General features: G+C 39.0%; 3 protein-coding genes and 1 non-coding gene across 4 annotated transcripts; 3 read left to right on the forward strand and 1 right to left on the reverse strand.

Annotated features, from left to right (window-relative positions):
- Positions 1-4624: 4624 nt before the first annotated feature.
- LOC140864626 (dicarboxylate transporter 2.1, chloroplastic-like) lies at positions 4625-8331 on the forward strand. Its single transcript, XM_073268911.1, has 4 exons — positions 4625-5549; positions 6444-6757; positions 7213-7661; positions 7986-8331. The coding sequence occupies exons 1-4, from the start codon at positions 4632-4634 to the stop codon at positions 8099-8101; spliced, it is 1797 nt and encodes a 598-aa protein (XP_073125012.1). The 5' UTR covers positions 4625-4631; the 3' UTR covers positions 8102-8331.
- A 25973-nt stretch (positions 8332-34304) lies between these two features.
- Positions 34305-36275, forward strand: LOC140862462 (uncharacterized). The gene is made up of 6 exons (XM_073265485.1): positions 34305-34377; positions 34568-34893; positions 35044-35204; positions 35393-35606; positions 35763-36026; positions 36129-36275. The coding sequence occupies exons 1-6, from the start codon at positions 34305-34307 to the stop codon at positions 36273-36275; spliced, it is 1185 nt and encodes a 394-aa protein (XP_073121586.1).
- A 19713-nt stretch (positions 36276-55988) lies between these two features.
- Positions 55989-56094, reverse strand: LOC140869889 (small nucleolar RNA R71). The gene has a single exon (XR_012146879.1). It is a non-coding gene; the product is annotated as a small nucleolar RNA R71 (small nucleolar RNA).
- A 3543-nt stretch (positions 56095-59637) lies between these two features.
- On the forward strand, positions 59638-60515 carry LOC140862463 (uncharacterized). The gene is made up of 2 exons (XM_073265486.1): positions 59638-59723; positions 60122-60515. Exons 1-2 carry the CDS (start codon positions 59638-59640, stop codon positions 60513-60515), a joined length of 480 nt encoding a protein of 159 aa, XP_073121587.1.
- Positions 60516-72089: the final 11574 nt, after the last annotated feature.

Raw genomic sequence — 72089 nt, forward strand, 5'->3', positions numbered from 1 at the left:
GGCGAGCGTTAGGTTGAGGTTTCTCAGATGATTCATCAGATGATTGATGCAGTAGAGTTGATCCGACGCAGGATTAAGGCAGCCCAGGATCGACAGGCTAGCTACGCGAACACTCACCGCAGGCCACTTCATTTTGAGGTAGGGGAATACGTTTTCTTGCATATGTCACCTTTTCGGAAGGTGATGAGGTTTGGTCACAAGGGTAAGCTGACACCTAGATTTATTGGTCCTTTCGAGATTCTCGAGAAGGTTGGGGATGTGGCTTATCGTCTAGCCTTGCCACCCGATCTTTCGGAGATCCACGATGTGTTCCACGTGTCCTTGTTGAGGCAGTATGTGGTGGACGAGTCGCATATTTTGCATCCGACCGAGATAAAGGTAGATCGAGATCTATCGTATGTGGATAAACCCCTGCGGATTCTTGACAGGAAGGAAAAGGTACTTCGTAACAAGCGTATACCATTGGTGATGGTACAGAGGCAACGCAGAGGGACAGAGGAAGCTACTTGGGAGTTGGAGAGCCGGATGTTAGCCGAGCACCCCGAGTTATTTCGAGATTTTGTACTTCTTTGTATCGCGTTTGTGCTTGTTCAGTTGTAATAAAGAACACTCATGTTAAGTTTCGTACTTTTTCCTCTGACTCTAATTTTGAGGACGAAATTTCTTAAGTGGGGGAGAATGTAGTAACCCACATTTCTAATTAGTGATTAATGAGTAATTAATCACGTGATCATATTTAGATTAAGTAAAACATGATTAAGTAAATTCCTGTTGGGATAACGGACTTCAGAAATGGATTCAGAGCACTCGAATTAGTTGAATTGGTTCAGCAGGATCGGACGCTCCGAAGTAGACTTTGGAGGATCCGAAGTGGATCGGAAGCTCCGTGCCAGGATCGGAGACTCTGATCGAGATCGGAAGCTCCGTCGACGAGATCGGAAGCTCCGATATGGACCAGGGCACACGTCATCTCTTAAATCAGCAAGGTGACATCATGGCTGACGTAATATTGAGCGATCGGAAGCTCCGAAGGTGCGATCGGAGGTTCCGATCGTGATCGGACGTTCCGAACCGGGATCGGAGGTTCCGAACGCTGTCTATAAATAGAGGGTCCGAGAATTCATTTTCTCGCACCAATTTCCTCTCTTCTCTCTCTCGATTCCTAAGCCTTCTAACTAAGATCTAGGGAGATCTAGGCGTCCTACAGGGAATCCGGAAGTGGCTTAGTGATCTAGGCGTCATCGCAGAGCTATGACCTAGTTTTGAGGCTATCAACAGCAAAGGGCTAACGACGGACGTAGGTATAGCTTTGGCATCCTAAAAATATTTAGGAGTATGCAATAGCTTAATTAAGACTTTTAGAGCTTAATTGTTGATGCATGTATATTTGCATTGTAGTAGCAGTAGACTGGACTAGTAGGCTTGGAGTATAGGCCAGTGGAGCTAGGTTGTCCAGCAGTGTTAGAGGTACGTAAGTACTGACCGAGATAGCCGGCATGATATATTTGCTTGTATGTTGCATGAGTATGTGCTATATGCTTTATCATGTTTTAGCATGTTTTACCGTCTTAGCACATACATGATTTTACGTGTGACTGCATCCGGAGAGATGTGAGTCATTGACAGTCTCCATAGGGAACAATGATCTAATTTTGGACTCGAGTCAGGTATGACAGTTTCCATATGGGGCTTGTATCCTGTTTTGGATTCGGCTCTGGATGGGGTTGGCTCAGCCCTGATATGGAGTATATGAGTACCCCGCGGAGTCGCCCTCTAGCCGGTACTGTATATTCTCGGCGCCATGAGCAAGTGTTTTTACTTGAGTTTTAAATCATCTGTGTGCGCATATTTGTATTTATATCATTGCTTCGTATTGAGCGTTCTAGCTCACGCCCCTGTGTTTGGGTATTGTGTACCTTGTGGTGGGGCAGGTTTGAGGCTGGACGGTCCAAGCGGCTCTCAGCAGGATTGAGCTTGGGAGGGTGTGAGGTTGTAGAGGGTAGGGATTTATTTACCCTGAACCTTCGATTTGGTTGTATAACAGTACTTATACACTTGTGATATCGTCGGTTGTATTCTGCCGATTGGATTTGTTGTATTTTAATTATCCACACTTTACGCTTTAAGCTTTTATTGCGTGCGCTTTTACTGTAACTCTGATTAGGTAGTGGATCCGGGTTGGGTCACTACACATTATGACTTTCCAAACAAGATCCCCTCATGGAATGACTTTCGTTTCACTCGTTTGTTGTAACTTCGAGCCACTTTCTCTTTTTGGATCATGAGGTTGTTGAGAGTCTGTGTCCTCATGTCATCGAGATTCTCTAGTTCTGTAATAATAGCCTCATTGTATAATTCTGGAATTAAGTGATTTTTCATAGCAACTCGTAAAGATGGGACCATGATTTCCATAGGTAGAACAACTTCATGTCCAAAAACCAATGCAAAAGGGCTTAAACCAGTGGAAGTCCTTTTTGATGTTCTGTACGCCCATAATATAAAGTTAGATTTTGATTGACAAAAAAGATTTTGAAGATATAAATTTTAGGAGTAATGGACTTATTTTAAAATTATTTTATTTGATATATATATATTTATAGACTTATTTTAAAATTATTTTATTTGATATATATATATATTCTTAAAACTTTTGTGCCCCATTTTTTTTTCAAAATATTTGGGCTTTGGGCAGTAGCCTGGTAGGCCCTGCACCAGGGCCGGCTCTGATCTTGGTACTAGTTATGTTAACATGTAAGATTATTGGTATCAAAGTAAAAACAAAGAGTTTCCTATTCAAGGTATCAAACCAAATTATTGGTAATAAGCTCCTAATTTTTGTACATAATTCTGATTTTTTTAAAGAGAGCTCTCTATATCACTCAAGATCCTAAGAATTGTATATGTTTAAGAAGTTTTGGATGTCTGAAACGTTGAGAGTTCCAAAAGAATATTTTAATCACATTCATTCTTCTTTACGAAATGTGATTGAAAGATGTTTTGGATGTCTGAAACGTCGTTTTGGCTTCCTTAAGGGACCCATGAATAATTATAGTTTAAAAAACCAAACATACTTTGTAATTGCTTGTTGTGTGTTACATAATTTTATTAAAGAAGTTAAATTAGAAGATAATATTATTCGTGAGTTTGTAAATGAAGATTTGCAAGTGGAGCAAGAAGGAGAAAATGAAGGCAATGCAGAAAAGCAAAACTGATTGGAAGAAATTGACACATCACATTGAGCCATCTTTTAATGAAATAATCGTCGAATTACTATGACAACTGAAATGTGGAATGCACCTAGGGATGAAAACGGTGCGGTTTCGGGGTGGGTTTGGGCAAACCCGAGACCCGCCCCGCCTCCCCATGGCCCCATCCCGCCCCGTCCCGTGGATCCGGCGGATCCAATCCGGGTTAGACCCGTTGGACCCGCCAAATTAAATATAATTTAAATTATATTAAATAAAATTTTAAATAAGTTAAAAAATTAATAAATCATTATTAAATGTATTTTTCATATTTATATTAATAATATTTAATAAAAAAATATTTTTACAAGTTAAAATATATCATTTTAATTTAAATAATAATTAATAACTAAGGAAAAATCATAATAATATATTTTCATATTAAAAATATCATAATATATTAAAATTATTTAAATCCAAAAATATTATAAACTCAAATTAAGGATAAAGTATTAATTATGCAATATAAATAATATAATTATATATTGTTAATATATATACATATATAATTTATATTTATATTTAATATATATAGTTTTTGGCGGAGCGGATCGGGCCAAACCCGGGACCCACCCTGGACCCGCATTTGGACCCGCTTGGTCGGATCTAAACCCGCCTCATCGTGTCGGGTTCAATGCGAAGACGGGTTTAGACTCGACCATTGCCATCCCTAAATGCACAGAGATCAAGTCATTAAAAATTTTATTATTTAAAATTATGTCTTTTTTGTTTTCAACATTTTGATTGAGAATTTGTATTTTTAATTTGTAAATATTTAATGCACTTATAAATAAGTTTTTTTGCTTTCTACATTAAATGAAAATTTGTATGTTCTAAATTTTATAAATTCAATTGTGCAATAAATGAGAAAAAATAAAAAGAAAAAAAACCATAAGCATATAAAAAAAAAAAAAGAAAAAGAATAAAAAAAACATCTGAATGGCAAACAATAAAAAAAGGAAAAAATTAATATTAATTTTTTTTAGAAAATAATTGTCCAAACTTATTTTTTATTATTTTAACTTTAAAATTATTTTTATAAAATTGTTGTTCAAACATCTTTTTAATTATAAAAATATTTTTATAAAATAGTTGTTCAAAAACATATTTATTCCAAAAAATACATTGAAAACACTTTATAAAAACTTCTTAAAAAACAATTTTGTAAAAATATTTTTAAATTTGTTATCCAAACGAAGCCTCGTGTTTTTTAAAAAATAAAATAATAAAACGAGAAAAAAAATTAAAAAATGGATTCAAAGGGCATAATAGAGAACCCAAACCTTTAACTTCTCTGGCAGAAGCAATTGTCTCTCTGGCAATAGCCCGAACCACGAAACTTGAATCAAACAGAAAATAAGCTGAGGTTCTTATTTTTCTCCACCCATGTTCTATTGTAGTTTCCGCCTCTGTACAAAAACACACACTGTCACACACTCACTTCACACAGTTCCCAAGAATCCATTGATTCCCGCTGTAATCATGGAGAGCATCGCCCTTCTCTACTCTCCATCCACCGCTTCCTTCTCCCGCCTCTCCGCCACCCTCCTCCGCCCCGCTCCATCTATTTCCTCCACCCACCTCCGACCCTTACCCGAGCTCAATTACCCACCCGCCGCCGCCCACAACCTCCCTTCCATACACCGCCGCCCCTTGAATTTCCCCCTCTTCCGTAAACCGCTTGGTAGTTCTAAAGGCGCCCCCTCCTCATCCACCGGCGTTTCCGGCCCCACGGAACCAGAGTCGCCATCACCTCCTCCGCCTCAAGGTGCCAAGTTCGTCCCTTTCGTGATCTCTATATCCATCGGTTTAATCGTTCGCTATTTTGTTCCCAGGCCACCTGAAGTCACCGCTCAAGCTTGGCAATTGCTATCCATTTTCCTTTCCACCATTGCCGGACTGGTCCTCAGTCCCCTTCCCGTCGGCGCTTGGGCTTTTCTTGGCCTCACAACCTCCATTATAACCAAAACCCTCTCTTTTTCCGCAGCCTTTTCCGCCTTCACCAATGAAGTCATATGGCTGATTGTCATATCCTTTTTCTTTGCTCGGGGTTTCGTCAAGACAGGATTAGGTGATAGAATTGCGACGTTTTTTGTTAAATGTTTGGGTAAGAGTACGCTTGGGTTGTCATATGGGTTGACTTTGAGTGAGGCTTTGATTGCTCCGGCAATGCCGAGCACCACGGCGAGGGCGGGAGGTGTTTTCTTGCCGATCATCAAATCATTGTCTTTGGCGGCCGGAAGTAAACCTGGTGACGCTTCCAAGAAGAAAATTGGCTCTTATTTAGTACAGTCTCAGTTTCAGGTTTGTTGTTTGCCTCATAATTCGTTCATTTGTTTGCTTTGTTTCAGCGAATTTGATTGATTCTGTCAATTGGGCTCCATTTTAGTTTCTGCATCATGTGAAAATGGTCGTTCTTTGCTATGTGGGATTGTTTTAGTTCATGGTTTTTTATTTGAACTTGGAATTGACGCAGTTTTGTTTCTGATTGGAACGATTGTTTAATCATTGTAAATGACGGTTTCTGTAGTTTGTATTTCAAAGAATTTTAGTGACGGTTTGTGTAGTTTGTATTTGTTTCTTACAAGTTTCAAACTTTCAACCTTGTCCTTGATTTATGTACTTCTATTTATGTGTTCTGTGAGATTCAAAGTGTTTGCAATCATCATCTCCATTTCGGATTTGAAGACCTTTTCTTTTATTATGTCCTACTGTCTCCTACTAGCTTGAATGTATTTTTATCTAGCGATTGAATTTGATTAATATTTGTAAGTTGTAACTGCAACGAACATAATTATTTACAGAAGCTATCAAAGCTTTCCCTGTTTTATAAAGAATAAATAAATTAAATTAGTGCTCTTTTTATACTCAGTTCCTGGAACTGTAGCTCGAAGTTATATGATTTTAATGGTGTGCTTTGAATTTTCTTTAATGAAATACCGGTTAACTATGAACCTTTTTTTTTTTTTTTTTTTTTTTATTTATCTGGGAACCTTTAGTAGGTCTTGTTAGCTTCACTTTTGACTCTCCATTGGTTTCTTTGTTAAAGAGTATTTAACTAATAAATCTTGCTTGGAAGTTGAGAACCATACGAGTAATGTTTCTTGTTGAAGTACGGTTCTCTAATATTAGTTCACATGGGACTTTTAGTTTGTTGCCTATCTTGTACTCATACAGAACTCTTCTGATGTATGACAGTCTGCCGGTAACTCTAGTGCTCTTTTCCTAACTGCTGCAGCTCAAAACTTGCTGTGCCTTAAACTAGCAGAGGAACTTGGGGTCATAATTGCAAATCCATGGGTTTCTTGGTTCAAGGCTGCTAGTTTGCCTGCTTTTGTTTCTCTTCTAGCTACACCTTTCATCTTATACAAAATTTATCCTCCTGAGACCAAAGACACGCCTGATGCACCTGCAATGGCCGCAAAGAAATTGGAACTTATGGGTCCGGTGACCAAAAATGAATGGGTGATGGTTGGTACGATGCTTCTTGCAGTTTCTCTGTGGATTTTCGGGTGCGTACAACTTATTAGAATATGATTCTTTCAATACTGGATTACTAATCGCATATCATTGTTGATATACACTTGCTTGCTTGGCTTGAAACAAAGAGAAATTAGGTTTTTGTGTTTCATTCTTTATGTTGCATCAAAATATACATTTTGTGAATGAAATTACTTATTTGGTTGAGATTAGATTTTTACGGTACATAATCATCTGCTTTAGGAACTCTCTTTTTTCCTTTAATATGAAGCACTCTCTTTTCTCCTTTAACATTAGGAACTCTTGGACACAAAGCTCTTTTTTATTTTTTTTAAAACTTACCCATCTGTACAAAGTGTATGGGCTTCATACATACTTCAAAATACTTAAAACTCATTTTTAGCTCTAGTACACAACTATTATGGATGATTCTGTTGTCATGGACTTCCTGTTTACTGTCAACTGATATAAGATAGAATGTGTGCAGAGATGCTATCGGGGTCGCAAGTGTTGTTGCTGCCATGATTGGGTTATCAATTCTCTTATTACTTGGAGTTCTAGATTGGGATGATTGCTTAAGCGAAAAATCCGCTTGGGATACTTTGGCTTGGTTTGCAGTTCTTGTGGGCATGGCAGGCCAGTTGACAAACCTTGGCATTGTAAGCTGGATGTCGAATTGTGTGGCCAAAATCCTCCAATCATTATCATTAAGCTGGCCTGCAGCATTCGTCCTTCTGCAAGCCGCTTATTTCTTGATCCACTACTTATTCGCAAGCCAAACAGGCCATGTTGGAGCACTATTTTCTGCCTTTCTTGCCATGCATCTGGCTTCTGGAGTGCCTGGTGTGCTATCAGCACTGGCTCTTGCATACAACACCAATCTATTCGGTGCTTTGACACATTATAGCAGTGGTCAGGCAGCTGTGTATTTTGGAGGTACGTCTATTTAATGGTTCTTGATGTCGTACACAACTGCTCTGTCTGTTATGTCCCCATGACATGGTCTACCAAAGCGAAACTCGAGATAATCCTCTGGCAGTTACTTTACATACATCCTTGCCTCGTGAAAATAATTAATCAAATGTTTAGAAAAGTCAATTGCGTAATACCATGAAGCATCCTTTCGCAATCTTGGAAAGCACATCTTGCAATCTCTTTGGTGGTTAAGTTATAAAGGAAGCAAACCTAATCTGATTTTCTAACTGGTATTCTTAACTTCAACAAATGACTAATTGTTTCTTTATTCAAATTTGACTACAGCTGATTACATAGATCTTCCGGACGTCTTCAAATTTGGATTCATCATGGCCGTTATCAACGCTCTGATCTGGGGTGGCGTAGGGATGGTTTGGTGGAAGTTCTTGGGGCTGTATTGACCCCGTGTGTAAGTAAAATTTTTGTTCTTCTCTCTCATTCATGGTTCCCCGTCACTAAGTGACAACATCTTCCCCCGACGAAGCTAAGAAAAATGCAATCTGGAAACCGATGTGGACCGAGCTGACATCTTAGTTGATCTCTTTTCCTTTTCCTTTTTTTTTTGGCCAGAATTGTAGGGTAAAAATTGATTTCTGGGAACCAATCCAATAAGAAATGCATTGTTGAGTTTTGGCTCTTTATTGTTCCTTTAAATTGGTTGTCATTAATAGCGAGATAATCCGAAAATACCGATGTTTTATTTCACTCTGATAGTCAAATACATCATTGTCTGCTATATTGATTGATAGTTTGTTACGCCTTTTGCTAACAAAAAGGCCTAGTTAAAAGACATGATAGTCGTCTTGGATAAATTCGATCGTAGCAGGTAGGTATTACCTGTATGCTAAATCCATCGTCCCATGTGGTAGCACATAGGCTGTGGATTACCTGAAGGTCAGGATCAATTTTTTTCGTTGTTTGGGGTGTAAATAGTTTCCAAGAAGGTTGGCGGATTATGTGGTTTACGAGAATTATAATAAATATATAAAGGCTGCTAATTAATTAGCAATACAAAAGAGTTGAAAGTTGGTTCCTGAGCGGGAAGTGTAAAAGGAGGTGTGAGACAGTGAGAGAAGCACAATCACAACTGGAGCAATCAAAACGGATCGGTCTATCGTATCGATCCCAGCCTTGTTATTGACCATAAGGACCCATTTCGATGAGGGTGCAATCCAAAAAAAATGGAAAAAACTTAAAATGTGTTTGGATAAGATTTTTTAAAAATATTTTTCAAAAATACTTTAAAAAAAACATTATAGTAAAGTTTTTAAAGAATAATTGAAAGATTTTTTTTGATGTATTTACAAAATCAAGCACTCGATTTAAAATAAAAATAAAAAAAATACCGAACACTCAACCAACTTTAAAAATATTTTTATAGAATTGTTGTCCAAACGTACTTATATATATATATATTTATATTCTTAAAAACAACTTTTAAAATATTTTATAAATTAAAAAAAACACATTTGGGGTAAAGTTTTGGTATTTGACAGTACAGAAACAAAGCGGTCAAGAAAAGCAGTCTAGAGACAAAGCAGTCGAGAAAATCAGTTTAAGCACAAGGTAGCAGTCCAACTGCTTGCAGTTGAAGTTCAGAATCAACAGTCCAGATCAATTACAAATAGTTCAACATTATAATGAAAACAATTCAAGTTTTAAGAATGTTAAGAAGACGAATAAATCAGATACACTATCTTACTAATTCAAGACGAAATTCAAATATACATTACCGTTGCAAGATCCAGACATTTCTATTAAAGAACGTGCAACTTCATTAAAATACTCATAAAGACTTATTGAAGATCTTGAAACAATGTAGACATGCATTTATGACAAATATGAACGCTGCACAGACGCATATATAAAGATATCATAAATACATGAAGCAGGTGTTTTTTCAAGAGAAAGTGAAAAAGTGCGAACATACAGATACACAGCAGCACATACGAAGATACAAGGTGCTTGAACACTTAAAAAAAGATACATCAAATCTGCTAAAAAAAACATACACAGAAGCAATATATTTAATCATTGAGGATCATCAAGAGAAAATAATCTACTCTTTACTGCTCATTTACATTAAGAGAAGTTGATTCATTATCTGAGTCTAAGGATTCATTCATTTATATTGAATTTAGGACGAGAAGTCTTAACGTGATTGTGTTCTAGGAGTTCCAGTCTAGGCAAGGGTAAGTCCTACGATCTAAGTGGGTTTTATACAAGACATCGTATAAACCAAAGTCTTCTAATGAATCTTTTCTTCATGAAAGAAGGGGTGACGTAGAAGTTTTGTCTCCAAACATCCATAAACACATTTGTGTTCTTTATATTCCAGTCGAGCCATTTCATATACTTGTTCAATCTGTTAGTTGGCCTGTTTCCGCACATATATTTGTTGGCCAATTGACATTGACAAGCGAGAAAGAATAGAGTTAGTTGCTTAACATCAACTTCTCATAAAGAAGAAGATTGATCGGTGCTACGGCTGCCGATCATGAGCCATCAGATAGGGGTCGGATCTCCTATGCAGTAGCCTTCATGGCCTCTTCTCCTCGAACGGCCCAAAAAAGTTTTCTGGATGGAGGAGATGGTGCTATCGATTGCAAGCCGATGGTTCTTTTTAAGAAAAAACCTTGAATATTCTTTACAGAGGAAGAGACCATCGATATGGGGAAGATTATCCACATGCACTGACCAGCAAGTTCTCTGGGGGGTGGCCTTCGAGGGAGCGGACGGTTCAAGCTTTTGCGGATGTGGGGTTTACAGGGCCATACGTGGTAAAGTTTCTTCGGCCGGGGTATTTGTTTATCGATTTTAAGCTTGAAGAAGACATGACCAGATTTTGGGGGAAAGGGCGTTGGTTTCTTCATGGTCACTTACTGCGAGTTTTCAAATGGACACCAAAATTTGATTATCAGAAGGAGAGTTCCATTGTGCCGATTTGGGTAAGGTTTTCGGACTTGCCAATATCTTTGTTCGATAAAAAACATCTGTATTCAGTAGCGAATTTGATTGGAAAACCTTTAAAAATGGATGAGTTAACATCATGGTCTGAATGTCTGTCCCTGGCTCGAGTTTGTGTGGAAGTAGATCTTTTGAAGCCTCGTCATGATAACATATTTATTGGATTAGGCGATAAAATAATCCAACAGAGGGTTGTGTATGAATCTTTACCGAAGTATTGTACATATTGCTGCCATGTCGGTCACGGAGTGGAGGAATTCTATGTTAATGGTAGAGTTCCACGGCCTGATCCAAAGTCTAAAAAACCAATAGACTTACGTAATGTCATCAATGAAAACAGAGGGAAGGAAGCAACTTCGTTGGGTCAGGATCAAAGCAATAAATCGGGAGTTCAAAGAAACCATGCAGAAGGTCCTCGGTTGGAATGGAAACCAGTGGTTTCGAAGAAAGGTAAGGAGAAAGTAGGCGAGGTGTTGGCTGATCAGGATACTGCAAATCTGCAGGGCCTTCAAACTTCGAATAGAGGTGATCCAATCTTAGGCGAGCGTCAGAGTCTTGTAAAAGGTCAGGGATCCACAAGTTCTAATCGTTTCGATCCTCTATTAGCTTATCTTAATGAAGAGGCCTTAGTTGAGAAGGTACAAAAGTCTAAATAGTCAAATCGGGGTAAAGACTGGAAAGGGGAAAGCAAGGGTGAATGGGTGAATGGTATTTTCATCGATGATGAAGTTCTATAATTTGGCGAAACATCCAGCTGAAGAACTCGGTTTCCCATGTAAGTGATTCATTGCATGAGGGTTTTCAGGAGGGAATTCATGTAAACGAAGAGGGCATGGTTGAGCAAGAGCAAGTAATCATTGAACATGATGGCCTGCTCTCGACTTTATTGAATCAGCGGGAAGGAGATCTAAGTAAGGTAGTTGAACATCATGTTGTTCGAAATAGTCTGATCTCTAATGAAGTAACTAATGAGGTTATGAACGAAGAAGCTTCTTCTAAACTGGCCATCGGGAATCTGAGCGAAGAGATTGCGATAGAACAACAGGAGAATTTGATGCTAGATAAGCCCATTGGTCCGATGGTGTCAGATGGTTTGGACATGGGGGGCGTAGAAAATAGTTTCAATTATTGATTCCATTGCCTAGGATAATCTTGATCACCAAAGAGTTAGCTTAACCAAAAGAGGACGAGAGGCAGGCCTCCAAAACGTACAAGATCGGTGCCTGCGTCGAGGTCTAGAGGTGAGTTAAATAAGTTTGTTACTGCTCAAACTGATATTGATCAATGAACGATATTATCTGAATGTTCGAGGGATAGGGAATAAGACAACTAAAAAATGGATTAATTTTTTGAATAATACCAATCATTTACTCTTTATGGCTTTCATTGAACCTAAGAGGCAGCTTGATCAAGAATGGACTCGTAAGACATTTGGGTTTTCTTCAGTATTGGGGAATACCAGTAATAAGATTTGGTTTTTTCACACTTTGGATGTTTCGGTTTCAGTCTTGCAGGATCATGAGCAATTCTTACATTTTCGGTTATCGTCTGGGCTAATTCCGACAGATGTATTTCTCTCTGTAGTTTATGCTAAATGTAACAAGAGTGAGAGGCATGTTTTTTTGGTACGATTTTCTTGATTGTTCCCCGCCTTCTGGCTGCCCGTGGGTAGTAGGAGGTGACTTTAATGTTATTGCAAACCCTCTGGAGCATTCATTAGGCATTGTCAGTAATCCAGGAGGTATGAATGAGTTTTCTGATTTTATTACTTCTGCAGGATTGACAGATGCAGTTTTGTTGGCTCTAAATTTACTTGGACGAATTCGCGTATTTGGAAACGGCTTGACAGGGTGTTGATTTCTCCTACATGGTCGGACTATTTCTGTTCTTTCAAGGTGGAGCATCTGCATAGGGGTTCTTCGGATCATTGTCCTTTATTGATATCGGCCCCTACTATGCCTCGACCTACTGGTTCTTTCAGATTTTAGAAAATGTGGAGGCTTCATCCGGGTTTCTTACAGACAGTAAGATTGAATTGGAATAATCCCTGCTCTGAGACGGGTTTGACCCGTCTGGTGATTAAATTGAAAAGACTTAAGGGTCATTTGAAGTGGTGGAACACAGATGTTTTTGGTAATATTCATGATAAAGTTAAGATTCTGGATAAAACGACGTCGAATGCAGAGGAGGAGTTTGATATTTTACCTTCGGAACAACACAGGGCACCCTCTCTCTTGCTCAGGCGCAACTTTCTCTTGGGTTATCCATGAAGGAGGTTTTTTTTAAACAGAAAGCTGCAGCTAGGTGGAATGTTGAAGGGGAGAGAAATACTAGTCTATTCCATAACATGGTTACATGCATCGGGCTAGGAATAAAATATTCAGAATTTGGGATGATGGGATTATGATTGAGGATCAGGTTCATATTCAATAGTAAGATGCTCGATTCTTTGAGAATCTTCATACTGGGGAATCTGCTCCGTTGATTAGGGCAGATTTTGGCCATATCTATTCCTTGGTGACAGAGGAAGAAAATAAATTGAACATGGGTTCTATCTCTGAGGAGGAAGTGAGGGCCAGTGTCTTTTCTATTCAAGAAGACAGTGCAGCAGGCCCCGATGGTTTTTCAGTGGGATTCTATAGGGGTTACTGGGATATTATTAAGGCAGATGTTGTTGATGCTGTGCATGATTTCTGGAATGTATCATCTCTTCAAAGATCCATTTCTACCACGACGATTGTCTTGATTCCTAAGAGCATGGAAGCGCAGAATTGGTCTGAGTTCAGACCGATTAGTCTTTGTAATGTCTGTAACAAGATCATCACGAAAATCATCACTTTGCGTATGAGACATATTCTTTCAAGGATTATCTCTCCATCTCAGAGTGTTTTCATTGCTGGTAGGGTCATTTCTGACAATATTTTGATGGCTCAGGAAATGGTGAAACACTTAAATTACAAAGCTAGGGATGGAAATATTATCACAAAGATCGATATGGCAAAAGCCTATGATATAGTTCAGTGGGATTTCCCCCTCCAGATGCTCCGGGATCTTGGGTTCTAGGATTGGGTGTGCAACCAAATTTTCAGATGTATCAGTAATTGTTGGTTCTCTGTCAATATTAATGGTACATTGGCTGGATTCTTTGCTTCTAAGAAGGGTCTCAGACGGGGTGACCCGTTGTCTCCACTTTTATTTGTACTTGCGGCAGAGTATCTTTCTAGGGGGCTAGAAAGTCTTTTCCAGAGGCACAAGACGCTTCCATTCCGCACGGGTTGGTCTTTTATTCTATCCCATCTGGCGTATGCAGATGATCTTATCATTTTTTCTAATGGTTCGATTCAGAACGTGAAGATTCTTTGGAACTTCCTCTATCACTATAAGCAATGTCCGGGGCAACTCATTAACAATTCAAAGAGTATTGTTATTACTTCAAAGAATTGTTCAGCAGAGCGCAGAGGAAAATATTATTCGATTATGGGCTTTGGTGAAGGGAATCTACCTTTGCAGTATATTGGGGCGCCACTTTTTTTGGGTCCGCGGAAGAGTTCGTATTTTGGAAATCTCATTTCCAGTGCTAGCAATAAATTGCAGGGATGGGAGTCGAAAATGCTTCCATTTGGGAGTAGGCTGATCTTGATTAAAAGTGTGTTGTGTTCCATGCCGATTTACTTATTTCAGGTGCTACAACCCCCAGGAACTGTTCTTCATCGGTTTGAGATGTCTTGTGCGAAATTTCTTTGGGGTTCGAAAGCTGGTGAACATAAAATTCACTGGATTACCTGGGAACGGATATGTCGTCCTATTTTGGAAGGTGGATTGGGTATTCGAAGGCTTAAGGATTTTGTGACGGCATTTTCCATTAAACTTTGGGTTTGTTTTAGAACTGTTGACTCTCTTTGGAGTAATTTTTTGTGTAGCAGATATTGTAAGAGATCTCCTCCTGCAGCAGTTCGGCTTTTGCAAGATGTCTCTCCTACTTGGAGAAGGATGTTGAAGATTATAAATAGAGCAGAAAGTCTCCTTGGTTGGGTGTTAGGGTATGGGAAATGCAGCTTTTGGTTTGACCTATGGTTCCCAGAGGGGCCGCTGGCGTCTAGGGCCCCTGTCCAGGGCCATCCAGATAAATCGGTTAACTGGTTTTGTGATGGTAGAAATTGGAACTTGGAGAGGTTGCTTTTGGTGGTTCCGAAGGATTTAGCTTATCATATAATGGAGGTGTCTATTCATCCAGTTGATATGGATCGAGCTGTTTGGAACAATTCTCCTTCTGGAAACTTTACTGTTAAATATGCTTGGGAGGCTGTTCGCAATACAAATACATCTATTGGTTGGTTTCGAGGTTATTGGTCCAGGCTCCTCAGGCCATCAATGTCGATATTTTGTTGGCGTTGGTTTTATAAATGATTACCGGTTGATGATATTCTTTAGTCTCGATGGCTTGCCTTGGCATCATTATGCCAATGTTGTCGGGGCCAAGAGACTTTTGAGCATATTTTCTTCAACAGTATCCCTGCATTTGCGACGTGGAATTATTTTGCTAATCTTTTGGATGTTTGTTCTCCTCATGTTTTTAATATCTGGAAGATTGATATGGAGTGGAGATAAGAGGGGCATATCAAGGAACTGGTTCATTTCTTGATTATTTGGTTTTTTGTGAAAAACAAGGAATAAAGGGAAGCACAGAGGGATTTCAGTACTAGCTTCCAGGATTATTCGGCAGATTAATGAGTTTATTGTTTCAATTGACCATGCAGGTATTTTGAAGGATGCTCATTGTAGACTCATTGGTCATATAGACAATCAAATGGGGTTTCGGCCATGCTTCACCCGTGCGGTTCAGTGTTGGGTGGCACGTGGTGTCCACCTCCGACTGGTTGGTACAAACTTAATTCGGATGGTTTCTCAAAAATGGATGGAAAGTCTGGCATTGGCGGTATTGTTCGAGATCATGCTGGAAATCCTATCATTGCATACCATGATTCGATTGGAGTTGGAACTAACACGCGGGCAGAACTTCTAGCCATTCTAAAGGGGCTACAGATTTGCACCTTATATAATCTATTTCCTCTTTGGCTTGAAGTAGATTCGATGACAGCATTGAATATCATTGAGGCTAAGACCACCAGATGGGAACTGGATCATATTCTCACTCGCATCACGCAAATTCTGAACAAATCAATTGTGCATAAGTCTCATGTCTTCAGGGAGGCGAATGCAGCGGCAGATGAATTGGCCAATCTTGGCCTTGACTGTGGATCGGCTATTATTCTTCCAACACACTTCAAGGGGCAGCTGAGAGGGATTTGCAGACTGGATTGCGTTGGTTTACCTTATCTTAAGATTAGTTCGAATTTTTTTTAATTTATTTCATAGTTTTAATTTCTCTTGTTTCATGTAATTTTTCGAGAGGTTTTGCCCTAGTTCCCCTCTCTTGTTTTTACCTTTTTATTTAATAAACGGGTAGGGGTCCGCCTAATCTCTTGCCACAATAGACGACTTTTTGAAAAAAAAAATTGATCGGTGAACTGCTCATTGAAGACGACCCTAACAAGTATCTCAATCCTAACAATTGGTATCAGAGCAAGTTTCTTTCTCGTATCTAAACAAGTTCATATGGATACTTTTGGAGAAATGGCTAAGATCTTCTGGAATACTACCATGAATAATTGCTCAATCAGAACCATGAAAACATGTTCAAATGCTAATGATATATGGAAGAAATTTGTTAAGCATGTTGACAATACTGAAGAAGCCGAGATTTCTTCTGCAAAAGATGTTGAAAATTTATGTTTTTCAAGTCCAATGAAGAGGTGAAAAGCTGCTTTATGGCTCATGAAAGTCAACCTTCCACAAGTGAATAAGTGATTAATCATTCATCTACAAGGGAGCAGGTACTAAGCTCACAAGAAGAGTTAGCTAATGCACTGCACGACATGGCAAATGATTATCATAAATTGTGCTTAGCATTTGAAGAACTTATGGCAAATAAAATTGAACTGCCAAATAAATCTAAGTTAGAGGCAGAAATCTTTGAGCATAAAACTAAAAATAATTTTTTACAGGTAGAGAAACAATAGTTAGAATCGTAAAATTTGAAATTATCTTAGCTGATTCAAACCTGCAATAAGTCTTCAGTCACCTTAAATACTATACATGAAATGCCAAAATAAAGTAATGATAGAACTGGTCTAGGATTTAAAGAAGAAGTAAGCAGTTCAGAAGTTGATAATATATTTAAATTAAATATGTGTAAAGGAAAGTTTATACACTTTGTTAGACCGGAAATTATATCACCATGTGAAGAAACAATTGAAAAATGGAACAATATAAGAAAATATGGTGTTGGATATGTTCCACAAAAATCATATGAAAAGCAGAACGGGAATTTCAATCGAGATAAAATAACTGAATAAAGTCATACAAAACTAGTTCAAAAAGAATATAAACAGACGCACAATACAAGATCAAGCATTAGATCTCATCATGAAAATTATTTTGCAACTAATGAACATTATTATTTTCACAAGAACACTCGACACAAAGCTCGAACTTTATGGGATATATGCAGGAAATAATCGACCTGTAAGGTTGATTAAAGTATGGATTTCAAAAGGACTAATCCATCGAGGACCCACGTAAATTTGGATACCATAGACAAATTCGTGACAATATTTGCAGGAAAAAGAAGAAATTATTATATTCAGGGGGAACTACAGAAAAGAGAATGGCAGATAAGGGAGAATTTCAAATTTCGTGCAAAGAAGAACCCAAGATGAAGTCCTTCTTGAAGCATTCTCCAAATATATAAAATCAAGGCTAAGTTTTCTTACTCTTATATCTATTTATTTAGAATTTAATATTTCTTTATAAAAATAAAATAAAGAAAAATAATTCGAAATGTTACGCCTTAAACGCATACAAATCTCGTGTTATGAGATTAATGTTTTTAATGCATTAACAATTCTCATAATTAAATTGTTTTAATGATTACAAAACTCGTTTAATTGTTACTAACAGTTTAAAGTGAGAAATTTGCAGATAATAATACTTTTGAGTATGAACAATATTGGAAGCAAGAACCGATAATCAAATATTGGAAATAAAAATTTAAGGGTTCGAATCTGCCCAGGTTCGGACGACCCGAAGCCCACTTCTGACGGTCCGAAGATTTTTTTGTATTTAAATAAAGATAGGATCATAAGCTCGGAGGCATCGAAGACCACTTCGGACGACCCGAAGTGAGTTCGGACGACCCGAAGAATTTCCTGGATTTTAATAATGCTCGGAGGCACTCTCGGAGGCCACGAAATGAATACTTCGGACGACCCGAAGACGAGTTCGGAGGACCCGAACTACTTTACGACCATGAAGATTTTGTCGAAAGAAAAATTGCCGGAATGAATTTAATGCAGCCGTTCGGACGATCCAAAGAGGACTTCGGACCACCCGAACAATTCATCAGCCGTAGAAATTTGAAATTGAATCAGACAACATTCACACGACCCGAAGAACCGTTCGGACGACCCAAACCCATTCGGATTGGCAACTATAAATACATGTCATTTGAAGCCTTCTCAACACACCAATTCACTCTCATCTCTCATTGCAAGCAACATCTTCTCCTTCAAAGTATTCAAGTGATAGTTGAGCGTTTTATTCAAAATCGAGGGTTGTTTGTAATCTTTTGTGAGTTGGTTACTCGATTGTTGTAAACACTTGTGTGTGAATCCAAGTGTATTATATGAGTGTTGTGGCTATCCTTGGAGCCCTTAAGGCCAAGTGTTCGAGTTGTATCGGCGCGGTGATCGTGTTGAGTTGTACGACTATCCTTGGAGCCATCAAGGCCAAGACGTTGAAGTGCTAGTGGATCCTTGGTTAATCGATCTTAACCAAGAAGGAGAGACGTGGATGATTTATCGTCCAACTTCCATAAAAATCTCTTATCCCTTTTACTGCTTTATTTACATTTCGCATTTAATTACTGCACTTATTATTAATTGCTTTAAGTCTTCGCTTGCGTACTAGCATAATTGCTTTAAATTGCTAAATTTGCCAATAGAACCTAAATCCCCCCCATTAGGTTCTAACAAGTGGTATCAGAGCCACCTTTTTACAAAATATTATCAAAAAGGCTCTATGGCAAATCTAGCTAGCGATTATGCTCAAGGGCAATCTACCAATCGTCCTCCTCTTTTCAACGTCATAAACTATGGATATTGGAAAAATTGAATGTTCCTATATATCCAATCCATAGATTATGACCTTTGGAAAGTAACTGTGAAAGGTCCCTACATACCTACGAAAGAGGTTGAGGAAGTCAAAATTCCTAAGGGAATGGATGAATTTTCAAAGGAGGATATGAAATTGATATCTCAAAATGCTAAAGCTATGAATATTCTTCATTTTTTCCTTAGATATGAACGAGTACAACCGGATCTCGATGTGCTCATCCGCAAAAGAGATTTGGGACAAATTGGAGATATGCCACGAAGGGACCAATCAAGTCAAGGAGACAAAGATCGATCTACTTCAACTCAAATACGAGACATTTGAGATGGTGGCTAGTGATGATGTTGATACCATGTTCCGAAGGCTCTCTCAAATCATCAATGAGTTAGCCCAACTTGGAGAACAATATCCAACCGAGCAAGTGTGGAGGAGAGCTCTACGCGCCTTACCCAAGGAGTGGGATGCCAAGAGGACGGCCATCATTGAGTCCAACAAAGGCGACACCGCATCGTATGACCTTGATCAAGTTCATGGGACCCTTAAAACCATGAGTTAGAAGTGTCTGCAAGGAAAGAGTCAAAGAGGGAGGATGAAAAGACCAAGGCAAAGGGGATTGTCTTATCTACCCAAGTCGAAGAAGAAGAAAATGATGATATGACACTCTTCGCAAAAAAATTCAAAAGATTTATGCGAGGAAACAACTTCAAGAAAAAGACGGACAAGGAAGTGACGTGCTACAACTGTCAACAACAAGGCCACTATGCAAATGAGTGTTCTCTCAAGAAGAAGGTTGACAAGGGAAAGATGAAAGTACTCATAGCCACTTGGAGCGATAGCAATGATGATAAGGAGGAAGCTAACATCTGCCTCATGGCTAAGAGTGATGACATCGTTTCTGACGACGATGATGAGGTACCTTTCTATGATGAATTACTACATGCATATAAACATATGTTTGATATGGCTAAGTCACTTAGAAAGGAAAATAGAAACCTCAAAAATGAATTAGAAACTAAGGAGCATGAAAACCTAAGATTAAAGGATGACATAGCTCACTTAGAAAAATCATTTTATAAGTTCAATGTTAGCAGTAATAAATTGAATAATTTACTTAGCATGCAGAAATGTAGTTTTGATAAGGGTGGAATAGGGTATGGTAAGAAATCAATAGACTTTACTAGCCTAATTGCTAAAGCAAAAATGAGATCACCCCCTACATGCTCTTACTGTTATAAAATAGGTCATGCTAGACATAAATGTAGATCTTTAAGATTTCAATATGATCTAAAGAGCTATATGAAATGGAGGCCTAAGAGTACTTAACTCATCAGTTGTCATTAGAGATCATGATCTAAGGGAGTTCATCATAGACCGGTTTAAACTGCCTTGACTTGCGACTGGTCTTCCTGATGAACGCTGCTCTGTCCAAGGAAATAGGTTTTTAAAGAGGCCAAAGCCCTACCTACTAGTGGGAGCACTCTTGGAAAGTGGCGATGATGTTGCTATGAGAGACTGAACTCTTAGAAATCTACTTTGTATCTCTTTTTTCTAACACTGTGGACCCAAAAGAACTAAAAGGTACAAAAATCAAATTCTTGTAGGGAAATAGGAAAACTGTTCTTCCTAGCATATGGTATTTAGACAGTGGATGTTCTAGACATATGACGGGGGAACAAAGAGCTACTCCAATCGGTCAAACCAAAGGAGAAAGGAACTGTCACCTTTGGAGACAACATCAAAGGAGTTATCGAAGGAATCGGCTCAATAGGTATTTCTAAATCCTGCTTGATTGATGATGTACTCCTAGTGAAAGGACTAAAGCATAATCTACTAAGCATAAGTCAATTGTGCGATAGAATTTATGAAGTCAAATTCACTCCCCAACACTGCACTATATCACTCACATCTGACAAATCCATAAATTTCAAAGGATATAGAAGTGAAAATGTATACAAGGTTTCTTTAAATAATTTATCTTTATCAAATATTAAAAGCCTTGTATCCTTGAATGTTGATGACAACATTCTTTGGCATAGACGACTAGGTCATGTTGGTCCTAGTACCATTGAAAAACTTTTTAAACTTGATTTAGTTGTTGGTATGCCAAAACTCAATTTAAAATTAGATTCTGTTTGTGATGCGTGTCAACTTAGCAAACACACAAGGGAATCTTTTAAAAGCAAAAATTTTGTATCAACTTTTATGCCCCTTGAACTTCTTCACCTAGATCTATGTGGTCCCTCGAGGAACGCTAGCCTAGGAGGGAAGCTTTATGCATTTGTCATTGTGGATGATTTTTCACGTTTCACATGGACACTGTTTTTATCCCACAAAAATGATGCCTTTGATTATTTTAAAACTTTTGTCAAACGTGTTGAGAATGAGAAAAATCTTTCAATAAAACAGATCCGTAGTGACCACGGAACTGAATTTCAAAATGAGAGTTTACAAATTTTTGTGAAGAGAAAGACATCGGTCACAATTTTTCTTGTCCTAGGACTCCTCAACAAAACGGGGTCGTTGAGAGGAAAAATAGGACACTTGTGGAGATTGCGAGGACCATGATATGTGAGCATTCTCTACCAAAATATTTTTGGGCTGAAGCAATGAACACTGCCTGTTACATTATCAATCGTGTATCAATAAGGTCAATTCTCAAAAAAACTCCATATGAATTATGGAGAGGGAGAAAGCCTAACATTTCATACTTTCGGGCCTTTGGATCAAAATGCTACATTCATAATAATGGTAAGGACAACCTTGGCAAATTTGATTCCAAATCCGACAAAGGTATTTTTCTTGGGTATTCTACTACGAGTAAGACTTTTATAGTATTTAATAAATGCACTTTATTAGTTGAAGAATCAATGCATGTTGTATTTGATGAATCTTTGTCTATAGTCTCTCGCACTAACAATGATGATGTAGAATTACTCGAAGAAGAGATGGCTTCATCAAGCTTAAATGATATAGATGTTTCTGTTGAGGAAACACCACTTTCGAAGGATTGAACGCTTCACAAAGATCATCCTATAGATCTTATCATTGTAAGTCCTTCGAAGGGAGTAACCACTCGCTCTTCACTTAATAATATCTGCAATCATCTTGCTTTTGTTTCGCATGTTGAACCTAAGTGCATTGATGATGCTTTATTAGATGAATCATGGATTATTGCTATGCAAGATGAATTAAATGAATTCAAGCGCAATGATGTTTGGTGTCTTGTTCCTAGGCCGCATGATAGATCTATTATTGGTACTAAATGGGTATTTAGGAATAAACTTGATGAGCATGGTACTATCAATAGAAATAAAGCTAGGCTTGTAGCGAAAGGATATAAGTCAAGAAGAAGACATAGATTATGATGAAACTTATGCGCATGTTGCTAGACTAGAATCTATTCGCATGTTACTTGATTTAGCTTGCTCTAGAAATTTCAAGTTATTTCAAATGGATGTCAAGAGCCCATTCTTGAATGGTGAACTAAAAGAGGAAGTTTACATTGAACAACCTGATGGCTTTGTTGATGCATTATTGCCTGATCATGTGTATAGACTAAACAAAGCTTTGTATGGTTTGAAACAAGCTCCTTGAGCTTGGTATGAAAAACTATCAACTTTCCTTCTTTCAAATGGTTTTTCGAGAGGAAAGATTGACATTACTTTATTTACCAAAAATGTCAAAGATGATTTATTGATTGCGCAAATTTATGTTGATGACATAATTTTTGGTTCTACTAATGAAACTCTTTGTCAAGAATTTTCTAAGTTGATGCAGGATCACTTTGAGATGAGCATGATGGGGGAACTTAACTATTTCCTCGGATTGCAAATCAAACAATGCAAGGATGGGTTCTTTGTGAACCAAAGCAAATACATCAAGGAGATTCTAAAGAAGTTTGGGATGGAGAACACAAAATCATCATCCACACCGATGAGCACAGCAATCAGACTCGACAAGGATGAAAATGGTAAATCTGTAGATCAATCTTCCTTTCGTAGTATGATTGGCTCCTTACTTTATGCTACTGCTAGTAGGCCAGACATTATGTTTAGTGTTTGCTTGTATGCACGATTTCAATCATGTCCAAAGGAATCACATTTGTTTGCCTTAAAACGCATTTTCAAATATCTTTCAAATACTCCAAATCTCGGCTTGTGGTATTCGAAAAATTCTTTCTTTGATTTAAAAGCGTACTGTGATGCCAACTTTGGTGGATATAAGATGGACAGGAAAAGCACTAATGGAACTTGTTTTTTCTTAGGAAACTGTTTAGTTTCTTGGTTTTCAAAGAAACAAAATTGTGTTGCGTTGTCAACGACCGAAGCCGAATATATGGCTGCCGGTAGTTGTTGTGCGCAAATTCTTTGGATGAAGCATCAATTGCTTGACTATGGTGTATCGTTTTCAAAAATTTCTATTTTCTGTAACAATACTAGCGCCATATGTCTTACAAAGAATCCGATTCAACATTCACGCACCAAACATATTGACATTCGTCATCATTTTATTCGTGACCACATCGAACGAAATGAAGTTGAACTTCAATATGTTGACACATCAAATCAAATTGCTAATATTTTTACAAAACCACTAGATGAAAATGCTTTTATTAGTTTGCGTGGTGAACTTGGCATGATTGAGTTGTAATCACTTGTAGACATAAATAAATTTAATGCCATATTAAGGGAGAGCTTAATATTAAACTCGAGCAAATTAATTTTGGATAAATATAAATCAATTGTATTTATTCAAAATTAAAAAGCTCACATTTTATGTGAATTATTTGATTTATTACTTAAATTGCAAAATTTTATAAATTTAAGGTCATTTTTCGAAATTCTGACTTCGGTCAGTTCGGACCATCCGAACCATAGTTCGGAGGACCCGAACTGCCACGCACCCTTTCAATTTAAAAATTTCAAAATTCCCTCCGTTTTAGCCAGTTCGGACCCTCCGAACGTAGCTTCGGGCCGTCCGAACTCTTAGCGGTAAAACTTCGAATTTTGACTGCCCAATCTTCGGGCCCTCCGAAATTATTCGGACGTCATGAACCCAAAATGAACTGTTCGGACACTCCGAACGCTCTTCGGGCCCTCCGAACCCTTTCACAGCCTGTCAGATAAAATTAATATTATCTCCTCGATAATCAGGTTCGGACCGTCCGAACCCAGTTTGGACCGTCCGAACCCTCTGCTATATATACCCCCTCGGGCCATCCGATATCTTCACCCCTAAAATCCTTCTTTTCTCCTCTATAGTCCGAAATCTAGCCTACAATATGCCTGCCAAACGCCGTCGTGATCAATCTAGCTCTAGTCTCTCTATCCCTATTCATGATCCCAACCTACCTGCTATTTCTCGTCCTATCCCCGACGATTAACCCACTCGATCTATTCTACCCGGTCGTATTTTCGATGTCGCCTATCTTGTGACATCTCATCTACTGATGCTTCCTCGCATTGCTGCCCAGCATTGGGAATCCTTTTTCCAGCCTTCCATTCCGGATGCCATCTTTCCAGAGTTACTTTACGAGTTCTACGCCAACCTGGAACTCGAACTTGGCGAGGAGCTCCATATCGCCACGATTGTCCAGGGTCGGCATGTTCGCTTTTCTGTCTCCAACTTTGCCGAGTGGTTTGATCTTCCTACGCAAGGACCCAGCAACTACTTTGATCAGGGATGGCCTCTCGATGATCCTATACTTTTGATCGAGATGAGGTCCTTTCTACTATTCTTGGTTGTCCTACTACTGTTGCCGACAATCTTCTGCTTTTAAAGCAACTTCATCCCGACTTCCAAATCATTCAGAAATTGATCACCACTTCCATCATTCCGCGCAGTGGAGACTCCTCCACCTGCAAATATCTTGACCTCTATGTTCTCTACCATATCGTTTCCTCCAGTCCTTTCAATCTTCCTCGATTCATTATGCATGCCATGCATAATGCGGCTAAAGCCACGAGAAAAGTTTCTCTACCTTTTGCTCGTATCATCAACCGCATCTTGACTCATTTTGACATTTATTTTGATGTCTTAACTTCTTTTTCCATCTCTGATTTCCACACTTTCAACCATTCTATGATTACCAAGATGGAACTATCTTGGAATCCTGTCCTTTCTTGTTGGGTTAATGACCCAACTCGTGCCTTTAAAAAATATCTTTCGGACAAACATTTTTCACTTCCTTATTCGAGTCTTTCACCCACTTCTCAGGCTAAGGGTTTTCCCAATGGGCCGCCTGCAGAAAAGGAGGACCTTCTTCTTCTGGTTTTCAGTCCTTTCCACCCTATCTTAGCGATCTTCCATTTGAGATTCCCGAGATTCCTGCTACCCCCGCTCATAAGCCTGATCGACTTTTTGAGACTCTTCAGCGCATTGAAGGAAATCTAGCCAGCCACTTTGCATCTTCTACTGCTTCCATGGATGTCTTGACTATGAGAGTTGCCTCATTAGAGACTCGCTTTGACGACTTTATTTCCCGCTATCCTCCACCGCAGCACGATGATGACTCTTATATTTTATTTTTCATTTTAAGTTGTATTTTTTTATGCTTTCAATGTAAAATTCAAAATTAGTTTAAATGAAATTATTGTGTATTTTAATTTTCTCATTTTTTATTAATTGCTTTTTGATTATCGCAAAAAGGGGGAGAATTAATTTGGTTAAATAATTATTAAATTAAGGGGGAGTTATAATAATTAATGTTTGAACAAATATTTGGTTAATTGTTTAAATACATTATTTTTGCTATATTTTTATTTCTCGTATTTAACCAAGTTTTGTGATCATCAAAAAGGGGGAGATTGTTACGCCTTAAACATATACAAATCTCGTGTTATGAAATTAATGTTTTTAATGCATTAACAATTCTCATAATTAAATTGTTTTGATGATTACAAAACTCGGTTAATTATTACTAACAGTTTAAAGTGAGAAATTTGCAGATAATAATACTTTTGAGTATGGACAATATTGGAAGCAAGAACCGATAATCAAATATTGGAAATAAAAATTTAAGGGTTCGAATCTGCCCAGGTTCGGACGACCCGAAGCCCACTTCGGATGGTTCGAAGATTATTCTATATTTAAATAAAGATCGGATGATATGCTCGGAGGCATCGAAGACCACTTCGGACGACCCGAAGTGAGTTTGGACGACCCGAAGAATTTCCTGGATTTTAATAATGCTCGGAGGCAGTCTCGGAGGCCACGAAATGAATACTTTGGATGACCCAAAGACGAGTTCGGAGGACCCGAACTACTTTACGGCCATGAAGATTTTGTCGGAAGAAAAATTGCCGGAATGAATTTAATGCAGCCGTTCGGACGATCCGAAGAGGACTTTGGACCACCCGAACAGTTCATCAGCCGTAGAAATTTGAAATTGAATCAAACAACGTTCGGACGACCCGAAGAACTGTTCGAACGACCCGAACCCGTTCGGATTGGCAACTATAAATACATGCCATTTGAAGCCTTCTCAACTCACCAATTCACTCTCATCTCTCATTGCAAGCAACATCTTCTCCTTCAAAGTATTCAAGTGATAGTTGAGCGTTTTATTCAAAATCGAGGATTGTTTGTAATCTTTTGTGAGTTGGTTACTCGATTATTATAAACACTTGTGTGTGAATCCAAGTGTATTATACGAGTGTTGTGGCTATACTTGGAGCCCTTAAGGCCAAGTGTTCGAGTTGTATCGGCGCGGTGATCGTGTTGAGTTGTACGGCTATACTTGGAGCCATCAAGGCCAAGACGTTGAAGTGCTAGTGGATCCTTGGTTAACCGATCTTAACCAAAAAGGGGAGACGTAGATGATTTATCGTCGAACTTTCATAAACATCTCTTATCCCTTTTACTGTTTTATTTACATTACTCATTTAATTACTGCACTTATTATTAATTGCTTTAAGTCTTCCTCTTGCGTACTAGCATAATTGCTTTAAATTGCTAAAGTTGCCAATAGAATCTAAATCCCCCCATTAGGTTCTAACACGAAAGATTCTAATAATTCATTTTATTCATAGATAAAGCTTTTAATTAGTACAAAAATATATTTCCCACCCAACAGTCATTATCCAATATGACATTTCAGTTATCAGCTCCGCTAATGCTGACTGTTGAAAGAGTGGAGAGTTGGTGATCTTCTTCAGTACTTAAAGCTCCTTCAAAAGCTTCAAATGAGAGAAACTTTATTTTGAGAATATGTCTTCAAGACAAGAAGTACCAATCCATCACATATACTTTGTTTTTTTTTTTTTTCTGAATAACAAATCAGCCATTGGAGGAGCAAATTGAATTATCTCATGAAGATTTGTCATGTTGATTCTGATTTCAAGGGAAGTTATTTCCAAATCAACAATAACTTCGTAACCTTTGATAATTGCATCCATGATTTATGTGTTCAGAATTGTTTAATGTTCAACCATAATGAGATTCAGATCAATTTATAGGAATGATTAAAGAATATGAAGAGGCAGTGATGCTATCTTTTTCCAAGAATCGTTCTGAATTTCAAAGCGATATATAGAAAAGAGAAAAATGCATTTATTAGGTGTTAATTTCAGAAGAAACAGTTAAAACTTCTTTAAATTGAATTTAAATAAAATTATAAGAAGTATATGGAAATAAATTTTATAGATCATTCATTATAATATACATTTCCAATTCTACAACTTATTTCCAAAAATATATTCTGGTGGCTAGTTCACCAGCTGATGAATCTAGAAAAACAACAGAAATTGAATATTTATCTAGGGTTTGTAGCTCCTTCACATGTGCAAGGAGGAAAACACTCTTAGGTGTAAAGATATCTTCAAATCTATTAACTTCAAGTCGAAGTTTGAATTTTTCTTCTATTCTTGCCATCCTTCCCACTATTGATGAAGAATAAGGCGTGACTTTATGAACCTGAAGCATTTTTAATTTTACCTTTAGAGACAAAATTTTCTCATCAATAACTGTTTCACATTATTTTATAAGATCTTCCATGATGAACTTTGTTATGAATCTTGTTAATGAAAACTTAAGTTATACATATCTTGTCTATTTATAGACCGATTTAGAGTATATGATGAGTTAATTTGTCATTTTAATGATATTGCAGATATCGAAGAGACATTATAATGGTTCTAGAAAACAAGAAATAAATATAGACTATCAAGAAAAGCAGTTTGAGATATTTCTCATCACATTAAGGAGGAATTTCAAGAAAGGCGCATGATAATCAAAGAAAATACTTCAAAGGCATGAAGAACTGCTCAGTTTAGTCATAAATAACCAAAAAGAAAGAAATTGTTGTGTAAAGTTTTGGTATTTGACAATACAGAAACAAAACAGTCAAGAAAAGTAGTCCAGAGACAAAGCAGTCGAGAAAAGCAGTTTAAGCACAAGCTAGCAGTCCAACTGCTTGCAGTTGAAGAAGTTCAGAATCAACAGTCCAGATCAATTACAAACAGTTCAACATTATGATGGAAACAGTTCAAGTTTCAAGACTGTTAAGAAGACGAATAAATCAGATACATTATCTTATTAATTCAAGACAAAATTCAAATATACATGACCGTTGCAAGATCCAGACATTTCTATTAAAGAACGTTCAACTTCATTAACGTACTCATAAAGACTTATTGAAGATCTTGAAACAAAGGAGAGATGCATTTATGACAAATATGAATGTTGCACAGACTCATATATAAAGATATCACGAAGACATAAAGCAGGTGATTTTTCAAGAGAAAGTGAAAAAGTGCGCACATACAGATACACAACAGCACATACAAAGATACAAGCTTCTTGAGCACTTACAAAAAGATACATCAAATATGCTATAAAAAAACATACACAGAAGCAATATATTTGATCATTGAGGATCATCAAGAGAAATAATCTATTCTCTATTGCTTATTTACATTAAGAAGATTTGATTTATTATCTGAGTCTAAGGATTCATTCATTGTATATTGAAGTTAGGATGAGAAGTCTTAATATGATTGTGTTCTAGGAGTTCCGATCTAGGCAAGGGTAAGTCATACGATCTAAGTGAGTTGTGTACAAGACGTTGTATAAATCAAAGTATTTTAGTGAATCCTTCCTTCGTGGAAGAAGGGGTGACGTAGGAGTTTTATCTCCGAACATCCATAAACATATCTGTGTTCTTTATATTCCAGTCGAGTCATTTCATATACTTGTTCAATTTGTTAATTGGCCTATTTTCGCACAGATATTTGTTGGCCAATTAACATTGACACAAAAGAAATAATAGAGTTAGTTGTTTAACATCAACTACTCATAAAGAAAAAGATTGATGAGTGAACTGCTCACTGAAGTTGCTAAAGCTGCAGTTCAAAAGATGACCTCAACAAGTGTCTCGATCCTAACATACACTTTTATAAAAATGATTTATATGTACTTATCCAAAGATAAACTTATAGTTCAGTTAATTTTTTCTTTAAACTTTTGCGCACTGATTCTAAAGTCATGTTACGCTTCAATGAGTGTTTGTACTTGATATTTGAAAACCATGAATTAGTGAAATTGAAAACACAAGTGTGCTGCCATAGAGCTTTATCCCCTAGTGGATTCGTACCTACTGTGAGTGTTCTCGTGTGGGATAAATTTTGAGTTTGAGACATCTCATCTCATATAAGAAATGTGGGAGAACAATGTTTTATTTATGACGCATTCTATATTGAACCTTTTTGAATGGTGGGGGAAATGCAGATACAAATCGTGATGTGGTCAATGGTTCTATAAGTGCTACGTGTGATACATGCGAAAGGAGTTGGAACTAATATTTAATAGTTTTTGTTTTGCAAGCCATTGAAATCTCATTTTTTCTTCACTGCAAGCAGATAAAAGAATTTGTGATGTTCATGTATAAAAACAAATGTTATAATAAGCACATATTTGTTATGTAGTAAAAAAAATGTTTATCTCCCCGTGCATCCAATTAGAAATTTGGAAATCTAATTTTATATGATTTATTATGTGGAAAAACATAGAACGATAAGGATATGAGGCTCCTTCTGAGCATGGAAAAACTTCTAACATTTGGAACACCTTTCGCTTAGTGGTCTTTCTTCATATAATATTCTTTCACTTCTTAATTTTTAATTAGTTGCAATATTCAATTGTTGGAATGTTGGTGGTTCTGAATTTCAAAAGACATATACATGATTTTTCATGGCTAATAAAAAATGATATCTTACTACAATGTACGGTTGGTCGTTCTTTTGTAAAACTCAATTGTGCTTGGCATCAAGTTAATACATTTTTTCACAACATATTACTGCATGATGGAACATTTCTTAACTAATTTCTTTCTTATATTAGACCTCCAAAGATATGAAAATCGTACTACACAAATCATGTAGCATGCTTACTTAATATTAATTTATTTAATGTAGTAGAAAATTTTTTTTGACATTTATTCTTGCCGTACAAGGGTCGCAAGGATCAAGGCAATAGCCCAATTTTAAATAGTTGATTCAATTGATCATATCTTATGCTAATGTTGGGAAACATTGAATATATATTGATATATATGTGTCCACCTCAGCTTGACAGGATGTCCACCTCGGGATCGGTAAAGTGCCACCTCAGCTCGACAAGATGTCCACCTTGGGCTCAGTAAGGTGCCAACTCAGCTCAACAGGACGTCAACCTGGGGCTTGGTGAGAGGTCTGTCTAGACTGGGTCACAGGAAGAGGTAAGGTCCTACTAGAAGTCAGGAGTAGGAATTGGAAGAGGGGTGGTAGGGGCAGAGATATTGTTTCCTTTTGAGTAAGATTGGATACTTCGGAAAATAAGACAAAATTTTAGATAAGAAGGGAACAATATCTTGTATTCCGGGAATGGTGGTGTTTTTTTTTTTTATGGAAACTCTCTTGGGGACTCCTATAAATACCAGGTTTTGTGTATTGTTATTCATTCACACATCTTCTCTAATATTGAATTTTCTCTCTACTTAAGCCCAATTCTTACCTAGGCATCGGAGTGACCATGCAGAAAAACTCTTCCGGCGCCCATTCACGAGTTGTCTAGTATGTGCAGAAGGGTGAGCAGGTGCACAGTAAGGGTATTAAGGGAGGACATATTGCCAGGGAAAGTTGCCACGTCTACCACGACATTTTCTGGTGATAACATTTGGCGCCGTCTGTGGGAACACATTCAAGTTTTTTATAATTAAGGCATGGATATGGTTAATACAAGAAGATCCAATCAAGAAAATGGAGAGGAGCAGAGGTTTGATGCGTCCACCCGACCCCAGGCCCATCCTAGGAAGAGATCTGGGGGCTGGGTAGAGTTCAGATCTAGGAGATGGTAACCACGGCTGTCAAAGAGGCTATGGAAGAAGCCATAGCCCTGATTGCAGGAGGAGAGAAAATGTTTGAGGACCGAAAGAATGGGGACCAGACATCCAAGGAAGGGAGAAGTGAGACCGATCCGAAGCAAAGTAGTTTTATGGGGGAAAAGAGTTCGTCGAGGACTCGAGTGGACCAAGTAAGAGGTACAGGCCCAAGATCATCACGCAAAAAAGGCATTGCTTTCTCACGGGATATTGTAGAGGAACCCTTACCCCGAGGTTTCAAGATGATGAGGATAAGCGACTATGACGGGTATACTGACCCAGAGGAGCATTTGGGACGATTTGAAAACGCGACGATGTTTCATTGCTATACTTGTGGAGTTAAGTTCAAGGTTTTCCTCACTACCCTGGTGAAATCTGCACAACAGTGGTTTAATAAACTTGAACCGGGTAGTGTCACTTCTTTCTAAAATTTTAGTGCCATGTTCTTGCATCAATTCACCAACAGTAAGAGGCATAAGTAGACTTCCCTCATCCTATTCGAAATTCGGATGAAGGACAGTGAATCCATGAGAAATTTTGTTAAACGTTTCAACTCGATGGCACTAGAAATCCCGACGTGTCCGTGTGAAGTCCTGATCAGTGCTTTCACCCTGGGGCTTCGAGGATGGGACTTGTTTCCATCCTTGGTCAAGAAGGCCCCCTCATCGTATGATGATCTCCTAGCTCGGGTGGAAAAATAAATTAATGTGGAAGAGGCCCAGAAGAAGCAGAAGGAAGGTAAGAGAGAAGGACAAGGGGAACGTTATACTCGGTTAGGAGATGTGAGCACGGGTGTAAAATGAGACTTGGGTTGGTTCTCTAGATACACACCTCTGAGGGTATCTAAAGAACGAGCTATGGAGATTTGTGAGGATGAAAAGGTCCTGAGTCGTCCTCCCCGCCCCGAGGGTGAGAGGAAGGAATCACCCCGGGGTGAAAACACGGGTAAGTATTGTAGTTTTCAGAGTGAATATGGACATTATACTTCGGAATGCCAAAGACTGGATAGGGAGATTGAGAAAGTTATCCAGAACAACCCAAAAGTGAAGGTACTTTTAAAACAGGAAAGACCAAGATCGGGAAGTCAAACTAACAGACCACGGGGCCCTCCATGGGCATGGAAGGGAAGCCGAGATCCTACACAGGGCCGAGTCGGTGGTGCGGGTCCTGCGCCAGATCAAGGTCAGGAGCTGAGGGCAGTAGCCCCGACCTCCAATCAGCATCCGGACCCCCCCAGCCTGAGGAGTCATACACATGATCTCAGGAGGGTCCACGGGTGGAGATTCTAATCGGGCTCGAAAGGACTGGGTAAGGAAGGAGAGTTTGGGAGTTGGACAAGGATCAAAATCAGATATGCCCGTGATCAGTTTTGGGTCACGACACATGGGGGGCGTAAGCTTCCCCCACAATGATGCATTGGTTATCCGAGCTATGGTGGCCAATTATGAAATAGCTCGAATGTTTGTGGATATGGGTAGCTCGGTCAATGTCATCTTTCAAGAGGCGTTTTCATAGATGGAGTTGGGAGACTACAAGTTAAAGCCTCTGGAGACAGCATTGTTTGGGTTTGCAGGTCATACGCCTTATCCCAGAGGCCAAATTGTGTTAACTCTTACCCTGGGTACTGGGGAGTGGAGAAAGACTTGGATGACACCGTTTACTGTGGTGGAGGTTCCTTCTTCATACAATGTAATACTGGGTAGACCAGCCATGAATGCTTTTAAAGCTATTGCTTCTACTTATCATCAAAAACTAAAATATCCGGTGGGAGTGCACATAGGAGAAGTTCGAGGCGACCAGCCTGCTTCTCGGAAGTGCTACATGGAGACGGTGAAGATTAAGTCTAAACAAACTCGGGTGGAAGGAAAGGATGAGATGTACCATAGAAGGGGCACATAGGTGAATTTTATTCAAAGAGAGGAAGTCCAAGCAGTATTGGAAGGCGAGCATGAAGTGATAGAGCTGGCCCCGGGGCAGGCAGGGAAAACTACCCGGATAGCTTGTGATCTCGATGCCCGATTAAAAGCAACATTGATCTCTTGTTTGAGGAGGAGCTTATAGGCATCTCACCCAAGGTAGCCAAGCATAAATTGAATGTTGCTTCGGGTGCTCGAGTGGTGAGGCAAAAGAAAAGACATTTTGGTCCATAAAAAGATAGGGTTATTGCGGAACAGGTACGGGCTTTACTGACAGCCGGGCACATTAGGGAGGTCCAGTATCCCACTTGCCTCTCTAATGTCATCTTGGTGGCAAAGGGTACAGGGAAGTGGAGGATGTGTGTAGACTTCAGGGATCTTAACAAAGCATGCCCCAAAGATTTCTACCCTTTGCCTCGTATTGATCAACTGGTGGATTCTACAGTCGGGTACGAATTACTTTGTTTTATGGATGCGTATCGGGGCTACAATCAGATACCGTTGGTAAGGGAGGATCAGGAGAGTGTCAGCTTTGTTACAACTGGTGGTACTTATTGTTATGTGGTCATGCCTTTTGGCCTAAAAAATGCGGGCGCCACATACCAGCGATTGATGGATACGATCTTCAGGGGACAAGCTAGTCGAAATGTTGAAGTATACGTGGATGACATACTAATAAAGTCTAAAACAGCGAGTTGCTACATACCTAACCTAGAGGAAACCTTTTCTACTCTTCGGCGATATGACATGAAGCTGAATCCAGCCAAATGTACTTTTGGAGTTAAGGGGGGCAAGTTCTTGGGCTACATTGTCACGGAAAGAGGTATTGAGGTCAACCCAGAGAAGGTAAGGGCTATACAAGAAATGGTATCACCTAAATATATACGAGATGTCTAGCGGCTGACGGGCTGCATCGCGGCCCTATCCCGTTTCATTTCTCGCTCTGTGCATCGGAGCTACAATTTTTTTTAGGTGTTGAGAAGGGCAGGGAAGTTTGAATGGAATGAAAGGTGTGAAAGAGCTTTCGCAGACTTGAAGGATCACTTGGCCGATCTTCCTGTCTTGGTCAAGCCCAGTCCAGGGGAACGCCTTTGGGTGTATTTATCTGCCACCTAGCATGTTGTTAGCTCGGTAATGGTCAAGCAGGAAGGGGCAGATCAATATCCTGTCTACTATGTCAGTCATGCCCGTCAGGACCAGAGACTCGGTATACAGAGGTAGAGAAGATAACAGTGGCTCTGATCACCACAGCTCGGAGGTTGAGATCTTATTTTCTCTCTCATCCAATCGTAGTATTGACTAATAGTGCCATTGGAAAGATCATGACCCAACCAGATATCTCGGGCAGATTAGTCAAGTGGACAATAGAATTGGGGGAATATGATATTACTTACCAGCCCAGGCCTTATCAGATTTCATTGCTGAGATGTCTCATGGCCATGCGGCCGAAGTGTGGAAGGTGTATGTAGATGGGGCGTCAAACAATAAAGGAAGTGGGGTAGGGGCTGTATTCATCTCATCTACAGGAGAAAAAGTTAAGTTGGCAGTTAAATTGTATTTTCGCGCCTCCAACAATGAGGCCGAGCATGAGGCCGTGCTAGTGGGTTTTCGAGCGGCTAAGGAAATGGGTGTAGACCGAATCATTTTGCATTCTGACTCACAATTGGCCATTCAGCAAGTCGATGGTACTTATGAGATTAAAAATGAAAGGCTGGTGGAGTACGTAAAAGCCATACAAGAACTCTCCAAAACTTTGTAGAATGGAGCATAGTGCAGATACCCAGGACAGAAAATACCAAAGCAGATGCTCTGACCAAGATGGCCACATCCTTGACAGTACTTTTTGATCGTGGGGTTTTTTTACCAGATTTAGCTCAGTCTGGGGCACCAGCCTCCCGGACAGGTTACCCAAGAACAGGGATGGATTGGTGTCTTATTGCGGTATATGATCAAAGGAGAGCTACCTAATGATCTCTTACAGGCATTACAGATGAGGAGAAAGGCTTTGCATTTTGTACTTATTGACAATACCATGTATAAGAGATCTTTCGCTCGACCTTTACTTTGATGCCTGGGGAAAGAAGAAGCTGAATATGTACTTCGAGAAATACACGAGGGCTGTTGGGAGAACACTTAGGGGCTATGTCATTAGTAAGGAAAGCATAGCTGGCAGGATATTGGTGGTTGACCATGACCTCGGATGCTTTTCTGCTTGTTCGTAGGTGTGAAGGATGCCAGCGGTATGGGTTCTCCATTAAAAATCCAGCATCGGTGTTGAAACCAATACTGGCTACGTGCCCATTTGATCAATGGGGTCTGGACATTGTGGAACCCTTTCCCATGGCTCCTGCCCAAAACAAGTTCTTGATCGTAGCTGTGGATTATTTCTCAAAGTGGGTTGAGGCAGAAGAGGTGGCTCGAATTATCAAGGCCAATGTACTAAGGTTCTTATGGAAGAATATAGTGTGCAGGTTCGGGGTACCAAGAAAATTGGTCTCGGACAATGGACGGCAATTCCAAGGCAGTAAGGTCTAGACTTGGTGTTCAGATATGAAAATAGTTCAATCTTTTACCTCGGTGGCTTACCCCCAGGCCAACGGGCAGACGATGGTGACAAAGAGATCTATTGTTCAGACTCTGAAGGCTCAGCTATATGGAGTAGGAAGAGATTGGGTCGAGGAACTACCTAGTTTCCTCTGGGCTTACCGCACCACACCCAGAACGGCCACTGGAAAAACCCCATTTAGCATGATATATGGATCAGAGGCTATTCTACCGGCTGAGATTGGAGCCTCTTCCGCTTGGGTGCTCGGCTATGGCATTAAGAATGATGAGCGAAGAGCGGCCAAGCTGAACGTTATCGAGGAAACCTAGGAGCGGGCTCAGATCCGGATGGAGGCTTAATGGGGTCGGATGATACGGGCATACAACAAAAGGGTAAAACTTTGAAATTTCCAGGTGGGAGACTTGGTGTTAAGAAAAGCTCAGCCAGCAGGCGAGGTAGGGAAGCTTGATCCCAAGTGGGAAGGACCTTTCAAGATTATCCAGAAGACTACTTCGGGTGCTTATTATTTAGAAGATGATCAGGGCCATCACTTGAAGTGACCTTGGAATGTCTATCACTTAAAAAAATATTATGCTTGAAATATTATGTTATTTTCATTACATTTTTGTAGCCTGCGGGCATTATCAACTTCTGATTATCAATAAATATCAATTTTTGTGACTCATTTAATACGAATCTTGCCTATGATGTGTGTAAAATTGGCTCGGTCCCTGACCTTGACCAAGCCCAAGTCTATCCTTGATACCATTATTTTGGCTCGGTCCCTGACCCTACCCAAGCCCAAGTATATCCTTAGCAACATTAAATTGGCTCGTTCCCTGACCTTGACCAAGCCCAAGTCTATACTTGGCACCATTATTTTGGCTCGGTCCCTGACCCAAGCCCAAGTCTATCCTTGGCACCACTATTTTGGCTCGGTCCCTGACCCTGCCCTTAAGCCCAAGTCTGTCCTTGGCACCTAAAATTGGCTCGGTCCCTGACCCTGTCTTAAGCCCAATTCTATTCTTGGCACCTAAAATTGGCTCAGTTCCTAACCCTGCCTTAAGCCGAAGTTTATCCTTGGTATTAAAAATTAGATCGGTCTGTGACCCTACAGACCAGGTTGTCATGCCCGGGGAACCAAGACCGAGTTAGTTTGCTACAAATGTTTCATGGTACTAAAGCCATAGTACCTGGGACACTGGGGTCGGGTTTAGTTTTTTATCATAATCACAACGGGCTAATTTAATAAACTGCATAATAGAAAGATATTTTCATTCAAAATAATAAGCGAAATTGTTTTGCCCCTCGGGCTACAATGGTTACAATTTCATTCCTATTCTAGGGGACCTGATCTACATTGCCCTTACCTCCTCGGGTAGGATCGCCATCGCATACAGTGGTTTGGGGATCTGGCAGAGCCCCTTCCTCTACCACTTCTATTTCTATAATCGGATCCTTGGGATCAACTGTGAGAAAATCGACTGGTAGGCTATCAATGATCCTTTGAACGTTTGAAAAGTTGGGCAAGCCCTCTGCAGGAAGCAGCCCAGCCTCTTTCACTTGCTCTATGCAGCCTTGAACTCCTACGTCCAGAAACCTGAAGGCTTTAGGACCCAAGATTTGTAGGAACCCGAGGCTGATAAGGAACTCCTTCAGGCGACTGGATTTTTCCTTACGATAGTTCTCTAGGTCAGTCTGCAGCACTCCCACCCGGGCCTGGGCATCTTTGGCATCAGTAGTGGCTCTGGCCAATTCCCTACAAAGGCCTGCAACCTCAGCCTAGGCACGATGGCATTCCAACTGTAGGGACTCCAGGGCCGCTTTATGCATATCTTGCAGCTTGAATAGGTCTCGGGACAGGGATTGAGCTTGTTCTCTGGCCGCACTTGCTTCGGCCCGGGCTTCCTGCCATTGGATAGCAGTCCGGTTCATGTTGTTTGTCAGTTTCATAAGTCCCTCCAGAATAGCTGTAGTTTAGGTCCGCGTTTTTTTTACGTACTCATTTAATGAAATCAATAACCCAAAGAAGCTCGTTGCAGCCACTCATGGTGCAGTGCTTCAGGCGCATGGAGGCCATGTGCTCCCTTTCAGCCGCTGAGCCCAAGGAATGCAAGATGTTAAAACCGAGGAGCGAGTTGTATTTTATGAATAGATTCGAGGAGGCCATGTACTTGGCCGGAAGACGGGGGGCGATCCAGAGTCCTCGTGCAGAGGCTCAGTGCTCACCTTGCCTTTTCCCCATTTGTCTGCGGCACTTGGTGGGGAGGGGATGGCGTCCGTAATCCCTGTTTTTTGTCTTTTCATCCTCGTATTCTTTGGGTCTATGGTTCCAGCTGGGGTAGCCACCGAGCCAGTGGAAGGATGAGGAGAAGAAGGATGCGTGCTACACTGGGGCCCTGATCCTGTAGCCTTCCCTACCGAGAATTGGGCAGGGGCCGGAGCCCGGGGCTGATCCCCTTGTTTCTTGGCAAGCTGAGATGCCAGGATGCTCTTGAGATCCATGGATGTTGTACCTGCAAGATGAGTGATTAGAGCTAAGTAGCCAATATATGTTTAAACTAATACCACTCGTGCGGGTTGCATCTCCACATCTTTTGACTCCGCCAAATCATGTGATTCTGCTCGTGTCGCACCCCGGGGGCTAAGCCCATATTTAAACAAAAGGTGCTCATGAAGAAGGGTCGGATAGTCATATACTTCCCCGTGAAGGCCATCTTGGGAACGAAGATAGAATGGTGTTTTTCTATGTGATGGGAGCAACTCGGGCTGGCGAAGTAGCCCGGGTAGCCAATGGATCGAGCAGTTAGGCATGGAGGGTAAACGAAGGAAAAAAGAAGTATTTTTTCCATCCCTTGTGGGACAAGGGGATTTTATCTATAAATTTACAGTTGGCCCGGGCCCCTATAGTGAAAACTCCATCTTGGTACCGGAAGGAGTAATAAAAGTTGAAGATGGTGGGATTGATGGCCAGGTCTAGTGATCGAAAGAGCACATAGGTGGTAGCCATCAGTCGGAAGGAATTCGGTTGTAATTTTCCAAGGGGCACATGGAAATGTCGGGCTAGGTCCTCATAGAAGGTCGGGATAGGGAATCATAGCCCATTTTGCATTTGTGCTTTGAAGAAGGTAAGATAGCCGGAAGAAGTTGGTGGGCACGTTGGGAGGAGGATGGGATAAGGATATCCCAGACCTTCGGGATAGCACCAAGGTGCAGGAGTAGGTTTAGGTCACGCGGATGACATTTTGACACTTGGCTATGTTACCAGTTACCAATCGCGGGTAGCACGGGCAGCTCACTAGGAATGACATGAGGGGCTAGGTACTCTTGGGAGGCCGGTCTCTTACCCAGGGATAGGGCCCGACGTTTGGATTTTGATGATTTCTTTTCTCAAGGGGATTGTGAGGGTCCGGCTTTGCCGACACCAGGACCATGGAGGAAGGGTTTGGGGGTACACACCCTACCCAAACCCGTTTTGGGCGGTGAGAACTAGAATTAGAGCCTGGATCCTCATCCCTAGGCGACCATTGGGCGTGGTCCCCTGACTTTGATGAGGTGGACTCAGACCCTGACATAATGTGGGAATAAGAGCAAAGTACTTACTGCGTAGACGTCGATGCTTGAGAGGCGGCGAGAGTGCGAGAACGGGAGGTGGATGAATGAGGTGAGGATATGTTTGGGTGATAGTTATGTTTTTGTTGCATATTTTGTTGTCATTTAGTTGTTGTTTTTCATTCGTTTATGTATTTTATTTATGTGTTTTGTTCGTATTTCATATTTTGTGTCTGCATAATTTGTTTCCTGGTTTGTTGGTTAGGTTGTGCGTTTTGGTGGATGCTTGGATGGAACTATGGAACAATAGAAATGTTGAAGAATTTTTGAAGACAAGTGACCGATCGATTTGCTGAAGTTTACCAATTGAGCGGCCGTCTGAAGCTGGAAACAGTAGGGGTTGGAAAATTGTACCGCTCGAACTGCAAGAAGTTACCGATCGAGCGGCGACCGCTTCATATTTGAAGGATAGTAGGATTATATTTTTCTCTCCCTCGATCGGTCATATCTTACTGATCGAGCGAGCGTCTCTGTCGGGAAAGAATTTTTAATTTTAGAAACTCTTTTATTTTGGAGACTAGCTTTTATTAGGCTTTTTTATTCCGTCTTTCAGACTTAATTATCAGATTCTGAAGTTCTTCCTTGGCGGCTAGGTTTATTGTTCTATCTTTTCTGAAGATTTCTTCCTTTCTTTTTGATTTTTCTTTGATTTTTCATGAATCGTTGTAGCTAAACCTTAGAACTTGATTGAGGAAGACAAGCCCTTAATTTTGTTATTCATGAGATTCGAATTTTTCAATGTTTAATTCTTATTAAGTATCAAAATTTGATATGTTTTATTTCATGCTTGTATGTGAGATTTTTGGATTGATGATCTTAGGATTTCGCTATACAATCTAATGCTAAATTAGAATTCAAATCCGTAATTTTTTGAATCAACTAATTTGTGAAGCAACTACGTTTCATATTTTTTGCTGTTGAATTTGTTAAATCGTAGGAACAACTCTTGACTAGATTAAATACAATCGCTGGTATTTGTGTTGTCTAGGTTCATCAGTTTTACTCGTTTGGATGCTACCTTAAATTTAAATCTATATCGCTGGAATCCGAGTTGATTTATTGGTAAATGTTAATCTAGAATGCTGGTGTCTAATTAACAAAGATTAAGGTAAAACAGGAATTTTATTTTCAATGATGAATATTTGATAGGATTAATTATTTTTAGGGAATTTATGATTGAATGAATCAATATCAAGGGTGTAGTAGACCGATAACAAGGCTTGTTTCTCAGTGAATTCTTCAGTTAATTTTCAGTAGTTAATTTCAAAACTCAAAAAACCCCATTTTCTTTTATTTTAGAACACATTAAATTTTTCTTTCCTCGTGGGAACGATCCCTACTTACCCTACTACGTATTGTGGTTATCTGATTGATTTGGGTAATTTGGGCGTGACGCGAATTAGCGCTACCAAATTTTGGTGCCGTTGCCGGGGACCGGTGTTAATTTATTGTGTTCTTTTTCGTTTATTATATTTTTTTTTCTTCTCACTTTGGTTTTCTTTTATTTTTTTCTAGTTCTCTCTGTTGTTCATGCTTTCAGGTGACTCTTCTGATGTAGAATTCCCCTACGACCCAGAGATCGAAAGGACTTTGCATAGGCAAAGGAGAGAACTTCGTAGGAAACAGGAAGAAGAAGTTACTCGAATAGATATTCCTGAGGAAACAATGGCTGCCAACGCGAATCTGAGCTTTAGACAATTGGGCACTCCTGATCCCAATCAACAACCTTTATGCATTACTTTTCCTACATTAGAAAATAATGCTAATTTTGAGCTAAAATCTTGACTCATTCATTTATTTCCTTTTTTTCATGGTCTTGTAGGTGAACACCCAAACAAGCACTTGATGGAATTCCATGTGATTTGCACAAGCATGAAACCCCATGGAGTAACGGAGGAGCAAATCCAACTGAGGGCCTTTCCTTTCTCTTTGAAGAGTGTTGCTAAGGATTGACTGTATTATTTATCCTCTTGATCCATCACGACTTGGACTGAGATGAAAAGATTTTTTCTAGAGAAGTACTTTCCAGCTTCAAGAGCCGCAAATATCAGGAAGGAAATCTATGGGATAAAGAAATATACAGGAGAGTCACTTCATGAGTATTAGGAGCGGTTCAAGAAGCTTTATGCTAGCTGTCCGCAACACCAGATAAGTGAAAATTTGTTGATCCAATATTGCTATGAAGGTTTGTTACCTCATGACAGGAGTATGTTAGATGCAGCCAGTGGAGGAGTTTTTGTGGATAAAACTCCGGTACAAGCGAGGAATCTGATAGAGAATATGACTGCTAATTCTCAACAATTTGGCACCAACAGGAATGAGCATGTACCAAAGAAGAACAGTGAGGTAAATGTCTCTTCCCTTGAGCAACAATTAATTGAATTGACGTCTCTTGTACGTCAGATGGCTGTAGGGAATGGACAAACTGCAAAGGCATGTTGTATCTGCGCTGCAATAGGACACGCCACTGATATGTGTCCTACACTTCAAGAGAAATCGGTCGAACAGGTTAATGCTACTGGCGGATTTCCTGGACCACCACAGCGGAAGTATGATCCATATTCCAACACGTACAATCCTGGTTAGAAGGATCATCCAAATCTGAGATATGGAAACCCTCAGGCAAATCAACCTGGACCTCAGGCACCACCACACAATCAAGCTTATAGGCCACCGTATCCTCCACAACAACAGCGTCCATAGATCCCAGCGCCAGGTGAGTTTCTTGAAAATATAGTTAAGGATCTTGCAACTAATACTCTGTCTTTCCAACAGGAAACCCGAGCAAGAATTCAGAACTTGAACACCAAAATGGGGCAACTCGCCACTGCAATCAACAAGTTGGAAGCACAACATTCCAACGTTTTACCATCCCAAAAAATTCCAAACCCAAGAGAGAACGCAAGAGCAATTACTCTAAGGAATGGAAAGGAGTTGAAGATCAAGGATAAAGAAGTGGATGCTTCGCCCAAGGAGAAGCTACAAGAAGAACCGACGGCGAATGATGGAGAAGCATCCAAGGAAGAAGCGTCAAGAGGTAAGTTTCCTCCCCTTTCTGAATATAAGCCTATTGCCCCTTTTCCCTTAGCACTTAAGGAGTCTAGAAAAGATGAAGGGATAAAGAAACTTTATGATACTTTTCGTAGATGAGAGGTGAACATTCCGTTGCTAGATGCTATTAAGTAGGTACCTCGATACGCAAAATTTTTGAAGGAATTGTGCACAGCAAAGAGAAAGCAAACACTGAAGGGATGTCAAAAAGTGGAGTTCGGAGAGAATGTATCTGCTGTGATTCAACAAAAATTACCTGCCAAATGCAAGGATCCAAGTATGTTTTATATCCCATGTATCATAGGGAATGTTAGACTTGAGAAGACCATGTTAGATCTAAGAACATCAATCAATGTTATGCCATACTCTATTTAAGAATCCTTGAAACTTGGTCCATTGAATAAAACTGAAATTGTCATATAATTAGCGGATAGGTCTAATGCATACCCTAGGGGAGTAGTGGAAGATGTGTTAGTGCAAGTGAATAACTTAGTATTTTCTGCGGATTTTTATGTGCTCGACATGGAAAACGGTGATCACAATAGTCCTATTCTATTAGGCAGACCATTTTTAAAAACTTCTATGACTAAAATTAATGTTCACAGTGGCACACTCACTATGGAATTTGATGGAGAGGTTGTGAAATTCAATATTTATGATGCCATGAAATTTCCTGATAGTGCTGATTGTGTATATTATGTTGATATTGTGGATTACTTGGCACAAGATTATTGTGAGCATGCAGGAAAAAATGAGCTAGAGGTGGCTATTGTTGCACCCATTCAACAGGATGATGGAATTGGATTGAGTGAAGAAGTGAAAGAGATTGAGAAAATTCTGAACAGTGCTCCTGAGCTACCTTAGTCAGGTAATGTCATTTATTTATCTTTACCAAACTCTAATACTGGACGCCTTCCATCTATTTTGCAAGCGCTAGTGGTTGAACTAAAGACGCTTCCCAAACATCTCAAGTATGTTTTCCTTGGAGAAGGAGAAATATTACCAATTATCATCTCCAACAGTTTGGAAGCCGACCAAGAGGAGAAATTCGTCGAGGTTCTAAAGGATCACAAGACTGCTATTGGATGGACCATAGCAGATATCAAGGGAATCAGCCCTTCTACATGCATGCACAGAATTCTGATGGAGGAAGGAGCGAATCCCTCACGTCAGCCGCAAAGAAAGTTGAACCCACCTATGATGGAGGTGGTGAAGGCTAAAATTCTGAAACTTCTTGAAGTTGGAGTCATCTACCCGATTTCTGACAGTCAGTGGGTTAGCCCAGTCCAAGTGGTACCCAAGAAAACCGGAATTACTGTGCTGAAAAACAAGGATGACGAATTGGTCCCCACCCGAATTCAAAATGGGTGGAGGGTTTGTATAGACTATAGAAAATTAAATGCTAGAACCCGAAAGGACCACTTTCCTTTGCCCTTTATTGATTAAATGATTGAAAGGTTAGCATTTCATCCTTATTATTGTTTTCTTGATGGTTATTCTTGTTATTTTCAAATTGCTATGGCGCCAGAAGATCAAGAGAAGACGACATTCACTTGCCCGTTTGACACCTTTGCATATCGACGGATGCCCTTTGGACTCTGCAATGCACCGGCCACATTCCAATGGTGCATGGTTAGTATTTTTTCTGATTTCATTGATCATATATTAGAAATCTTTATGGATGATGTCACTATCTATGGTGATTCATTCAAAAAATGTTTGTCTAACCTTGCTCTTGTCCTTAAGAGGTGTGTCGAAACCAACCAAGTTCTAAATTCTGAAAAGTGTCATTTTATGGTTGGGCAAGGTGTTGTGTTGGGTCATGTCATCTCATCTAAGGGAATAGAGGTAGACAAAGCAAAAATTGATATTATTCAATCTCTCCTTTATCCCACATGTGTGCGGGAAGTGCATTCTTTTCTTGGTCATGCAGGTTTCTACAGGAGATACATTCAGGACTTTGCCAAGATCGCATCCCCCAAGTGCAAACTGTTGCAAAAAGATGTTCCGTAAAAAGTTTGATAAACCATGCAAAACGTCTTTTGACAAACTCAAAGACTCATTGACATCTGCACCAATAATCCAACCACCGGACTGGAGCAAATCATTTGAGATCATGTGTGATGCCAGCGACTATGCTGTAGGCGCGGTTTTGGGCCAAAAAGTTGGGAAAGCATCGCATGCTATCTACTATGCCTTGCGTATCCTGAACGATGTCCAACGGAACTACTCCACCACGGAAAAAGAACTCTTGGCTGTAGTTTTTGCCTTAGAAAAATTTCGTTCTTATTTACTTGGTGCTAAGGTTATCGTTTATTCTGATCATGCAGCTCTTCGCTTTTTGATGGCGAAGAAGGAAGCAAAACAAAGGCTAATAAGATGGATACTACTCTTGAGCGAATTCGATGTAGAAATCAAGGACAAAAGAGGAATCGAGAATCGAGTCGCTGACCACTTGAGCCATCTAGTTCATATTGATGAGGAGCTGGGCTTGCGAGAAGAATTTCCTGATGAGCAACTGTTTTCAGCAACCACAAAATTACCCTGGTACGCAAATATTGTCAATTATTTAGTTACTAAAGGGTTTCCCTCTGAATTATCAAAGACGCAAAAGTACAAAGTGAGAAGCAATGCTAAGTACTTTGTGTGGGATGATCAATACTTGTGGAAACACTGCGCTGATCAAGTCATACGACGATGTGTACCTGCAAGCGAGGTAATCTCTATTCTCACGTTTTGTCATTCATATGCTTGTGGTGGTAATTTTGGAACAAAAAGGACAGTGAGAAAGGTGTTGGACTGTGGATTTTTCTGGTCATCCTTATTTCGAGACGCTTAAATTTTCTGTAAGTCGTGCGCTCAATGCCAGAAGACAGGTAATATATCCCAACGCAAGGAGATGCCCCAACAACCTATTTTAGTTTGTGAAATCTTTGATGTTTGGGGCATCGACTTCATGGGACCTTTTTCAAGTTCGTATGGATTTATATATATATATATTACTTGATGTGGACTATGTCTCGAAATGGGTGGAAGCAAAGGCCACCCGTACTGATGATTCTAAAGTTGTTGCATAGTTTATCAAGCACAATATTTTCTCTAGGTTTGGGATTCCACGAGCCATCCTCAGTGATAGAGGAAGCACTTCTGCAACCGAACTGTGGCCAGTTTGCTAAAAAAAATACCATGCGACTCACAAGGTCTCCACTGCATACCATCCACAATCCAATGGTCAATCTGAGGTGTCGAACAGAGAGATCAAGTCCATCTTAGAAAAGACCGTGAATCCTACAAGAAAGGGCTGGAGCTTGCGCTTGGATGACACTTTGTGGGCTTACAAAACCGCGTTCAAGACGCTCATTGGAATGTCCCCATATCGGCTGATATTTGGGAAACCATTCCATCTGCCCGTAGAATTGGAGCATAGAGCCTATTGGGCTATCAAAAACTTTTACCTGCAGATGGATGAGAGTGGCAAGAATTGGAAGCTGCAGTTGCAAGAATTAGAGGAGATACGCAATGATTCATATGCCAGTTCAAAGATTTACAAGGACAAGACAAAGGCCTTCCATGACAAGATGATTTCTAGACGGGAATTCAAATTTGGTCAGAAAGTTTTGCTCTATCACTTACGACTTCGGTTATTTCCAGGTAAGTTGCGTTCACATTTGAATGGACCATTTGTTGTTACTAATGTTTTTTCCCATGGTGCAGTCGAAATCCAGAGCTTGGACACATCCAAAACATTCAAGGTGAATGACCACCGACTTAAACACTACTATGAAGGAGTCCAAGCGAATGTAGGAGAGGACGAGCATGATCTCACTCTAGATGCTCCGCCAAATTTCGAGTAAATTGTAGCATGCAGTCGATCTATAGACAGACTACAAATTTAGTGTTGACTGGGAGGCAACCCAGTGTTTTTTGTTTCTTTTCCCTTGTCTTTATTTTTATTTCCTAGCTTTTGTTCTTTTATTGCTTTTATTTTTGTTTTTTGGAAATTAAAAAAATCCAAAAATAATTTTATTTTTTTTGGGCTCGCTCGATCGGTCACATCTTACCGATCGAGCGAGCATAGTTTTTTCACGGGCAGAAAGTTTGGCACATTGGGCTCGCTCAATCGGTCACATCTAACCGATCGAGCGAGCATATTTTTTTGACAAAACAGTAAGTTGGAACTTTTCTCTTGCTCGATCGGTCACATCTTACCGATCAAGAAAGAACACTTTTATTACAGACAGAGACTTTGGGATTTGGTCTCGCTCGATCGGTCACATCTTACTGATCGAGCGATACTCTTTTCACGCAATTTAAAGCGAGATTCCCCTTCACTCTCAATTTCTTATCCCTTCTCATCTTCAATCACAGGAATGCCATTAGAGGCCGCACCACTACGCTCACGGTCATCATCTCCGATTGTCTTCTCAAGCCACACAGCTTCTCTCTTTTATCTCGCACGCCTCTCACCGGCCATGTTACGCCGCCCATTTGCTCTGGCCGTTTCGCTGATTCTTCTCCGTTTTCGAGCATCATCCTCGGCCGTTCACCTTCACCGGCCCTCATCTTCTCTGATTGGTCTCATATACCTTGGATACCACCGCCATTTTGTGTTGCACGCCAAGTGTTATCCGAATTTCCCCTACTACAATTTGTGTCATCTTTGGAACATTATGTCTGCCAAACGCACTCGTGAGACTGGCGAATCTTATCTCCAAGGCTCCAAGGCATCAAACGCTTCCCTCAACCTTGCCGGGCACTTTTTCAATCAAGCGGCTTGTGATCGCTACGATCACGCTAAGGTAAACCGCTCTCCCATTCCCGAGCGTGGATTCAAATTGAAATTTGGTGATAGTGAAGTTTTTCGATTTATTCAAGAACGTGGTTGGGAGAAATTTTGCAAGCAACCTCCTCCCACTGTTGTACCCATTGTCCGTGAATTTTATGCTAACGCAGCGGAGAGGACGGATAGTAAGGCATTTGTCAGGGCAAAATTCATTTCTTTTATGCCCCAGGAGTTGAATTCCTTGCTTGAAATGCCGGATTTTGATGATTCTCTATATCAAAATTTTAAACTTGACCCGGATTTGGAGGAGTTTCTTGGCCAACTGGCCTATCCTGGAGCTGCGTGGGTTGACCCTGTTTCTTCATTGAATTTTAAGGAGCGCTATTTGCATGTGGTTCCTGCCACATGGTATGCTTTTCTGACTCAGCGTCTGATGTCGATATTGAATTCTAGTGAAGTTAGTCTTGAGCGTGCTCTCCTCCTTTACGCTCTTGATATGGAGTGGCCAGTTAATGTGGGACACGTAGTCCATAGCGAGATCCGCCGGTCGATTTCTTCCACCACTGTGGGTCTCTAATTTCTAATGGTCATCACTGCTTTGTGTATACGAGCCGGGGTTTCAATTCGTTTCGATGAAGAATTGTTGCCGCCTAAGCGAGCGATCGACGCAGCCGCTATCGAGGCCAAGAGGGCTTATCGCATTAAGCACTTTGTGCGGGACGACCGTTTTTATCATCCTCAGGAACCCTCAAGACCGCCTCAGCCTCCTCGTCGCTCTCAAGCCAATGCTATCCGTGAGCTCACCGCCTATGCCCATCACCAAGATGCTTACAATACTGTGGCGGCTCACAACTCGCAAGCTGTGGATGCTCTCTTGCGGAATCTCACTTTGCATCTTGGCCTTGACCCGACTGTCGTTCCTGCTGCTCTCCCATACCCGCCTCCCTTAACATTCCGGTATGCCGCTCCCATCCCTCCTCCTGAGGTTGAATAGGAGGATGCTGCCGACCAATAAACCAGGGGAGTTCTATTTTTCATTTTTGCATTGCATTGTGTTTAGTTATTGTTTGTGTCTTGTGTTTTGATGCATTGAGGGCAATGCTTAATTTAAGTGTGTGTGTGTGTGTGGGGGGGGGGGGGGATGCATTGCATTTGCATGCATGATTGTTGCATTTGTTTGTGTTCAGTTTTTGCCTTTAGTTTTTGTGAATTTTGTTTGTCGTTCTTATTCATGTTTGTGTGTTCGAATGCATCAGTTGAGGATGAGATTGTTAGCCTATGATGAGGTAGTTGAAAAATGATGAATTTTTGAAATTTTTTTGCTCTTGATCAGATTTGAGACACCGTAGGTTGTTTGTTGAATATTTAAAGCACACATGTTTAACCGGTGAAGTGTAGTGATGTATTAGATTTGTGGATGTCTATTGGACCATTGCACGACATTAGGTGTTTGTGGAACTTGATAGTTCTTGAGTCTCAATGATCTCTTTGAAATAGCATATACACTCTTGGGTGCTTCTCTTTGAATTTTCTTTTATGCATTGTTGACATATTAACTCCATCCGGGTTGCGAAGATGTTTGAAATCCTATTCGTCTTGTTTGTGGCTAATTATGCGGATTTAAATGGGGCTATGTTTTGAAAAAAATTTAAAATACCAATTCCATCCAGGCTTGGAATGTGAATGAAATTCTATTCACTATTTCATAGCTAAGTTTGCGGATTCCATGGGATTGTAGTTTCATCCGGGCTATGGACGAGGGGATTGAAATTCGAATTCTATCTAGTAATAGCTAAGTCTGCGGGTAATTATTGGGACTTTAAAAAATCATTGGTGTGTAATTATTTCAAGAGAGTTGTGTTGTGTTGATAGATTGTTGAGAAGAGAGTTCTTGATTGTGAAGCATTACACTGAATTGTTTTAGGTCAGCAAATAGTTTTGAAACTTGTCTTTTGAAGTTGCACGTAGTTGGGGAAACATGTCACACACGCACGTTCTCATTCGACTGAAGGTTTATCATTGATGATCGAGAGTAGTTGTGAACTTGTTGGTTGTGAGACCACTTCTCTGAGGCTATGTTGTGCATGATCGTCCTTGCTTATGTATTCCTGTTTGGTTCTGTTTCATTTTGTTTTGCATGACTTACTCGAGGGAGAGTAAGGAGTAAGTGTGGGGGAATTTGATAGTTATGTTTTTGTTGCATATTTTTTTGTCATTTAGTTGTTTTGCGTTTGTTTATGTATTTTATTTATGTGTTTTGTTCGTATTTCATATTTTGTGTCTGCATAATTTGTTTCCTGGTTTGTTGGTTAGGTTGTGCGTTTTGGTGGATGCTTGGATGGAACTATGGAACAAGAGAAATGTTGAAGAATTTTTTAAGACAAGTGACCGCTCGATCTGCTGAAGTTTACCGATCGAGAGGCCGTCTGAAGTTGGAAACAGTAGGGGCTCAAAAATTGTGCCGCTCGATCTGCAAGAAGTTACCGATCGAGTGGCCGCCTCATATTTGAAGTACAGTAGGATTATATTTTTCTCTCGCTCGATCGGTCACATCTTACCGATCAAGCGAGCGTCGCTGTCGGGAAAGAATTTTTAATTTAAGAAAATCTTTTATTTTGGACTCTAGCTTTTATTAGGCTTTTTTATTCCGTCTTTCAGACTTAATTATCAGATTCTGAAGTTCTTCCTTGGCGGCTAGGTTTATTGCTCTATCTTTTCTGAAGATTTCTTCCTTTTTTTTTTTAATTTTTCTTTGATTTTTCATGAATCGTTGTAGCTAAACCTTAGAACTTGGTTGAGGAAGATAAGCCCTTGATTTTGTTATTCATGAGATTCAAATTTTTCAATGTTTAATTCTTATTAAGTATCAAAAGTTGATCTGTTTTATTTCATGCTTGTATGTGAGATTTTCGGATTGGTCATCTTAGGATTTCGCTATACAATCTAATGCTAAATTAGAATTCAAATCCGTAATTGTTTGAATCAACTAGTTTGTGAAGCAACTACATTTAATATTTTCTGCTGTTGAATTTGTTAAATCGTAGGAACAAATCTTGACTAGATTAAATACAATAGCTGGTATTTGTGTTGTCTAGCTTCATCAGTTTTACTCGTTTGAATGCTACCTTAAATTTAAATCTAGATCGCTCGAATCCGGGTTGATTTATTGGTAAGAGTTAATGTAGAAAGCTGGTGTCTAATTAACTAAGATTAAGGTAAAACAGGAATTTGATTTTCAATGATGAATATTTGATAGGATTAATTATTTTTAGGGAATCGATGATTGAATGAATAAATATCAAGGGTATAGTCGATCGAAACCAAGGCTTGTTTCTCAGTGAATTCTTCAGTTAATTTTCAATCTTGCATGATAGTGATAATATTTATTTTTAATTGCTTAAATTTTCAGTAGTTAATTTCAAAACTCAAAAAACCCCATTTTCTTTTATTTTAGAACACATTAAAATTTCCTTTTCTCGTGGAAACGATCCCTATTCACACTACTACATATTGTGGTTATCTGATTGAGTTGGGTAATTTGGGCATGATGCGACTTAGCGCTACCACTGGGACATGTAGGGTTTATATAGGGGCTACCTTGCTCATTTGCACCGTCGATCAATACTGGGATGTATGACGGGGATCTTCTCGGTCTTCGTATCTGCGGACCATTAACTCGGGACTGAGGCCCATTGCCTGTTTTCGAGGTTTTTTGGATTCTATTTAAGGTGTCTATTGGTCTACGTCATCTGGGTGGTTGTGCATATCCCTGCCAACTATCTCCCGGGACAACGAATGTTATTCTAGCCCGACTCGGGGAGGGGGGACTTGTGATATATATGTGTCCACCTCAGCTCGACAGGATGTCCACCTCGGGCTCGGTAAGGTGCCACCTCAGCTCGACAGGACGTCCACCTCGGGCTTGGTGAGAGGTCTATCTAGACTGGGTCGCAGGAAGAGGTAAGGTCCTACTAGGAGTCAGGAGTAGGAATTGGAAGAGGGGTGGTAGGGGCAAAGATATTGTTTCCTTTTGAGTAAGATTGGATACTTCGGAAGATAAGACAGAATCTTAGATAAGAAGGGAACAATATCTTGTATTCCGGGAATGGTGGTGTTTTTTGTTATGGAAACTCTCTTGGGGACTCCTATAAATACCAGATTTGGTGTATTGTTATTTATTCACACATCTTCTCTAATATTGAATTTTCTCTCTACTTAAGACCTATTCTTACTTAGACATCGGAGTGGCCACGTCGGAAAACTCTTCCGGCGCCCATTCACGAGTTGTCTAGTGTGTGGAGGAGGGTGAGCAGGTGCACAGTAAGGGTATTAAGGGAGGACATATTGCCAGGAAAAGTTGCCACGTCTACCGCGATATTTTTTGGTGATAACATATATATATATATATATATATATATATATATATATATAATATTATAAAATAATTGAATATTAGGGATGACAACATACTTCAAGATGATGGTAAATATTTTATTAATTTGCAGTTTTTTTCAGTAGTACTTGGTGTTCAATTTCAATTATCTTTCGATTTTATAAGTTTGCATATTGATGCATAGCCTAAACATTCATTGTATGTTTTAAATCATATTATAGTGTTCGTAGATGTATAAAAAAATCCAACATTCATGTCATGAATAATTGATTATGCAAGTAAAGAACATTTCATTGAGTAACAATGTGATGCAAAGTACTATATGATGAAAACTAGAGATGTAAATGAAACAAACTGTTCGCGAGATATTCGGAGCTTGGCTCGGTAAAAAAGCTCGTTCGAGCTCGTTCGTCAAGTTTTTTGAGTCGATTCCAAGCTTGATTTTGAGCTCGAAAATTTTCTCAACCCGAGCTTAAGCTTAAGGATCTTCGGCTCGTGAGCTCACAAACATGTTCATTAATAGGCTCGAGAACTCGAGCTTGGGCTTAGCTTGTTTAGGAGGCTCGCCAGTCGAGCTTGTGCTCAGCTCATTTATATGGCTCAAGAATATTTTCATTTAATTTATATGACTTGCAAGCCCAAATTTGGTTCGTTTATGTAGTTTTAGTATGATTCTTATATATATTCGTGAATATGTTATATGGCTTGTGAGCAAACTCAAGATCGGGTCATATGTTGATACTAATGCAAATGATATAATTTGAACACCATACTTTGATAAAAGAAATATGAATTTACAACACAAAGGATGTAGCCACAATTTGCATCTTTGATTCACTTTTGGTTAGGAGCTTCAGATTTTATTTGAAAGGTATAAAGAGAACCGAAGCTTGCATTTTGAATTTATTAATTATTTGATCGTGTGATGAAATTTTTGGAATGATGAATATAATTGTTTACTATACAACAGAGAAGAGTGCACCTTGAACTTGTACATCTTGGAAGCGATCGAAGGTTTGAAGCTGAAATTTGCATCTAGAATTTAATTTGTGATAAATTCAGAGATTTTGGGATATATTATGGCTTGAGGAGTTAATAATAATCTTTTCAATTAATAAAGATCGAAAACTATGATGAATGAAATCGGTGGATCTTTTCAAAAATGGGTTGGGTTCGAGGTTGAATTTTTACATCATGGTAAGGTTGTAAATCAAGTTATAGTCAATTTTATCGAGAAATTATAATCGAAAAAAAATCGAGCTCCGTTGTATGCCTGACGAGCCCAAAAATGAGCTTACTTAACGAGATCGAAAACGAGTTTGCTTAACGAGACCGAAAATGAACTTGCTTCTAAGCCGATTTAACGAGCTCGCTAAATGAGCCTGAAAAAGAGCTTCTTAAAGAACCAAATTCGAGCCAAGCTCGTTTAATATGATAAACGAGCTATTAATGAGCCGAGTCCGAGCCTTATAATAAAAGCTCGGATCGAGCCTAATACTGTTCAACTCGGCTTGTTCATTTACATCCCTGACAAAACATATTAAATTATGTTGTAAACTTATCCATATATTATATATATTACATACACAACGTGTTTACATCGACTGATACTATAAATTAAGAACGTTAATAATATAAGTTAAGTTGTGTATCTATACTAAAATGCTTGTGTTGTCTTATGGTGTTTGCAACATCAGAGACAACATCAACTAAGGCTTAATAAGTTTGAATTAAAAAGATTAAGCACAATTAATCACGCAACGAAAATAAACAGTAAAATAATAAAAATAATTAACACAAGGATTAATATGCACAAGTAAGATGTCTTATGAAAAAAACGATTATTAGAAAAATTAAATATTCGACTACAAAATCAATGCTAGTAATTCCTGCGAAAAGTTGGTTTTCTCAACGTGTTGAGAAATCAAAACTCCAATCTTATTGGTCCTGTATAATTGTCGCTTTGCGATTTCACTCCTTCATGTTTTCAAATTTTAGTTTTAGTCCTCTATATTTGTTTTTTTTTTTGGTAATTTTATTCCTTATTTTTGATTTGGCGTTGACGTATCACAAATTTATTACTGATGTGAAGCTGACGGATATAGTTCCACGTAAACATTTTTGAAAGAAATTAAAATTGTAAAAGTGAAAACATACAGGACTAAAACTAAAATATGAAAACATAGAGGACTGAAAGACAAAGTGACAAATATACAAGACCACAATTATAGATTCACTAAATAATACTAGATTGAAAAGAAAAACCAAATAGTCTAAAACAAAAATCAAATTTATCAATAAGTTGAGAAATATAAACCATGCCCTAAAAACTATAACATGATAATAGAACATCCAAAGGGTGTAGAAACATAAACACGACCGCAAGGTAAAAGACAGATAAGTCTTCTATAGGCAGTGGCCACAATTTTGTCTTCTAGTATTTTGCGACACCACAGGTGATAAGTATTTTATATGATTTAGCTTGGCTTTTGTTGTGTTATGAGTGATATTATGCATTTATTTTGTTGTTAGTGTCGTTTGCAGGAATTCAAGTGATATTTATTTTAGTTGATCAAAAGAGTCAAAAAGATGCAAAAAAAGAGTGAAGAAAAGAGAAGAGGAAAAATGAATTTAAGTTGAACAGTTCAGCGCCCCAGCGCCTGAATTCTAGCGCTCCAGCGCTATACGGAGTCTTCCAAACGATGAAAAGTTGAGGAAATAGCGCTCCAGTGCTATCAAACCTGCGCTCTAGTGCTGTTGAGGAAATTAGACGGGCGCTCCAGCGCCGAAGGCTAGCGATCCAGCGCTACGCAGTCTCCAAAATTTGGAAAGTCTTGATCGATTTTTAAAAGGAATTTTACAACTTATTCTAGAGGTTACGAGGGTTTAGAGAGAATTCTGAGCATAAGGATGGCTATTGAGAGTTTTGAACTACACAAGAGCTTGAGAATTTGGTACGAAGACTGAAGACGGCGGCATCCGGCGACGGAAAAGCTTCATTCTAATTCGTTCTAGTTTCTCTTTGAACTCTATTTTTCTTAGTTTATGGATTGTTGGAAAAACATGTATTATTTGATTTTGAATTGCGTTATGAACTAATTTCTTAGTCTAGAGGTAGACGGATCTTGACTGGAAATCATGATTGAGATATTTTGATTTATGTATTTAAATTTCTTCGCACAGTTTATTTGTGTTTTTCTGATTTTAATGCTTTCAATTTACTGTCCATAGATTGAATGATAGTTTATTTAGAATCTATCACTCGAGAGAGGAGATTTTGAATATGACATAGGAAAATAAATCTTTGGTGTTTATATTGTTTGAGAGGCATATAACTCCAAACAAGTCGTTAGAAGAATTCTTGTGCCATTTAACGGATTTAATAATTGAACTAAGATAGAGATAGTGAGTTTGTTATTGAATAAGAATTTCTGCTTGACACTCGAGAGAGGTAGTAAAAAATAATAGGGATTCTTGACTAATAAACTAGAAGATTTTATAATTGAACAATCATTAGAAATAAATTGTGGTGGACAGTCAAGTGAAGTCAAACCTCTAGCATTCATCATTTTTTGAATTTTTCTCTCGTGAACTCGTGGTTATTTAATTTTATTTATTGCAATTTTTAGTGTTATTAAAATCAAACCATTTTCGTAGCTCTACATAGGATTATGATTATATTAGTTGCAAATATTTGATATAATATCATTTATTCATTCTCCATGGGATCGACCTGGAATTAATTCCTATATTATAACTTGACATCGTGCGCTTGTGAGCGAAAAACATGCGACAAGTTTTTGGCGTCGTTGCCGGGGATTGAATTTTATTTGATTTATATTAAATTGTGCTAATTAGTCTTAATTTTGATTTAGAGAATTTTATTTTATTTTTTTGGTTCTAATTTTAAATTTTTCCTGTCTATGCAGTTTATGCGAAAAAGCCAAAGTTACTACTCACTGCTCTTTGATCCGAAAATCGAGAAAACTGCTAAAGCTTTGAGAAAAGCTAGAAGAGAAGAGTTGCAACAAATGGCTGAAGAAAGAGAAAGAGTTGTCAATAATGCTCCGATGCCAATCAAAGATCAATTTCGACCGGTGATCAATAATCATTATTATGGGATAGCTCGGCAGAACATCACGGCAAATAATTTTGAGTTGAAGCGAGCTTTGATTAATATGGTGCAGCAAAATCAGTTTAGGGGTGCAGCTACTGAAGATCCAAATTTGCACCTATGTACTTTTCTGGAGATTGCTGACATAGTGAAGATTCATGGTGTTACTGAGGACACCATCAGACTACGATTGTTCCCGTTCTCTCTTAGGGACAATGCTCGTAGTTGGTTGCAGTCATTATCTCTTGGGAGTATCACTACATGGGAAGACATGTCATCTAAATTTTTGGCTAATTACTTTCCTCTTTCCAAGTCTGCTCAGCTGAAAATTGAGATCACTACTTTCAAACAGCATGATTATGAGCTACTGTATGAAGCTTGGGAGCGGTACAAGGAATTTCTTAGGAAGTGCCCGAACCATAATTTTCCAGACTGGGAACAGATTGAGTTATTCTACAATGGTTTGAATGGACCAACTCGTATTTTTGTGGATGTTGCGGCTGGAGGTTCGATATTCGCTAAATTTCCTGCTGAGGCATATGAGATGCTTGAGCAAATGACTGTTAACAGTTATCAGTGGCCGAGTGAGAGATCTGCAATAAGGAATCCTGTTGGAATTCATGAGGTTGATGTATTCACTGCTTTGACTGCTCGGATGGTTATTATTTCTACACAGTTGGCTGCACTGACCAAAGGGAATCAAAGTTCTACTGAGACATCATCACTGGCAACTGCCTTAAATTATGCTGATGGATTTGAGAGTGTGGAGCAAGCTCAATATGTGAACAATAGGAATTACAAAAACTATCGAGGTAATCCTGTACCCAATCAGTATCATCCTAGTTTGCGTAATCATGAGAATTTTTCCTACGCAAACAATAAGAATGTGTTGAATCCTCCACCGGGGTTCAATACTCAGAATGGTAAGGGTAAGGCATATTTGGAAGATTTGGTTCATAATTTTATTTCAGAGTCTTCCACAAGATTTAAGAGGAATGAGAATAAGATGGATAGAATGGAGACGCACTTGACCAATGTGAGCGCTTCTATAAAAAATCTTGAAACACAAATTGGTCAATTGGCAAATGCATTGAATAATCAACATAGGGGTGTGTTTCCTAGCAACGCTGAGGTTAATCCAAGGGAGCAGTGCAAGGCTGTCACTCTTAGAAGTGGTAAAGAACTTGGGGTTGATGACACAAAGGTAGTAGATGATGAAGAGGTTGAAGAGATTGTGGTGGAGTCTGAAAAATTTGATAGCAAAAATTCTAGCAAGTCTACAGTGGTGCCTGAGAAACTGCATGTGCCAAAAGCTGTTCTGCCATATCCTCAGTGGTTCAAGAAGAAAGCGTTAGATGAGAAGTTTTCTAAGTTTCTTGACATCTTCAAGAAAATTCATATAAACATTCCTTTCGCTGATGCTTTGGAGCAGATGCCATCCTATGCTAAATTCATGAAGGATGTGATGGCGAGGAAGAGAAATCTTGAAGAGTTTGAAACAGTGAAGTTGACAGAGGAGTGCAGCGCCATCCTGCAAAAGAAACTGCCACAAAAATTGAAAGATCCAGGGAGTTTTACTATTCCTTGTATTATTTGTGGTGCAACTGTTAATAGAGCATTATGTGATTTAGGTGCAAGTATTAATTTAATTCTTTTGTCTATTTTCAGGTCTTTGGAGCTTGGCGAGGTAAAACCAACCACAATTACTCTGCAGTTGGCTGATCGTTCTCTTACTTATCCTAGAGGAGTTGTGGAAGATGTAATGGTAAAAGTAGTTAAGTTTATCTTTCCTGCTGACTTTGTAGTGCTTGATATGGAAGAAGATCAAGATGTCCATCTAATTTTGGGAAGACCATTCTTGGCGACTAGCAGAGCGTTAATTGATGTGCAGGAGGGTGAACTAACTCTACAAGTTGGTGGTGAAGCTGTCACTTTCAATATCTATAAAACCATGAAATACCAAGATGAGGTAAAGTCTTGTAAGCGTATTGATTTGTTTGATTCTCATGTGAATACTCTTGGTGCAGGATTGGAGTTGGAAGATGCCTTGGCAAGATGCCTAATTAATTCTATACATCAGTTTGATGGTGATGATTGGGAACTTAGAGAGCAAATTCTTGCTCTTGAAAGTTTTCCAAAGGAAAAAGATGGCCAAGACAAAATTGAAGCATTGCTTGAGGAAGTCAGCAAAGAGGTGCCAGTTTCTTCTACTCCTGAATTGAAAAAACTGCCTGATCATTTATGTTATGCATTTTTGGGAGAAAATTCGACTAACCCAGTAATTATTTCATCATCTCTTACTCATGATGAAAAGGATAAATTATTAATATTTTTGAGAAAATTTAAATCTTCTTTGGGTTGGTCAATTTTTGATATCAAGGGAATTAGTCCTAATATTTGCATGCATAAGATTTTAATGGAGGAGTCATATAGTCCCTATGTTGATCATCAAAGGAGGTTAAATCCTGTGATGAAAGAAGTAGTAAAAGCTGAGGTGTTGAAATTATTGAATGCTTGTATTATTTAAGCTATATCTGATAGTTCTTGGGTATCGCTAGTACAGGTTGTGCCGAAAAAGGGAGGTATGTCTGTGGTAAAAAATGAGAAAAACGAGTTGATTTCAACTCGTACTGTCACTGGTTGGAGAGTTTGCAATGATTATAGAAGGTTGAATAAGGCTACTAGAAATATCATTTTCCTATTCCTTTTATTGATCAAATGTTTGACAGGTTGGAAGGTTATAAATATTACTGTTTTTTAGATGGCTATTCTAGCTACAATTAAATTGACATAGCGCCAGAAGATCAAGAGAAAACAACTTTCACATGTCCCTATGGTACTTATGCTTTTAGGAGAATGCCATTTGGTTTGTGTAATGCACCGGCTACCTTTCAGCGGTGCATGATGGCAATTTTTTCTGACATGGTGGAAGAAGTTATGGAAATTTTTATGGATGATTTTTCTGTGTTTGAGTCCTCTTTTGATCATTGTTTGCACAATATGACCCTTGTTTTGCAGCGTTGTTAAGAGAGAAATCTAGTGCTTAACTGGGAAAAAGTCACTTCATGGTGCAAGAGGGAATAGTACTTGGACATAAAGTTTCATCTAATGGGCTTGAGGTGGATCGAGCAAAAGTGGTAGCAATTGAAAATCTTCCACCGCCAAATAATGTGAAAGCCATTAGAAGTTTTTTGGGAACCCTGGGTTTTATCGTCGCTTTATTAGAGATTTTTCTAAAATTACTAAATCTGTGTAATTTATTAGAAAAAGATACATCTTTTATTTTTGATGATGCGTGTTTGCAGGCATTCACAAAGATCAAGGAGGCACTAATTTCTGCGCGTATTATGATTGTGCCTGACTGGAAAGATCCGTTTGAAGTGATGTGTGATGCCATCGATTATGCAGTGGGAGCAATTTTGAGACAAAGAAGAGATAAGATGTTTCATGCAATTTACTACGCCAGCCGCACTCTTGACGGAGCACAACAGAGTTACACTACTACTGAAAAAGAGATGCTTGATTCCTTCAACAAATTCAGGTCCTATCTCATTGGCTCAAGAGTAATTGTTTATACTGACCATGCAGCAATTCGTTATCTCTTTGCTAAGAAAGATGCCAAGCCAAGATTGATTCGGTGGATACTCTTACTACAAGAGTTTGATTTTGAAATTAGAGACAAGAAAGGGAGTGAAAATATAATGGAAGATCATCTGTATCACTTGGAGTTGGAAGGAAAAGCTGAATAGGAACTCATCAAGGAGCAATTTCCTGATGAGCATCTTTTTGAGGTAAATTCTAAACTTCCTTGGTTTGCTGATTTTGCTAATTTTCTTTCTTGTGGTGTTTTGCCTCCAGATCTTAATCATCACCATAGAAAAAAAAAATTCCATGATGCCAAGTTTTATCTGTGGGATGATCCGTTTGTGTACAAGAATTGTTCGGACCAAGTGATAAGAAGATGTGTAGATGAAGCTGAAGCAAAAGAAATTTTGGAACAATGTCATTCTGCACCGTATGGTGGTCACTTTGGAGCCACACGGACAGCCGCCAAGGTACTTCTGTCTTGTTTTTATTGGCCAAATTTATTCAAAGACAGTTATACCTTGGTAAAATCATTTGATAGATGTCAAAGGATGAGAAATATATCTAGGCGTCATGAATTACCTCTCACAAATATTTTAGATGTTGAATTATTTGATGTGTGGGGTATTGATTTTATGGGACCATTTCATATATCCTTTGGGCAATCTTATATTTTATTGGCTATTGTTTATGTTTCGAAATGGGTGGAAGCAATATCCATCCCCACTAATGATGCTCGTGTAGTGGTGCAGTTTGTGTAGAAAAATATTTTCACGTTGTTTGGAACTCCAAGGGCAATTATCAGTGATGAAGGTACGCATTTTTGTAATAAAATATTTAATTCATTATTGACAAAAAATGGTGTTAGGCATAAAGTGGCATGTGCATACCACCCTCAAACAAATGGGCAAGACGAAATATTCAACCGGGAAATTGAGCAAATTCTGGAAAAAAATGTTAATACGAACCGGAAGAATTGGGCAATCAAGTTGGATGATGCACTATGGGCATATCGGACCGCGTTCAAAACTCCTATTGGCATGTCGCCATACAGGTTGGTCTTTGGTAAAGCATGCCATTTGTCAGTGGATTTAGAGCATCGAGCGTATTGGGCGGTGAAAAAGTTGAATTTTGATATGAAAGCTGCTGGAGAAGAGCGATTGTTGCAGTTGCATGAGATCGAGGATTTTCGTAATCATTCTTACGAAAATGTCAAGCTCTACAAAGAACAGACCAAAAATGGCATGACAAAATATTACTGAAAAGAGAATTTGAGCCTGGACAGCATGTATTATTTTTTAATTCTCGTCTCAGATTATTTCCAGATAAGTTGAAATCTCAATGGTCTGGGTCATTCACCATGGTGAAAGTGCATCCCTATGGAGCCATTGAACTGAGTTGTTACGATGGTCAAACCTTTCAAGTCAATGGGCAGAGGTTGAAACATTACTTTGGCAATGAAGTGCGGAACATGGAGAAAGTTGCTTTGATCGAGCCTGCGTAAAAACACCAGGACTATCGGGCTGACGACGTTAAACCAAGCGCTCTTTGGAAGGCAACCCAAATTTTAATTTTGTTTTAGTTTTATTTTATTTTATTTAGTTAATTTTATTGAATATCAGTCATTTTATTTATTTTACTACTATTAGTCATACTTAAGAGTTTTATTGCAGGTATTTTTCTTCGCAAAAATCACATTTTGGAGTATGAAATTCGAGGATTAGGCGCTCCAGCGCTACATTTCAGGTGCTCGAGCGCTGTTCTTAAGTTGGAATTTTTGCCTAAAATCGAGGATTCAGCGCTCCAACGCTCTCAGCAAGGCGCTCCAGCGCTTCTCTATGTTGCAAAATTCTAAGATTTAGCACTCTAGCGCTCCAGTGCTCTCTCTTAAGATTAGAGGGTGCCCTAGCGCCAATTTTCAAGAGCTCCAGCGCTATCGCGGAAAATCTGAAAAATAAAAGGGGATCTCAGATTTCATTCATTCCCATACCCTTTTATTTACTTCTGTCTCCACGCCATCTTCTCCCATCATCACCGAATTATCCCCTGAAAACTCAACACCATCATCACGTGTTCTATTTACTACTTCATAGCGTCCATAATTCTTGCTCGGAGATCAAATTTTTTGAGATCTAGCAGCTAGGGTTCTTCGCAGAAAATGGGCGTCGACCTATATTCTTTCTGTAGCAGAGGTGAACTTTGAATTCAAGGAGGGGAGGAGCGGTTTTGTTCTATATCTCATCGACTTTCTCTATCCCGCCGGACTCGACACCAGCCGAGGTAATTTGAAAATTCTGGGGCTTGAGAATTCGGCCGAATTATTACATTGGAAGGGCTACGTGTTGTTTATTCCTTACATGCTTATGGTTATTTTGGAAGTGATTATCCAAAATTGTTGTGAGGAGTTCGTGCATTTATTGGGAATTGATAAGTGGGTGGTGAATAATATTTCTTATTTGTGGTTGGAGGTGCTTATTTGCTGTGGATTATTGTGTTGTTGGATATTTGTGAATCCTGCCTATATTTTGGGTTGTTCTGAAATTTGCTCATTACACTGTACATGTATATTGGGTTGCGCGGTTTCATTGGAAGTGAATATTTTGTGGTGCATTTTTTCTTTGTTGTTTTGTTGTGACTGTGATTGAAGTATTGAGATGGCTCCGAAGAAGAAACAAAAGCAGGGTGCATCTTCGTCTGGTATTTTTGATGCCCATAGTTTTTGGGACAAAGAGGCTGCAAAGAATTATCCATTGATGGTGAATAAGAGTATGGTTCGTGAAAGGGGATTGGATCCTAATTATCCTGTACCATTGTGGGATGTACGGAAGAAAGCTCATGAGCGAAGATGGACGGGTTTTGTGCAACCTCCCGGTGATGCCGTGACTTCTTTAGTTCGAGAATTTTATGCCAATCTGAAGTGCAAGCATGAACAATACCATGTACTAGTGCGAGGAAAGAGGGTGGCATTTTATGGGCATACCATTAATACCTCTATGGTATGCCATCTTTATACGATGATGAATATTCGACATTCAAGGTCACTGATGTGGATTATGATGAGATTCTTGCCACTCTTTGTGAAGAAGGGGCACAGTGGAAGATGAAGAATGAAACAGTGGTGCATTTTTCTTCCAGGAAAATGAAGCAAGACGCGAGGTCTTGGTTTTTTCTGATAGCTGCTCGTGTGCTGCCTACCTGACACACTTTTGAGGTGACAAAGAAACTGGCTGTCCTGACTTACAGTATCGTCACAGGGAAGACGATAAATTTGGGAAATATCATTTAAAAGTCCATTCTTGCAGCAGTGAAGGGCATCACGACTGGAGGATTGTCGCACCCTTATTTGATTATAGAGTTATGTGCACATGCTGAAGTTACATGTGGTGCAAATGAAGAGTTTTTCAAGGTCCAAGGACCTATTACTGGGACTACACGAGAGAATGTACCACCCCCTCCACGATCAGCAACATATCAGGACCGTCCTACCAGTACAGCCAGCTAGCACCACTACCACCTCCGGGAGCTGATACGCTTTATGAGGAGCATTTCACACGTTTGGAGCAGAGGCTATACAGTCATTGTAGTCGGACCGATCTTTTTATGGATTACATGGTGGATTTCACGACGAGCCTTGCCCAGCATTTTCTTGGTTCAGCGAGTATCATCCGTTTTCCCAGCCTCCTACTTAGCCCCCTCGAGATGACGACATGGACAATGACCACTGATGTTCATTGTCGTAGGTATGTGTATTTTCCTTATTCTTATTGATATATTGCACATTGAGGGCAATGCACATATATGAGTTTGGGGGGGGGGGGGGTATTGTTTTGATGAATTGTTTGGATGCGTTTTGTTGACTGGGTTGTTGAAGTTGGTTAGTTGGTTTGAAATTTTGATGGGTTTTGAATGCTGCAGTAGTCACTAGTTCTTGCATCTATTTTTATTCTTATTCGTTCGTATTGTGTTTCTGCATGTTTTGATTTGTGTCAGTTTTATTGTTCGTTTTTGTGTTTTTTTCTTTCGTTGTGTGTTTGTGAAATGTCGAGATAGATACCACTAATAAAATTATTTAATTTAATAAAGAAAATAAGGGATTTTTCAAAAATTTTCCCATGACCCATTTGAAACCATTACATAGCCAACCTGTCACAGACAGGAATTCAGCAAAAGAAATAGACGCCTGATAAATTTAATCCAAATACGATAATCATAAAATCTAGAAAGGGGAAGTTTATCCCACTCAGTTGCGGAAAAAAAAATGTTAAGTTTACATGCCAAAAGTTTTAAAGCTGGGAAAACACCTCCTGCAAATGACAGAAAGCGTAAGAAAATATTCCACTCATAAATGAAAAGGCAACATCAGAGTTTGCGGAACAACTAAAGCACGTCGGTCAAGGGCCTGCACCACCGGAGACCTCGCTCTGGGGATCCTGCCCCTCAGCCTCTAGATAAAAGTCATCACCTGAAAACAAATAAGTGGAGTGAGTCGAAAGACTCAGCAAGAATATAGGGGGGAATAACGAGTACTACATAAATACAAACACAGGCAGATTAAAAATAGCTTGTAATAAAATAATTTTGTGCCCTTAACTTAAAATGAGTGAAATTTAAATGAAGGGTATGAACATGAATGAACAAATACATGGCTAAGTCGAACATAAGCATAAAGCTGAGTAAACTATACGGAATATTGACATAAATATTTGAACTTAGATCCTTGGGTCGTGACTCTGTGATTTCGATCATGATCATGGCTGCAGTGCACTATGCCGCAAGGAGACCAAGTAAAACCCAACCCATCTTGCTCATACTTGGTAAGGGAGGCCAAAATTTCTCTCAAACCCACACATACACGTAAATATTTGGTAAGGTAGGCCAAAACGTCTCTCAGCCCCACACATACACGTCGGTGGTAAGGTAGGCCAGAATGTCTCCCAACCCCACACATACACGTAAATAAATATAGTCACAACCAATTCACTTCGTTCGAAAAAGATAATTTTCTTTCATCCATGAATATGGGACTTAGCATGCATAAAGAAAATATGTCGTAAATGTAGAAATGATGTAATGTAAATATTAAGCGATAATAATGCATATGACTCACACAAGGGTGATCGGGATGGTGATTTTAACTCAAAATTTGCACTTAGGACTCCTCGGAGCGTTTCGCCCGTAAAATGTATGAATCGCTTGATTCTTACCCAAAAAGGATTTTGGTTGAAACCACGACTCCTCGTCACTTAGAACTAAGTAGGGAAATCATCCTCGGGATTTATTTCCTAAGCGACCATTTTATAAAATTTAAATTTCGGGCAGCAGCCCTATTGGTTTCAAAAATTTTGTACCTAGCCAAACAAAACTCTAGAACCCGACCGAAACTTATCCAAATTGATTCCCGCTTGAACCGACGTATTCCCAACATCCTAGACCATTTCCGAACCCGATCCCTTACCCAAAAACCCGAGTTTGAAACCCTGTCTCGAACAGCTTCTCGACAGCCTGCCCAAAGCCCAAAAATTCTGCTCATGTCCTAGCTATACATCCATTGAACTTCTTAGCTAAGTGACTCCCATCTCCCAAGCTAGTGAACTAGGACCACAACCATTGAATTAGACTCACTATCACCATCAATCCAATTCTACAAACCTCCTAAACTCAGCAACTACAGTAGACCCTAGCCGACCTCAAAGTCGAGCCCTTCCTTACCCTCACATTCGAAACTCCCTCCCATCCAACCTACAAATCGACTTCGAACCTTCTTAGAAGCTACCATGTGAACTACATAACAACCATGGTAGTCCTAAATCACCATCCAACTCATCACCAAACACAACCGACCAAACCAAGCATTTACATGATTGACAAATTTTCTGGAAATTTTGGCATCGTAAGAACATAATTTCTGGAAATTATCGAAAACTCAAGGCATAAACATAATCATATTACCAGTTCATAACCATTCCAAAACTCATCAAACGATATAATTTTTCCAGCAAAACTAAGGACAAGAAATCAATTATGTGCAGTTCGTTTAAGTGCATTTCAAAAAAAAAATTCCAGAGAGTACAATACACACAATATATATACTAATCTACAAGGGGAAAAGAAGAAGTATATCCTTGCCTAGCTAAGGAATTCAAAGAACAAGAAATAAAAAGAAGATGGGGAAGCTTGCAGCTGAACAAGCTGAGGAATGGCATTGCTCGATTGAGCTGGAATCGAGCTGGGAACGAGCTCCAAACCTCGACCAGCTAGCCTAGGATCGATCCACTGGAGAAGAATTGAAGATGGAGATGCTAAGAGAAGATGGAGAGTGAAGCCGATGCTTCCTTGGGACAGAACAGGGCGTTCTCGGCTGTTGTGTGTGTTTGTGTGCGTGAGTTGTGTGAGTTTTTTTTTTTTTTTTGTGTATGTGAATGTGTGGCTAGGATTGAACCTTGTGCTAGATTAGATAACCCTAGAAAAAAAAAATGGAAGTGTTAAGAAATTTAGGGGAAAAGTGCTATACACTAAAAAAAAATGTCAAACCAATAAATAAATTAGGACTACAATTTAAATCGTACTAAATAAAAATATAACCTTAAAATTCTAATTTAAAATATTAAATTTGATTTTACTAGTCCGGGAATTAACATGATATTTTTCGCAAAAAGTTAAAAATAATAAATTCTAATGCGCGGAAGAATATAATATTTAGCCAAATAATCATAGAAAATTAAAATAATTAAAATAATAAATATTAAAGACTAATTTAGGCATGAAAATTAAATTAAGAAATTTTAGGCGTCACAGTTTGTTTCTTTGAAAAACAAAATGTGAAAATTAGAAGAAGAAAAATGAAAAATGGCCTATGATGATGAATTGGAAAAAGAAAATTAGTTTATAATCTAGTGTTGGAGACATTGTATCTTGAGTTCTCACCTTTTATGCACTATAGCCTTGAATGTCGATACTCCTGATAAGTAGAAAAAGTTTTGTGGATTTTGTAAGTGGATTGGATAATTTGACTCTTAACTTTGGTGACTTATGCTCAAGACCGAGGTAGACTTATACAAGCATGGAAATGATTTAGGCAGTTTAACTGAAAAATATTTATTGAATGTTTAAAAGTTTCCAAAGCAACAGGAAAAATTCTCTTACAACTCCATCCGGGCCTGGAAAGGGATTGAAATCCTAATAACCAATCCATGGCTAAGTGCGGATAAAATGGTGTTGATGCTCCATCCGAGCTATAAACGAGGGGATTGAAATTCGAATCCTATCGTTTGTTATAGCTAAGTTGCGGGTAATTTATGGGGCTAAAATAAAATAAAAACAGGGTGCAAAATCCGATAATTTTATGAAAAAATTGTAATCACTGAAAAAGTCATTTTGATTTATGTGAGTAAAAATTGAACTTGGTGGAGAGTATTTTGAAACTAGAGAGCGGGGTTAATGACTCTTTGAGGCTTACTGGTTGAATGATTTGATCGAAAGTTAGATGGATAGATGAGATTGGCTAATCACACACACACGAGGACTCTTGAGAAAATTAGCTACACATGGATTAATTGTTAAACATCTGAGGCCAGTTGGGTTATTCTAGTTTTACTTATTTCTTGTGTGTTTTTAATTCCTTGTGCGTCTTAGTGTTTTGTTTGTTTTGTTTTGTTTTGTTTTGCTCGGGACTAGCAAAAGTTCAAATTTGGGGGGATTTGATAAGTGCAATTTTTGCACTTATATTTTATATGATTTAGCTTGGCTTTTGTTGTGTTTTGAGTGATATTATGCATTTCTTTTGTTGTTAGTGTCGTTTGCAGGAATTCAAGTGATATTTATTTTAGTTAATCAAAAGAGTCAAAAAGATGCAAAAAAAAAAGTGAATAAAAGAGAAGAGGAAAAATGAATTTAATTTGAACAGGTCGGCGCCCCAGCGCCTGAATTCTAGCGCTCCAGCGCTATACGGAGTCTTCCAAAAGGTAAAAAGTCGAGGAAATAGCGCTCCAGCGCTATCAAACCAGCGCTCCAGCGCTGTTGAGGAAATTGGACGGGCGCTCCAGCGCTACGCAGTCTCCTAAAATTTGGAATGTTTTGATCGAGTTTTAAAAGGAATTTTACAACTTATTCTGGAGGTTACGAGGGTTTAGAGAGAATTCAGAGCATAAGGACGAATATTGAGAGTTTTGAACTGCACAAGAGCTCGAGAATTTGGTACGAAGACTGAAGACGACGGCATCCGGCGACGGAGAAGCTTCATTCTAATTCGTTCTAGTTTCTCTTTGAACTCTAATTTTCTTAGTTTATGGATTGTTGGAAAAACATGTCTTATTTGATTTAGTCTAGAGGTAGGCGGATCTTGACTGAAAATCATGATTGAGATATTTTGATTTATATATTTAAATTTTTTCGCACAGTTTATTTGTGTTTTCCTGATTTTAATGCTTTCAATTTACTGGTCATATATTGAATGATAATTTATTTAGAATCTATCACTCAAGAGAGGAGATTTTGAATATGACATAGGAAAATACATCTTTGGTGTTTATATTGTTCGAGAGACATATAACTCCATAGAAGTCATTAGAAGAATTTTTGTGCCATTTAACGGATTTAATAATTGAACTTAGATAGAGATATTGAGTTTGTTATTGAATACGAATTTCTGCTTGACACTCGAGAGAGGTAGTAGAAAATAATAGGGATTCTTGGCTAATAAACTAGAATATTTTAAAATTGAACAATCATTAGAAATAAATTGTGGTGGACAGTCAAGTGAAGTCAAACCTCTAGCATTCATCTCTTTTTGAATTTTTCTCTCGTGAACTCGTGGTTATTTAATTTTATTTATTGCAATTTTTAGTTTTATTAAAATCAAACTATTTTTGTAGCTCTACATAGGATTAGGATTATAATAGTTGCAAATATTTGATATAATATCATTTATTCATTATCTGTGGGATCGACTTGGACTTAATTCCTATATTATAACTTGACATCGTGCGCTTGCGAGCGAAAAACACGCGAAAACAGGCAACACTAGAAAGCGAAGAGGAATACTTCGATCTGAATTTCTTAATCTCTGATCATGTTCTTCTATACGCTCTTCTATCTGTATTCTTTTCTTTGTATTCTCTCTCTGTTTCTCTTTTGTTCTCTACACAATGTTCTAAAAAGTGTTGGGCGGTATGCAGGAGGTCACCCACCGCCTTGCGCTTAAACGCTTAGGCGGCCGCCCAGGCGGTCCCAGACGGTTTTTTTTAGGTTAAATATCTGATTATTTTAGTTCGATCCATCTTAAATTTTTCCAATAATTCGTCTTTATCGAATTCATCTACTTAAGTGATGTTTTTTAGTCTAAATATCTAATTATTTTTGTTCATCTTAATATTTATCAAATAATTCTTCTTTATCAAATTCAAACTTGAAATACATGACATATTTCTGGTCTTCATCTGCTACAAATTGATGGGCAAATACGTAAAATAATCTTTCTTAAAAAAATAAAATAAAAAAGTTATATATGTTAATCTATGTAGTAGCCCGAACCCAGTTTTAGTGAGTAATTGCTAATTAATCCAATTAACATGATTAAGGGAATGTCAATTGGATTAACGGAGGAAAAATTGACCCAGAATGATCAGAAATGGTCCGGAGGGTCAGGCAGAACGGAAGCAACGTTCAGGGAACGGAAGCAACGTTCTGCAGCTGATGTCGTCCGTGACGTCAAACAATATTATGTCATTGCTTACGCACTTGATGGGACATCGAAAGCAACGATGGGGATCGGAAGCAACGTTTGTCAGGCATAACGGATGCAACGATGAGGAATGAACGTTCCGTTCGTAGTCTATAAATAGGGGTGCCGAGATTCACATTTGAGCACACCAATCACCTCTTCTCTCTCGTTTTTCAGCCTTCTAGCTTAGATCTAGGGCATTCTAGGCGTCCCATCGGGAATCCAAAAGTGGCGTAGCGATCTAGGCGTCGTAGCGGAGCTGTGGCCTAGTTTTAGGCAATTGACAGCAAAGGGCTTACAACGGACGAAGGTATAGTTTTTTCTTCCTAAAAATATTTAGGAGTATGCAATAGCTTAGTTAAGGCTTTTAGAGTACTATAATGATGTTAGTATCATTTGGCATTGTAGTGCGGATTATAGGCGTAGACCCAGAGCTGGTAAAGCGCGCCTAGTATTTGAGTTACGAAAGTACTGTTCAAGATATCCTGACTGAGTATGCATGTATTATGTGACTGCCTGATTTTATGCTGCATACATTTGCATCTTGAGCTATCTTTTTGAGATGTCTGTTAGTAGGGTTTTGTAAGGACCCGATATTATATATTAATTAATTTGTGTGTTAAAAATATGTATTTATAAATATCGGTTTATAGACGATATTAAAATGAATATGTTATTAATAGAGCACACAGGAGTTGAAATAACTCGAACCGGGTCAAGTTTGAACCCCGAATGAATAAAATAAGACACACATTAAAGCAATACATATCTGATTAAATAGATATGGATATATATATTCAGACCGTTTCTCTCTCCTCACGCGTTCATCGTCATCCCCGTCTGTATCGTTTTCCTTTTCATTTCAAAATCTTTCCGTCACTGTAAATGTCCGTATCTCCTTCGTTTTTGGCCGGATTTCAAAAGTAAATATAGTTCCGGAATCCTCGCGACGAGAGCTATCTTTCGGTACCCATATTTCATATTTTTATTGAAATTTCCGAAAACCCGTCCCACCAGCCGCCGTCGTTCGCCGCCGCCGATCGTCGCCGGAGTTTAGGGGTAGGTTGTGTTAGTTGTTTAACCCTTTAATTCCAAGCTTTGAGGTATAATTTTGAATTTAGGGTTTCGAATTTTGGGTATTTTGATTCAATTGACATCCGATAATTGATATTTGATTTATTATTGTTTGTAGGTATTATATCGAAGTCGATTGAAGGTATTCGATATTTTTCAGAATTTATTTGGGATTTATTTCGAATTTCCAGATTTTTTATATTGGGGATTTTCGAATTTAAGTGTTGATTATTCATTAATTGAGTGTTTAGATGCTCTAGAAAATATAAATGCGAATTTTCGAAATTTGTAGGAATTTTCGGAAAATTCAGATTGTTCTACTTGGGGTATTTTGACTTTTAGAGTCGTATATTCGATATTTTGTCATTGATAGGATGTTTTAATATTTAATATGAATTTTAGGATTTATGAGCAATTTTTCTGGAATTACAGATTCTGAAATTTTGGGATTGGAATATCCGAGAAATACTTGAGATATTTCTGTGGTAATTAAGTGTCGGTTGAGGTACGTATGAGCTGTTTATATTACGACGCCTATAATGGCATGTAATGATATTCAGTATTTTGTAATGAGTGATAATGTGTTTTATGTGCTTACGTGGATTATATGATTTCATTCACTCATTTACAAGTTTACATAGCACGTTGAGCCTTGACTCCTTTGATTGCTATTGATATTGATCTCTTGAGATGTATTGAGTCATCATGGAGCGAGTGACATTGTTTTAGTGCACTCCTAAGATAGCATGAGGCACGGACAGGTAGCTCCTGTTGCCCTCCGATGCTACGTACGACACTCCTGATGACAACATGAGGCTGGACGGGTTGCTCCTGTCACCCTCCGATGCTACGTGTATGGATTAGCAGTGATGATTCGAGGTCTGCTGCGTTCCTGGCACGGGTGGCCACTGAGTTTATTGTGATACGATTATTTGGACTCCTTTTGGTATCCCTTATTTCATTGAGACCTGTCACGCATTACATTGCATTTCATTGCATTGTACTTGATTTTATTCATGTCAGTTATATTTGTTGTAATTTTTATAGTTCGTCGTACTGGGGTCCGACCCCTGTTTTCTTTTTATGCTGTGGTTGTTTGTGATTCCATAGCAGGTTATCCAGGGGGATTTGACGCATCTGGTGGAGCGTCATCTAGTGGTACCCAGTGAGGCGAGCGTGGAGTCGAGGTCCGAGATATATGTATATATATTATTTTAGCGAGTTTTATATTTGCCGGGGTGATGCCCTGTGTATCTGTATAAATAGTTTTGGACCTTGTTTTGAATTTTTAATTGTGTGATCGAGCCTTGCCGGCTCTGCATGTGTTTAGTCCTGGCCAGTGCGGCTATAGGTTTGTAAATTGGAGTTGTGACTCTATTTTCGAGTATATATTGCTGGTTGTGTTGTACAGGTTTTTGGGATGTCCTATTTACGAATAGGTCATGCCGAAATTTCTGTAGGCCCAAACGCAAATTTTTAACTCGTTTTCGCTGTTTACATTAATTAATCCTGGTTGTTTGATCATTAAATATTGAATCAGGACACGGGCCCTTTCATTTGGTATCAGAGCGTATACTGGGATATGCTCGAACTAGAGTCTAGGACACTCGAGTTTAGACACTAACAAAATGGTTGCGTATGTGTGTGACTACTTGTTCTTACGTGACTTACTTGTGGTGTTTATTTTTGAATGTATTTGTTAGAACCAGTAGTTCTTGGCTTTAGAACTTAGTTTATGAATTCTATTAGAACTCTGAGTTCCTATCATAGTTTTCTGTTTGTTAAGTTATTTTTGCCTGTATTTAAATCCTTGTATCTTGTAGAATGGCACCAGGAGGAAGAGGTAGAAAAGGGAAGGAAGTTGTAGAAGAGTCTGCAGCGGAAACTGTTAGAAATCTTGATGATATTGTCAGGGGAAGACGTGGTCGACCAGCTGTTCAGCCTCCGAAAGATGTGGAATTAGAGATGGAACAACAACCACGGGTGAATCCTGACAAGGGAAAAGCTGTTCAGGCTGAGGCTGATCAAGTAGCCCAATTGACTG

The sequence above is a fragment of the Henckelia pumila genome, chromosome 4 (assembly GCF_033568475.1).
Source record: "Henckelia pumila isolate YLH828 chromosome 4, ASM3356847v2, whole genome shotgun sequence".
Lineage (NCBI taxonomy): Eukaryota > Viridiplantae > Streptophyta > Magnoliopsida > Lamiales > Gesneriaceae > Henckelia > Henckelia pumila.

Excerpts from the sequence above, each read along its gene's own strand:
- LOC140862462 (XM_073265485.1), top strand. The coding sequence starts at position 34,305 with ATGGTCAAGCAGGAAGGGGCAGATCAATATCCTGTCTACTATGTCAGT. Across the intron at positions 34,894-35,043 it reads ATGAAAGGCTGGTGGAGTAC|CTCAGTCTGGGGCACCAGCC; the intron begins GTAAAAGCCATA and ends TACCAGATTTAG. Across the intron at positions 36,027-36,128 it reads GAAGAGCGGCCAAGCTGAAC|GTGGGAGACTTGGTGTTAAG; the intron begins GTTATCGAGGAA and ends TGAAATTTCCAG.
- LOC140864626 (XM_073268911.1), top strand. The coding sequence starts at position 4,632 with ATGTTCTATTGTAGTTTCCGCCTCTGTACAAAAACACACACTGTCACA. Across the intron at positions 6,758-7,212 it reads GTTTCTCTGTGGATTTTCGG|AGATGCTATCGGGGTCGCAA; the intron begins GTGCGTACAACT and ends GAATGTGTGCAG. Across the intron at positions 7,662-7,985 it reads GGCAGCTGTGTATTTTGGAG|CTGATTACATAGATCTTCCG; the intron begins GTACGTCTATTT and ends ATTTGACTACAG.
- LOC140862463 (XM_073265486.1), top strand. The coding sequence starts at position 59,638 with ATGAAGCTGAAGCAAAAGAAATTTTGGAACAATGTCATTCTGCACCGT. Across the intron at positions 59,724-60,121 it reads CCACACGGACAGCCGCCAAG|GCATAAAGTGGCATGTGCAT; the intron begins GTACTTCTGTCT and ends AAATGGTGTTAG.